At 35.0% G+C, this 60948-nt stretch overlaps 5 protein-coding genes across 6 annotated transcripts; all 5 read left to right on the top strand.

The window, feature by feature from the left end:
- Window positions 1-481: 481 nt before the first annotated feature.
- On the top strand, window positions 482-4446 carry LOC132645514 (heterogeneous nuclear ribonucleoprotein 1-like). The gene is made up of 6 exons (XM_060362531.1): window positions 482-934; window positions 1362-1402; window positions 2836-2999; window positions 3106-3208; window positions 3282-3451; window positions 3555-4446. Exons 1-6 carry the CDS (start codon window positions 744-746, stop codon window positions 4098-4100), a joined length of 1215 nt encoding a protein of 404 aa, XP_060218514.1. The 5' UTR covers window positions 482-743; the 3' UTR covers window positions 4101-4446.
- Window positions 4447-11097: 6651 nt separating this feature from the next.
- On the top strand, window positions 11098-16197 carry LOC132618688 (uncharacterized). The gene is made up of 10 exons (XM_060333726.1): window positions 11098-12007; window positions 13164-13258; window positions 13387-13454; window positions 13552-13595; window positions 13770-13847; window positions 13932-14085; window positions 14333-14485; window positions 14900-15010; window positions 15543-15608; window positions 15801-16197. The coding sequence occupies exons 1-10, from the start codon at window positions 11751-11753 to the stop codon at window positions 15897-15899; spliced, it is 1125 nt and encodes a 374-aa protein (XP_060189709.1). The 5' UTR covers window positions 11098-11750; the 3' UTR covers window positions 15900-16197.
- Window positions 16198-18656: 2459 nt separating this feature from the next.
- LOC132645505 (large ribosomal subunit protein bL34m) lies at window positions 18657-22347 on the top strand. Its single transcript, XM_060362519.1, has 3 exons — window positions 18657-19016; window positions 21292-21388; window positions 21923-22347. The coding sequence occupies exons 1-3, from the start codon at window positions 18746-18748 to the stop codon at window positions 21993-21995; spliced, it is 441 nt and encodes a 146-aa protein (XP_060218502.1). The 5' UTR covers window positions 18657-18745; the 3' UTR covers window positions 21996-22347.
- Window positions 22348-40652: 18305 nt separating this feature from the next.
- LOC132645489 (probable phospholipid-transporting ATPase 4) lies at window positions 40653-48250 on the top strand. Its single transcript, XM_060362502.1, has 11 exons — window positions 40653-40888; window positions 41765-43711; window positions 43808-43918; window positions 44347-44623; window positions 44716-44804; window positions 44904-44991; window positions 45075-45284; window positions 45382-45507; window positions 46825-46923; window positions 47030-47221; window positions 47325-48250. The coding sequence occupies exons 2-11, from the start codon at window positions 41934-41936 to the stop codon at window positions 47994-47996; spliced, it is 3642 nt and encodes a 1213-aa protein (XP_060218485.1). The 5' UTR covers window positions 40653-40888; window positions 41765-41933; the 3' UTR covers window positions 47997-48250.
- A 2621-nt stretch (window positions 48251-50871) lies between these two features.
- Window positions 50872-57552, top strand: LOC132645478 (casein kinase 1-like protein 2). 2 transcript variants are annotated; one of them, XM_060362481.1, is made up of 14 exons: window positions 50873-51396; window positions 51479-51519; window positions 52778-52847; window positions 52934-53082; window positions 53161-53256; window positions 53347-53417; window positions 53972-54033; window positions 54136-54199; window positions 54274-54358; window positions 54446-54572; window positions 54711-54793; window positions 54867-54930; window positions 55324-55460; window positions 56984-57552. In XM_060362481.1, exons 1-14 carry the CDS (start codon window positions 51321-51323, stop codon window positions 57218-57220), a joined length of 1362 nt encoding a protein of 453 aa, XP_060218464.1. In that variant the 5' UTR covers window positions 50873-51320; the 3' UTR covers window positions 57221-57552. The 2 variants fall into 2 exon arrangements, with proteins under 2 accessions (XP_060218473.1, XP_060218464.1); XM_060362490.1 differs by lacking the exons at window positions 53972-54033; window positions 54136-54199 and having other exon boundaries at window positions 50872-51396.
- Window positions 57553-60948: the final 3396 nt, after the last annotated feature.

The following is a 60948-nucleotide window of genomic DNA, read 5'->3' as shown; positions in this document are numbered from 1 at the left end:
TTTTCTTAGACTCGTTTGCAGTAACTATTTCACGGTTGTAATTTGAGAAATCGAAACAATCTCAAGGTTTTCACACCACTGACAACAAGATCTCACCCAAATACACCTTTTCATGTCTCACTGATGGGATTTGAAATTTGAAGGATCGACGAAAATGACGTGCCACATAGCCCTAAAACAAATGATTGTTCCCACATGCCTGTGGCAGCAAAGATTGAAAGAAAATGCTGTCGCGTGAAACGAGGTCATATTAATTGACTAAATTAAAACGTTACCGCGGATAACGTTTTTGTTTATATCGTGACTCATGATTACGGCAAACCTCTTTCTAACACCGTTTACAGTTAGTTTTTGCCTTCTGATTTTTTTGAATAAAATAATTTAGAAAACGTTAGTGAGAAATAGAAATACGTTTAATCTATTTTGGTAAAAGTTTTAAAAAATGTACTATCTTTGTTAAATGTTTTAAATAATGGGTTAAACAGGTCAACAATCCCTTTTTCTTTGAAAGTATTTGATTTACCAGAAAAATCTCATTCGGCGGCAAATTTTAGTTTACCGCTCAAAGCTAGGGTTTACTCAATCACAAAACTCAGCAGTATCGATCTCGTGAAGAGAAACACCTAAAGCTAGCTGCATGCTGGAGTAGTTGAATTTAGTTAGGGTTTATTCTTTTTAGCTGAAAACTACCCAACCGACGTCAAGCTATAGGTGTTGTTGGAAATAATCTGGTACAAAATACTATGGATTTTGATGTAACTGAGCCAAGGATAGCTCTTTACGATGATGAAGAAGAACAGTTTGAGGAACAAAACGAGGAAACCGACCAACAAATGGGATCTTCAGAAACCCGTGAAGATATAGAAATGACTGATAAAGTAGACGATACGACAGGCCATGAATTAAAACATTCAATCAATGAATCTTCAGCAGGGTTAGTTTGTAGCGTAGTTTATACTCCCTCTGTCACAGTTTAAGTGTCTTAGTTTGACTGTACACAAATATTAAGGAATAAAAAGACATTTTTGAATCTTGTGGTCACTAAAATGTCCCTTGAATCTTGGGTTTTAAAACTTGTGGATGTTTGAATTGTCAATTTACTAAATAGAGAAAGTAACTCTTTTTGGGACAGACTAAAAAGAAAAATAAGACACTTAAATTGGGACGGACGGAGTACCTTATAGCTTGTAGCAGGTCACAACTTTGTCTTAGAATGATTTTTTTGTTCGGTCGTTTGAATGTTACCCAATTGTTGTATTGTCTTGATGAGAGGAACTGGAAGATATGGAAAACCCCATTTTGTAATTTACAAATATGTATATGAGGCTATGCTGACATAATGTTATTTTTCTTGTTGATAGAAAACTTTTTGTTGGAGGCATTGCTTGGGAGACAACCGAAGGTATTGAATTTATTGATGCTATCTTGCTTTGTATCATTGTGCATATTATGTCTTAAGTAGGACCCTCTGTTTTTACTTGCAATGTTAGAATTCTTTTATACTCTTAGCTAATTGTGATTGCGCCAAATCTATTTGCCTCAGTTTTGATATTTTTAGAGTAATATTTGCTTTAATGTGCAACTAAACTGCTGCTTATTTGCAAGTGCTTTCTTTGTTTGACTGTATTTGAATGTGTTCTAGCACTAAATTTTCTCTCTCTTATGAATGTGGATATGTTTTCAACTGTTTTCACATTGACACTGTCTTATTTTGTAATGAATAAGCCTTGGAAGTGAGATTACCATGGTCTTGACTTGGACAAAAATATGGATTTTCATTTATGTATGGGTAGTTTCACATCGGAATTTTGGTTAAGTAGCTAATGCAGTTGTCAACGTGCTCTGCTTTTTCTTGAGTTATACCTCGGTTGTTATGTAGTTAAAGTTTTTTAAAAATTGGTTGCTGCACACTTAACCAAAAAAAATAAAAAATCGTTGTTGCGTATCCAACTTATTTTACGGTATCAAAATCAGTGATAATCTTCTATATTGACATTAGCCTTCTATTGCATCTTGGTGTGCTGTATTCATATCAATTGCCTTTCTACCTAAGCATATCCCTGGATCTTAAAAATAGTGAGTTGCCTTGGCAACCTGGCTGAAGCATGCTTGATGATATATCACTAATGTGCTGTAAGTGGTCATTTATTAAGTCTTCCTAGATGTCTTCATATTTGTCGCTTGGCCACATCACGATACTCACTCAGGTGTTGTTATGAATGAGCATCATATTTGAAAAAATTGTGCTGTATCTTTAGGCATAAGATTGAATCTAAGCCATACTCTACTTAAAAATGAAAGAAGATGGAAATATGAAATGTGGACGTTCACTTCTCCTGTGGATTCTGGCCATGCGGATATGGCTTGTTTGATTTATAAAGCCATTAAGCATATTCTTTTATTGCTTTTTTGTTTAATGGGTGATAAAGTCATGCAGAAATATTTGTTTCCAGCACAAGCTATAGTTCCCTGATTAGAAGTAACAGTATCATGCTTCTTTTTAGACGCAAACTGCATATTGAGTTCATGGTGCAAACTGTTATAGTATAACAGAACATGTGTTTCGGTGATATCTGGAGTATGGGATATGCTAAAGGTTTCTTGAAGAAAATGGTCTTAAAATCATCTGATAATGTCTTTAGGACGAGTTAGTTTCTAACATGAGGCATCAGCTAACAGTGACAGACCTCAAAATAGTTTGCCGAAGTAAACTATGTTTCACATCTACCTTTCTTTTCTAAGATTAGTACATCTACTTTATCTGCATTCCTGTTTTCATGATATCGGGCTATCTTTGCTCTAACCTCATTCTGTATACGGTGTTTTACTTTCCAGAATCTTTTGGGAAGCATTTCAGCCAGTTTGGAGAGATAACTGATTCTGTAATAATGATGGATAGAATCTCTGGAAGGCCACGAGGATTTGGATTTGTTACATATGCTGACCCGGAAATTGCAAATAAAGTTTTAGAGGAAGATCATATCATAGATGGTAGAGCGGTAGATTTTCTCCTGAAAGCACTACATTGTCTCATTTTTCCTTTATTTACTATTACTCTTCGCCTAGATTTATGTTTCAAAGAGTATATTATATTTCGTGTATAAGGTGGAAGTGAAGAAAACAGTATCTAAGGAGGACATGCATGTTAAAGGAGCATTGAAAACAAAGAAAATCTTTATTGGTGGTCTTCCGTTATCTTTAACTGAAGGTAATACATGGTATCATTTCTTATTTCTGTCGGTCAAAAAAAGTTGCTCCTTTAACCTAGCGATTAATTTCAGATGAGTTGAAGGAATATTTTTCTTCTTATGGCTATGTCGTGGAGCATCAGATCATGCTGGATCAAATCACTGGTCGGTCCCGAGGATTTGGGTTTGTGACTTTTGATAATGAAGAAGCAGTTGAAAAGGTTTTATCTAACGGCCATATGCATGAACTTCGTGGCAAACAAGTGGGTAATAGGACTTTATACTGTCCCCGTGTCCTGAACTGATTATTGCGTCTTTTACTTTTGAGGAAACAATTTTAACAATTTTTGTTTTTGTATTCTTCAGGTTGAAATTAAGAGGGCGGAGCCAAAGAGAGCTGGTGTTGAACATGCAAGTGAAAACCGGCTACATCGTGGTGGGAGTAGTTCAAAATCATATGGTGGCATTGGTGGTTCTGTAGAGGGTTTTGGTGGTGGATATGGTGGAAAGATGGGTAGAGGGTATGGTGGATACGGAGGATATGAAGGATACAGTGACTATGGCGGGTATGGCAAGTTTGCAGGAAGTTATGGTGCAGGTCCTGCAGGATTTTACCCTGGATATGGTGGATACGGTTATGGCTTTGGGTTTGGTGGAGCTATGTATGGTGCAGCTGCTTATGGTGGCGGCAGCTATGGTGCACCTTCCTACTATGGCAGTGGTACTGGTTATGGGAGTGGTGGCGGCTGGAATGATGGGGGTAAAGGCGGATATATAGGTGGTGGCAATCCTGCTGGTTATGGTGGTGCAAAAGGGTATGGTAGTGGTGGCAGCAGTGGTGGGGGAAACGGTGGTGCCAATGCATATGGAAATAGCGGTGCTAATGGAAGGTTTCATCCTTATTGGAAGTGACAAAGTCTGACTTTGAGGTGGCAAGAACTGGATTTGATGACTTTTGACGGGTACCATCTAGGTGTAAAGTCTTTGGTGAATGGTGATGGTTTTTGTTTCTTTTGGAGTTGATGATTTTGGTGCATAAATTTATTCCCCACCCCACTAACTTCCAGTAGATGTATTAGCCTGTTAACTTTGGGATAATGATAGGATAGCATAGTTCTTGTTTTAACTTTATAAGTTAAGCAACCATCATATTGTAAGTAAAGGAAGTTGAAAATGTTTTTGAATCCATGCTAGAAATGTTTAGACACCTCTCCAATTGAAACTCCACATTTCAATTGCAGATAACACCTTTGTGAAAGCCATTGAAGTGATATAATGATACTGTATACTCGTGGACGAGCTATTACTTTAGAAAGCAAGAGAAGTACTTATAATTATCGGAAAAGGGTCAAAATTATCCCTGAACTTTCGAAAATAGTTTATTTATGTCTTTCATTATACTAATTAGGCTAATTGTGCTCTTACCGTTATATTATGGGCCAAATATACTTCTGAACTTTCGTAAATAGTTTGTTTATACCTTTAGTTATACTATTGGGCCAATTGTGTCCTTATCATTATACTATGGGTCAAATTTGTTCTTAAGTTACACGGTCTGCCACGTGTCACAATCACAATGACCCAACTCATTTCCCCCTATAATTACCCCAATCACCGAATTCGTCCCGTCATTTTATTTCACACAATCCGTTTTGTTTATTTCAAACTCAAATAAAGTACCAATACCCCAACAAAAAAAATGTTACAAAACTGCCTTTAGCGCAGTAATTTACTGCGCTAAAGGGGTCCGTGTTTTTTATTTTTTTTGGCCCTTTTGGTTAACTCCTTTTTCATTATACTTTTTAACGTACATTGATCATAGATTAATCATACTTCGGGACCCCGAAACTTCAATATTTTATATAGAATTTTACTTATTTTTGTGCGTTTAATAAGGTAGGCTCAAAACATCAAGGATAAGAAAATCTTCGAACTGCCGTTTTAGTGGTTGAAAAGTGCTCGAACGCCATTTTTGTTTGAAGGCTTGGTGTCATTAGCTTTAAGTTCTTCACGAATACTTAAACTTGTTCATTAATAATAAACCAAAAGTAGTAAAAATACAATCATTGAAAAAAAAAAAAACATAAAATACATTCATCAATTCATGCCCTTGAGTTGATGAAAAACTAAACATGCTAATATTCTTCAAAATAACAATATCATCATAAATTAAACTTAAAACTACAGCATTCTTAATCATCACCAGAATAGAAGTCCTCAATATCGTCCTCAGAAAAATATTGGCGGTTTATTAAGACACATCTTTTTTCAGTAGATGTTAGTTTTCTACCGATTGATGATGCTTGTTCTTCGGCCAACTTTAGCATGTAAAATCTACATCGTCTTGCCAGCATTATGTTGTTTTCTTTTCTAATCCTTTGCACGGCAAGCTCGCAAGTTTCTGGACCTACTTGAAGCATGGTTATGGAGTACCTTGTTGGGATTGGAGCGTTGAGATTTTCCAAGTCACGAACAAGACGTTCTGATTCGGCAAGCCGATGTGCCCATTCTCGGCGTAAACCGCAATAATATTCTCGCGGATCTGAATATTTCACACTGCAGAAATCATCATTACGCTCTATAAGAAGATGGGGATTTAGCTCATCTAGTTTGAAATCACTAATATCGCTCGAAAAACTGCTATGATTTGAACTCTCATCATCACTACTATTTGGTTCTTTTGGAAGGAGTAAAGACCAAGCTGAGCTTCTACTACTCGACATTGAATATGTTGTAGTCTAATAACAAAAGAAAGTGCTACTTATATAGTTGCAAACTCCCATGTACTCCTAGTTGGGGTGGGGGTGGTCTTTATGACCCTACCTACTTACTTTATATAAAAAAATATTAATCTTCATCAGACATCTCACAGTCCGAATCCCACTTGGATCTAAATCTTGTGCTACCATGTACACCATATTCTACCCTAAGGTAACGTATTTGCATCCGATTGTTCTCTTCGCGAAAACGGTTAAGAGCAAAATTATACTCTTGTGGAGTTCCACGAGGCATTGATATAACACTTTTTTTGGGCGTTTAAGCCCTACTAACGCTAACTTTTGCTCCAGTGCTGCAGCCTCCCTAACACGCCAATTCCACTCCTCTGTCATCATATTGTTGTAACGTTGGTTGTATCTCTCGTTCGGGTTGTTTGAGTATTCAAAATCTTCACCCAATTCCCATGTCCTACCCATTGCGTCGAATATGTTTTCTGGAGTGAACGATATAACACGACTAATATCTCTAAATTTGTCAAAAAATGACATAGTAACTCAATTTTGTATGAAATTTTGTGTGGTTGGTAACTATTCGTCAAATTACGTTATATAACACTTAAAGTTTGATTCGAATTATGACGTTTTTCTGTATGACAGTTGAGGTGACAACATAGTGCAGGGGTATATCGCAGTAAAATACTGCGTTATGACAGAATAACACAGTAATTTACTGCGTTATACACATATAACGCAGTAATTTAGTGCGTTATTCTGACATAACGCATTATTTTACTGCGCTATTCTGTCAGGGTCTGACATAGCGCGGTTAATTCATGCGTTATGCAACACTCCGTACTTAATTTGATTTGACGTCAAGACACACTAGTTTCATGAATGCGTTGGTTCAATATTCAAACTTCAAATCTTATTAATACAGATTTCGAGTGAGAGAAAAAATTCTAAGTTTCATCCAATTTTTAACACAAATTCTAAGTTTCATCCAGTTTTTGCATTTTGTATTCCTCCTAAATTAGTCAAAAAAAGGAACATGTTCCAAAAATTAGAGTTTCTTTATTCTGGGACGGACAAATTATATTCGAGGAATATAATTAGCGCTATGATTCTTCCCCAAAATACCATGTTAAGTTTCCACTTGACTTAAAATCTCAAAACTGCTCCAAGGCTTGTATAATAGACTACAAGTTAGTAGGAGTGATTTTGATTTAAATATAATTGAAAAATATCCAATGTCATTTACGCCGCAAGGTGTAACTAGTTATGGACAGTGGTACATTCAAGACGATGGTTCTTTGACGGATTATTTGAAGGCTCCTTATGATTATAGGGAATGCATAACTTTCAACGTCCTTGAAATGTACATAGAGAAGGTCCCATTAATCGACTAGAATTCATGGCTAGGGCTCCTCGGGAAGCCCGAAATAGACCTCGCCAGGAAGCCCCATCTAGAATTCAACCCGAAATCACTCAAGCAGAACCTACTTATGAACACAATTACCCTGACATGAGTACTTATGAACACAATTACCCTGACATGAGTACTTATGAAGGCATTTTGACGAGTCAATGCCTCTGGATAGATTAAGTCAACAATTTGATGGGCAGTGGTAAATATTCATTTTTTACATCATCATCATCATCATCATTATTATTATTATTATTATTATTATTATTATTATTATTATTATTATTATTATTATTATTATTATTATTATTATTATTATTATTATCATCATCATCATCATCATCATTATTATGATTATTCATCATCATCATCATTATTATGTGTAGTGGCACTTGAATGCTACTAATGATGTCGATTATATTATTTAGGGGTTATACACCTGATATGGATCATATTAGACGATCCCCTCAATCGGGATGGATGAATCAGGTTGGAACATCCTCAACCTATCCAACTACTCAAACCGATGGTCCTTCCTCAAGTTTCGGTGCAGTTGATTACTATCGGTACGTCTATTTTTTTTAACATCAAAAAGTATTATTTTATGTATAGTAGTTAAAATACTCTACTTTCTTATGTAGGGAGAATGTGGTGGTTGCACCAAATTATAGGCAAAGACCTGCTATGGATGGTCCGGATTATCCGAATTATATAGTGACATCATCGAGCGATAGTGAGGAAATACCTAATGCGGAGGAAAGTGACGATGAGCAAAGTGAGGATGAGGTTGAGGTTGGAACTAATCCTCAATATCAAGTAGAACTGTTGCAAGACATGATGAACAGTCCGGCACACCAAGAGGAACTGAATTCACAGTAACCATTTGAACAGCAAGAGTCGACTCCGGTTCAGCCGCAAAGCAAATTTCAACAGCAAGAGTCGACCCCGATTCAGTGGCATTCCGATGAGATCCCCTATCTTGATCATCTTCAAGATCGCCCAGATGTTTTTGTCTTTACTAGGGATGATGATCATATTCGGCGAAGTTTGTGGAAAGAGTCAGTGGATCTTTTAAAACAAAAGGCTCATATTGAAAAAGGCATGATTTTCAGTCGAAAAAATCATTGCAAAGGGCTATTAAGATTTATTGCATCCAGGGGATGAGGGAGTTTAAAGTTGACGATTCCATACAAAATATTTGGCGATTAGTCTGCAAGCGAAAATATCAAGACTGCGAATGGATGCTCCGTGGTAAGGAAACTGCTGAAAGTATGTGGACTATTTCAAAGTTCTACACAAAGCACACTTGTGATATGGGTGACCTCCCAGATGATCATTGCAATCTAGATACCAATATGATTGCTCGTGTGTTAGTTGGCGACATTGGAAAAAGCCCAAGGTATCCCCTTCGCCTAAGTTTATTTTATTTTTGGTGTTAATATAATGTTCCTCGTTGTTGTATGCTTATATTTCAACTTATTCAGGTTCCCTATTAAAGATTGTATTACAGCCGTCCTGAAAGTATATAGTAAAACTGTTAGTAGGAGGAAGGCATATCTTGGGCGTAGGCGTGCACATGAGATAGTTTACGGCAATTGGGAGGGCTCTTTCAAGAAGTTGCCGAGATACATGGCGACTCTACAACACTTCAATCATGGTACTGTTGTTGAATGGAAGCTCAAATCGAAGCCTGATGTGCCCAGTAATATTTTTGAGTTTGTGTTTTAGGCATTCAAACCATGCATTGATGGTTTTGCTCATTGTCGGCCCGTAATATCAATAGATGGAACACATGTGTACGGGACATACGACATAAAGCTGCTAATTGCAGTTGGAATGGGTGCAAATGGAGCTATATTCCCTCTAGCTTTTGCAATTGAAGCTAATAAGAGCGTTAGTACGTGGGGTATGTTTTTGGACAACTTAAGGCAACACGTTACTAAGGATCGCATGGGAATATGTGTGATCTCAGACAGAAATTATGGCATATTGCATAATATGTTCAATTTGCAAGGGTGGCAGCCACCCTTTGCCTACCATCGTTATTGTTTAAGGCATTTGAATGCAAACCTCCAAAAGGCATATCGAATCCCAGCACTTTGCAATTGGATGTGGGCGGCTGCAACAGAGCATCAGGAGAAGAAGTTTAACCTGCAAATGGACATTATTAGGCGGGCGAATGAGGAAGCCTTCCACCGGTTGAATGCAATTGATAAAGATAAATGGACATTACACCAGGATGAAGGTAGGCGATGGGGTATGCTGACAACAAACAGCTCTGAGTCATTCAATGGCTTGTTGAAATCTGCATGGGGACTACCCGTCACCGCAATGGTGAGAATGACTTTTAAGCAGGTTGTGGAGCGGTTCGTCAATAGATCAAAAGAGGCCAAAGCACATGCAGTAGAGGGTCTAAGAAGGATGCCAAAACCGTCACAACTGTTTGAGTACCACAATTATAAGGCTCAGAAACATGAGCGGATGGAGTACAACTCTGCAGAGCGCATATTTGAACTCACAACAAGTGTGCACCAAGGTAAAGGAGGTAACGTCCACACAATTTGTGAGATTCCAAGAACATGCACATGTGGCAAGTGACAATCATATCACATGCCATGTTCTCATGCCTTCAAGTGTTTTATCACAATGGGAAAGAACGCCTCCGAGTACATGGCTGAGGAATATACAGTTGAAAATTATGCAAGAACGTATGCTGGAAGGTTCTACCCACTTGGTAGTGAGAGTTATTGGCCACCGGATCCATTTTCAATGGTTGCAAATACAGCATTTATCCGTAAATTCAAAAAGAACGCATACTCCCGTATTCATAATGAGATGAATGTTCCACCGGGGAGATACACTCGAAAATGCTCATTTTGCAATTATGTTGGTCATGATAGGCGCAAGTGTCCCTTACGGCATGGTGGTCAAACTACATCTCGCGGTGGAAATACCTCTCGTGGTGGAGGAAACTTTCGTGGTGGTAGATCTAGCAGTGGCGGCACATCTAGTGGTAGTGGCACATCTCGCGGTGGTGGCGGAAGATCAACTCAAGGGCATTAATTGATGATTTTTTTTAAAGTTTTTTTCTTTGTTTGATGATTATATTTTAAAAAGCTTGGATTTCTTATTAATGAACAAGTTTAAGTATTTTTCATATTGTTATGAATGATGCAATTTAATTATTTTGAGATTTGTATGAATGCTGCAATTTTGACTAAAAAATAGTAGTCTTATTAATGAACAAGTTTAAGTATTCGTGAAGAACTTAAAGCTAATGACACCAAGCCTTCAAACAAAAATGGTGTTCGAGCACTTTTCAACCACTAAAACGGCAATCCGAAGATTTTCTTGTCCTTGATGTATTGAGCCTACCTTATTAATCGCACAAAAATAAGTAGGGTTCTATATAAAATATTGAAGTTTCGGGGTCCCGAAGCATGATTAATCTATGGTCATAGTACGTTAAAAAGTGTAATGAAAGAGGGGTTAACCAAAAGGGCCAAAAAAAAAAGGGACCCCTCTAGCGCAGTAAATTACTGCGCTAAAGGCAGTTTTGTAACATTTGTTTTTTTGTTGGGTAGTTTGGTTCAAAATGTTTTTTTGAGGGCATTATGGTTCCGGACTCAGAGAAACAGGCGCATGTTATTTTCTTTTTCTGTATAATTGGTTTAGGCAGAAACAGAAAGCTACGTGGAAAGTGAGGTAGCCTTTGACTTGCCTTGTTGTGATTGTTTTTCCTTTCAATTGTTCTTTCTCGCCTGGACGTATTGCTCTATCTGCAAGTAAACCTATTTTAATCTCTTATGCAAATATTAGATCTTCATTCTCCTTTGACAAAACTAGTTTGAAGATTTCTTAAACGTAATGTTGTGAAAACCCACAAAAAAGAAAATGACATTCAATTTCTGCAACAAATAGAAAAAGAATCAATATCTGCAAAACTGCAACAAAGTTTTTTCATTATGAATTTTTATTGCTATTTGTCATTTTACATTTTCACTATCTCGTTGATATAAAATTAATCAATAATTTTTTTTAAAAAAAATAGTACTTCAAATTGTATCATCTTTTTTTGGAAGGGAAGATACAATATACTCTTTAGCTTTAAACTTATCACTCTTTTAAAAAATTGTATTTAAGCTTATGTGTAATTGAAGTTAGTGAGATGGTTTGATATGTGAATCTTGGGCGTGTAAGTTTTCTTTTCTACCTTCCAATTTGTCGTTACCACTGCCACATTGAAGAAACTAGCAATCTCACTCTCATCTTCACACTACATTTGTACAACTAGCCTCACGCCGTAGGAAGCGGTCTATCTATTTTAGAAGGCTTTATTTACCCCCTCGTTTTCCTCTCCTTCACGTCACTTCCGTTGTTTCTTTCAACTCCTCAATCACTCAATACGCTATCTCTCTCTGAATGAGGCCTTCAGGGGCGAAAAACTTGTTGCCAGCTGGCCTGGTGTCCAATCTTCAGGATGTCCTTTCCAGCAGAAAGGGTGCTCCTCAAAATGAAGATTCTACGGAACCCAACTCGGTTCCAGATGAGGTTGACAATACAAAGCCTGTAGTTTTGGTTACAAATGCTGATGGGGTCGAATCCCCTGGCCTAACATATCTCGTTCATGCTCTCGTTCGTCAGGGACTTTACAATGTTCACGTCTGCGCTCCTCAATCGTACGTGGGTTTTCTTTTAAATTTTCCTCTCTCCCCCTCTTACTTATACGTATTTGCTTACACAGACTCTATTTTTTATTTTTTTATTCTTGATTAATTAACTCATGCGTGCACCTCAACTCACCCCACCCTGCAAAAAGAAAAAAGAAAGAAAAAAAAACTATGGCTAGGGACGCCCGGTGCACTAATGCGGGTCTGAGAAGGGCCAGACCATGAAGGTAGACCATGAAGGTCTATTATACATAGTCTTACCCTGCATTGTTGCATGAGGCTATTTTCACGGCCGAACCCCTAAACTCCCGGTCACATAAAAAAAAAAAAAAAAAAAGAACTATGGCTAATTGGTTTCAAATTCGGTGTTGGAGTGGAATGGGTCCAAAATAGAGGAGAATATTATATAGGAGGTTTCCATAGCTAATCCCAACATGTTCTGGATTGAGCGTTGTTAATGGGGTTGGTGAATTTTTGTAGATGTTAAAATGCTAGAATGCAGGCTCTCTTGGTGTATGGGTCCTGATTAACTCCTGAGTTAGCTTTGTTAATTTGTTGCAGTTTGATTTATGGAATACAAATCTGAGTTTTCTAATGTAGTACAGGAAATAAGACCAATATTAACTTCTGTATTAATAGGACAATGTTGGTTTCTCTCTCATCACAAGAAGGATAATGGCGGTATCTAATTTAGTGTTTTGCTGCATTAGTTATGCTGCAATATTATTATTTTTTACCAATATACATCAAGTAATTGACAAAAATGTCATTATCGCTATTACTACTTTTAAGAAATCATCTATTCCTTATTATCTCCACATGTGTGTTAATAGTATCAATATTAGAATTATAAGAAGTTTATATATATATGTGTGTGTGTAAATATATATGTATACATCATATTTTAGTATACATCATTTTAACTGTTAAAGAAAGTGTTTCTCATTTTACTTTTCTTCTTAAAAGTTGTTTTTTATTCAATCAAATCAAAATTGATAATCATAAGTTTTATATATGTTTAATTATATTATTCAAATTATTTTTTTATCACATAATATAGTAAAACTAATACTTAGATTGGATAAAATGATTTAATGTATAATTTGTTTGCGAACCAAACAACCCCCTTAATAATTTATGGTTTTTCTTCCAAATGCTATTGTAGAGATGAATCAACAGCAGGACACTCTTTTACCCTGAAAGAAACCATTGCTGTTACTTCGGCTGAGATTCACGGTGCTACTGCTTATGAAGTTACTGGTATCACACTCCGACTGTTTGTTTTTTAGTATATATGTTTTATTCAGTTTTTTGTTGGAAAGTTTGCGATTGATATTTACTTTAGCTTTATAGGACTGCACTTACATTTAGATTTATTCTGGTGTCAGGGACTCCTGTAGATTGTGTGTCATTAGCCTTGTCTGGGGCACTATTTTCCTGGTCAAAGCCTGTGCTGGTATTCTTTGACAAGCTTTCGGTCATACCACTTCCCTATTTCATTTTTTGAGTTTGGTATTGCTTACACGCTGTTTTCTTTCTGCTTGGACCTTTAGGTGATAAGTGGAATCAACAAGGGCTCAAGTTGTGGCCATCATATGTAAGTAGTGTCCTTTTAGGTGAACTGTAATTAGCACAACTAATTTTTTTGAGATTGTTTTATTATGACTACTGCTCATATTGAAGTTGTGAAGAGACATTCTACCTCTTTTATTTGGTACTCTTATATCTCCTTAGAATTTTGTGATTATTTGTATTACTTCACTGTTTCCAGGTTTTACTCAGGTGTTGTAGCTGGTGCAAGGGAGTCATTGTTTAGTGGTGTTCCAGCTATATCGATGTCACTTGACTGGTATTTGCTTTTCATTTATGATGTACTGCTGAAATTTGATTAGTCTTGATGGCCTTAACAATGTATACCCATAATCTATTTTAGGAAGAAGGATGAAAGTAAGGAAAGTGATTTCAAGGATGCCGTAAGTGTTTGTTTACCGTTGATAAATGCAGCCCTTAGAGATGTTGAGAAGGGAGCTTTTCCCAAATGTTGCTTGCTGCATGTGGAAGTTCCAAAGTCTCCTCTGACAAACAAGGTCTGCTTTATTGTCACACCCTTTGATCGCTTCTTCCAAATGAAGAACAATACAAATATTGGACTTGTGGTTCGTTGGTCAGACCAATTCATCAAAACGAATTCATGTTTTCGTCTTCTTTCCTTTTACTCCCAAGTCCATCCATGTTCCATATATAGGGCTTATAGCTGTGTTTGCTTTAGCATATTGTATCTCTTCATGTATGTGCGGGGTATAGAGAGATTATTTTTGTCCCTTTATGTGACAGGGATTTAAATTGACCAAGCAAAGTCACTGGAGCACTAAGCTTTGCTGGCAAGCTATTTCAGCAAATAGGAATCCTACTGCCGGACGTTTTGTTCCCAATCAGCAAAGCCTTGGACTACAGCTTGCACAACTAGGCCGAGATGCTTCTGCAGCTGTGAGTTAACTGGTCCTTTACTGACACGTGAATGAGTGACAACCCAATTTCTCTTCAAGTTAAGCTAGATCAAGAATTAATCTATCCCCTATCCCTATATCTAAAAGGAATTTATATGGAGTTGAAATTCTGTTGAATACTATTAAAAAAGCATAGCATTCAGAGCTTAAGGCAGGTAGTAACTTAAAAGCTGATTCATTTCCCAGTTCATGAGTTGAGCAGTATTGGAGTGGCTTCTTTGATTCCGTTATAGTACGCAATGAGATAAAAGTGCACATAAATGGGTCAGAATACAGTTATTTGTGAGAAGCTTTTAGAACACTTTGCAGCCCCTTCTTGTTTTAGTTGTCTCAGTCAAGGTTTGCATTGTAGATACTCTTAACCATTCAGACCTCCAAATCTCATTTTTCTCAGGGTGCCGCCCGCCGGTTAGCCACTCAGAAAGAGAATATAAAGGAGGTTGAATCTGTAGGTGTAGCAGGGAAATCTGATCCCAACCGGAAAGCCAAGTACTTCAGATTGGAGGTAAGGAATTTTTTTCCATCTCTAGGGAAATATCGTATCCAGTTGCTCTCTTGGATAACTAATAGAGGAATCTTCAGGTTATTTTCTAATTGAAAATGCAATTTTCAACTTAATTAATCTCTGTCAATGGAAAAGAGGGATCTTATGTATCAGAGCATGTTAAGTGATTCTGATGCTGATCTCCTTTCTCTATAAACGAATCCACGTTTACCTGACAAAAAGGGGAAATTCTGATGAGTTCTCACATGTATGCTTATTGTACTATCTTTGTGATGATGGAGCAGGCTTGTTTTTTCTATTTGGTTGTCACTTTTATATTTTTGATAAAACTTGGTTGGTCACTTTTATGTCCTCAGATGTTGCGAAGTTGTGGTTCTCACAACCAAGCATCTCACATTTCCTTATACTGATCTTTCTCATCTATGCCATCCCATACCTTTTACTTAGCATCTATGCAATCCTATACCTTTTTACTGGTACCAGTTGGTTCTAATGTTAAAGTGGATGTCATCATTGGTTATTTGCACTGCAGTTACTTGAGAAGAAGCAGGAAGAAGAGGACGAGGATTTAGATTTTAGAGCTCTTGAAAATGGCTTTGTAAGTTCATTACTCTAATCCTCGATATAAATGTCTTTCTCCCACATGGTGCTGGGAGGGAGTTTTAGAGTTCCTTGTCAATTATCTGCCCTTGTGGACACATGTAACATTACAGTCTAGCCAATCTCACACTAGGGGATAAGCTCTTGTCTTTATATGCTCTTGACCGATTGATATTATTGTGCTCAACAGATAACGGTCACTCCAGTCTCTCTATCGATGCATGTAGAAGCAGATGTTCATGCAGCCACTGCAGAGTGGATTTCCACTGCATTAGAAGCTGAACAATGAAATTCATCCAGTCACTTGATCACTAACCTTCTGTACATTTCAAGACGAATTTGTCTTGGTCATCTATGCAAAATCCACATTGGTGATGCCTTGATTATTGATTTGTTTTTGTCTATTGCCTCATCCCTTTTTACTTTGTAGTGAAGCAAATCCATCAGCTAACAGGGTTGTGTTGTAGGCTTCTTTATTGACAAAGTTGTGGTTAGGCAGAATGGTTAGGTTATTCTTTTCTACCTTGTAAACAGAGACAAACAGATGAAATATAGTGGAATGCTTTTCATTACTTGATATGCTGAAAGTTGAGTGATTCTTTGTTACATGATTCTTTCTTCGGAAAAGGCCCAAATATGCGATCGAACTATCGGAAATGGCTCATTTATGTCACTCGTCAATAGTTTGCCTCATTTATGCCACTTGTCAACAGTTTGTCTCATTTATGCCACTCGTCAATAGTTTGGCTCATTTATGCTACTCGTCAATAGTTTGACTCATTTATGCCATCGAACTATCGAAAATGACTCATTTATGCCACTCATCAATAGTTTGGCTCATTTATGCCATCGCCCATTACCAAAATGACTCATGCATGCCATTTTTCGTTAACGCCGGTGTTACAATACCAAATATGACACGTGGCTTCCAACTAGATTATGGTTGTGGGTGGGTAGCGTATGGGTCAGATTTTTATTAATTTGGGATTTAAAATTGGGCTCGTTTAATTAAACGACGTAGACCTCTAATTGGAGGTCACATGTCATAGCTGGTATTATAAAACCAACGTTAATGAAAAATGACATGGATGAGTCATTTTGGTAACGGGCGATGGGATAAATGAGCAAACTATTGATGAATGGTATAAATGAGTCATTTCTGATAGTTCGGTGGCATAAACGAGCCAAACTATTAATGAGTGGCATAAATGAGTCATTTCCGATAGTTGGGTGGCATATTTGAGCCTTTTCCGTTCTTTCTTTGCAGAAGCATCTGAGTGATTGTTTATTACTATTCTTTCTTTGCAGAAATATCTAGTGAAGTGAAACTTTTGTGTACTACTCCCTCCGGATCAGAAAGAGTGTCCACTTATTCATTTTCACACTCCTTAAGAAAAACTAATTCCTAGGCAAAAATAGATAATTTGACTAAAATGCCCCTAATTAAATAGTTATTGAGATTTGGTCATCTAACACTTAATAAGGGCAAATCTGGAAAAGTAAGGTTAATTCTTTCTTGATTTGGTAAGTGAACACTCTTTTTTAACCAAAAAAATAAAAGCTAAGTGTATACTCTTTTTTATCCGGAGGGAGTATGATTTACCTTGTACCACGCGGAGTGCACAAATAGCCGAACCCCCATTTAAGCCATATAGTAAGAGTTCTTAAATTTTTGCAAGTATAACCGTTTTTAAATCAACTTCGGACGCGCTAGTCTGAAGTTCAGATAAACGTGTAAGAAATTTGACTTGCCAACATTTATCTTCAGACAATTTTGACGGAAGTAACTTCAACCATTTTTGCATGACGCTCCGGTCATAAATTACTGAACTTAACCCATTTTTTGCATGATGTTCGGGTCATATACAACTGAACTCACTTGATGTTAGACTTCTAAGTGACGTATGATTGCTTCTCCATAGTGTGATATTTCTTGTGGGCAGCACAGTAACTCAAATAAACACTCCTTGGCATCTTGCAACAAGAAGATCTAAATCCTAAGAAGATAAATACGGGAAAAAGGGAGAGTAGTCCTTAAATTGGCTATAGATAAAAAATTTAAGTTATTTCGCCTTAAACGGGGTTGTGCAAATAGGCTAGCTCACAAAACTACTTCTCTCGTGCGTTGGTAATGGATCTCTCGTCTTACATAATTAACTTTTAGCAAAATTATAAATCTTTTGATAACACAAGTTATGCATAATATGACAACCTATATGCTAATAAAATATATGACGATTGACATAAACTGGGTCGATTTACGGTTAAACAATTTTAGTAACTATCATAATTTGATTATTTTTATTTATATCACATTAACGTTGATACTGAACATAAAAATATGCGACGGGTTGGAGGTTCTAGCTACATGAATAATAGTAAGAACACTGTGAATCGTCGTTGAGCAAAGGAGGACACAAGAAATAAGTCACAATTGGATCTAACTTCACGTTTCAAATCAAAGCAATGTCACTGCAACAAGAAGAAAGTCATAATTGAATTTTTAACATAACGTTTCAAATCGCAGAAATAGCATTCACCTGCACTTTTCGGCCATATAATTAAAAAATAATCACTGTCATGGAGTTTCAAATTTCATAGGTGAAATTCCATGGTCTATCCTGATGTTTCACTTGTGGAACTTAAAATTTCAATAAGGTAATTATTTTTCAATTACAGGATCTGAAAAGACTATTTGTGAATTTTTAACCTTTCAAATCAGAAGAAATTGTACGACCTACTTTCAAATGGGCTGATCTTTAATTTTTTGCCTTCAAAATCGAACTTATGACAGGACATAAGTTCTTTAAGGGAGCGGACATAACTTTTGTGATATTACGATGCGAAAATATAAAGTTACGTTCGTGAAATAGTAGTTTGTTACGAGGCCCAACAAAGACCAGCACAAAACAAGGACAAAAGTGCAAATGACCCCCTTTCAAATCAAAATCAGGCTACTTCAACTTAATTGGGTTAGAACCCACATTTTAGAAGCCAAGGCCCATAAAAAGATCGGCCCATATTAAGCCTAAAAAGTTTTCTCAGGAAAAAAAAAATGGAGGAACCTGGAAGAAGTCGAAGTAGATAGAGTGCTAGTAGGGTTTAGCATCGTTGTTGTGTATCAAGTGTAAGAAAATGTCGTCATCTTCATCAAAAACCCTAATTCGAACAGGCGTTTCTCTGATTAGCCGTTTAATGAGCCAAAACTTAAGATGTTTATCATCAGCTCAAACTCCAGAAATTGCAAATCGGACCCTCACTTCTAGGCTATTTCCATCTCTATCCTCTCAGTCTCCAGTTCCTCTTAATTTACCCCAATCCGATGTTGATTCGTTCAAAAAGGTTTCCACTGAAGGTTTCTTATATCCCACTGGCCTTCCTTCTCTCCCCTTTTTCCTCCCTGACGGTCAATCTCTTTTTTCCCTCTCTTTATATTTCAATTTATACTACATTATTGTGTAATCTTGGTATTTAACTGGTAATTTGTGGTACATGTTATATTTATTAAGTATTTCATTTGTGATATGAAATGGGCCACAGCAGAAGCGTAATAGATGTAGATGAAACATATAGTTGACCTCAACTAGGATCGAAAATGTAGCATACGTAACTGGTTAATTTTGAAGGGAAGGTGTCTAAGTGCTCAAATATTCAGAATATACAACAACAAAAACATACACAGTGTAATCCCACAGAGTGGGGTCTGGGGAGGGTAGAGTGTACGCAGACCTTACCCCTAACTTGGCGAGTAAAGATTCTGTTTTCAGAATATCATATGCTGAATTTGTCCATGCCATTTGGTTAAAGAGAAACCGAAGATCTAAAGATGAGGATGGGAGAATATAGCCAGGGATGTTTGATATTCTACGGATAGCTAGTTGTGTATAACTTAGCTAAAGTTTTGTAATTCTTTCACTGGTGATTAATACAATGTTAGTTACCCCAAAAAAAAAAAAAAAAAGATACATTGCACTTGGAGCTGCTAGTTGATTCAATTTCAAATGCAATGACAGTTGTTCCTTTCTAGCCTGTTGCTTCTCTTTAGGATCACACTTCGCAGGAAATTTCAATATCATTAGAGCACAGGGATAAAAAACTCTCCTTCTTTTCTATAGGCAAAGATATGCTTGACCAATCCATCTAAGGCTGTGTGGTGATCAAAGTTAGCTCTGGAAGTTTCTTGAGCAGGCTGCTAGTTCAAGTACATTGATAACTTACAGTCGGGTTAAGCTAAAAGTGGGTGTGTTGAGTTGAATTTCAGCAGGGTGAAACAGGTCGAGTTAAACAAAAAAATGAGTTATAGTCCAACCTGTTGAACTTTATATGCCGGTCAAATGTTGGGTTTCAAATGTATAAAAAGATAAGTGGTGTCAACTTGTGCAATGCAATCCATTGTGGCTTGCGCTAATTGTTTTCGTAGAAGTTAGAACTAGAATTTACTAATTACATCTCTTGATAATTTTTTATTCATTTTCAACGCTACAGAGTTTAGAAACAAATTGTTAACCGTCGGACATTGCTATGTTGGTTTCCTCCTTGTCTGAATATTCTTGGCTTTCCTGACTGCAGTATCCTTTTAATGATGTTTAAAAAGTCAAAATACTATCTAATGTCTATTAAACAAAACAGGGATCCAGTAGCAACCTCTTCTTCAACGTAAATAGACAAAAAGTTTAGTTTCTGTGAAAACTAGCTTAGTACTTTTCTCAAACTAGAATGGAAAAGGAGCTCTCATATCTCAAAAGATAAATAAAATGAGAAATGAAGTACCAACAGGGTGAGATGTAACCCAATAGGTTGCAGATCATTAGCTCATTGTAGAACAATATTCTGACGGGTAATATTGTTTTAATTCATAGCTAAACAACTTATTAAAGTTGTGCGAGTTACACAGAATAAGCGAAATGTGCCACCGAATTCATAATGTAGCATTCTTAATTTTATAGATGCCAGGCTGTTCTCTTTGTTGTTTGCTTCAGAGCAGGCAGGCATATGGGTAGAATGAAAAGAGATGTTCTTGGATACTGAATTAAAGCATTTCTTTGTCTTCTAATTAAACCACGATATATGTTGACTACCTTGAGTTTATATTCTATGTTTACGCCAGTTCTCATGGTTCTCCACATTCTAACTGGCACTTGGAGAATGCTCTCTAGAGAAGTTAGTAAACAAGAATTATCCTGATGTGAGACTATTGTATATAGAGTTGATAGCTGTACGGAGGCTCTTTTTTGTCTATGTGGGTGCTTTCGGATGAGTCAGATAAAATAGTCGCGAAACAAGTATTACCTTGATGTTATCCTTATAAAAAAAAGAATTTCGTTGATGTTAGACATTTGTTTATAGAGTTGATAGCTGTATGGAGGCTCTTTCCTTTCTACTTGGTTCTATACACTTCTACAAATGTTAATTGTTGTTTAATTCATTTTCCTAATAAAAGAAAAAAGCTTGGGTAGTCAGAAATTAAACTTGTTATATAACTGTGAGTTGCTTGTACCTTTCTTGGACTGGTCTGGTTTTGTGTGAATTATTTTTGTCAAAGCAATTAATAATTAACATTATTATTTGTTATTTCATCTGTGTATCTATTTAAACCATCAGAGACATGAATACAAAGAATCATTTAATTAACCTGGTTTTACATGAATTACTATATCATTCTTCTATTTCTGTTCATGCAGTTGATGATTCTTCGTCTAGTGGGATGCTTTTGTTTCCAAAGAGAACCTACCAACCCAGCAACATCAGGCGCAAGAGAACACATGGTTTCTTTGCTCGGTACGTCCCTCTCGCTTGCTCACTTTAACCACTGGACAAATTGCCACATTCTCAGTAAGAATAGTATTATGCACCATCTAGCACTTATATTATTCTATTATAGCTTTTTGAGTCTTTGAGTTGTTGAAAGAATATGCACTAGGCCACTTTTGCTTCTCTTCCTTTTTCTGGAAACTGTAGGATTATAATAGTTACAATACATTCCCCTGAGTCACATTTAAGTTATCGACATACTATTTTACTTTTAGAACAATTCCAACTAGAAGTAAGTGTACATGAAAGTGGAGTTGGAGTTGGGGATATCATGTGTACTGCTATGCTTAATATGATGCCCAGGATTCTGGTGTGCTCTCATGCTTGCGATAAAAATTAGGTTGTCATTTGCCTCCTAGGTTATACCTGATCAGCTCAGTCGTTGATTTGTCCAGCTAGTTTCATTTTTCTTGGTTCACTCGCTTTATAAGAGATCTTTTGTCTGGATTGTTTATGTTATTTGTTGAGTTCTGACTATCACGCATTTTAATCATTGAGCAGCAAAGCAACAAAGGGTGGTAGGAGAGTTATTGCTCGACGTATTGCGAAGGGTCGAGCAAGAATAACAGCATAACAACAATTTTTGTTGCGTGGTTCACAAGTTGTACGGGTCAAGGCTAGAAGGCTGATTTAGGGCATTTCACGGATAACTTGAATAGGTGAAGTAGCGATTACTGAAAAGAATAGGATGAGGAGGTGATGTTTTGTTGAGCCTCAAATTGGAGATTGTACTTAGGCTCCTACTTCCCAGCTTTGTCCCCAACGCTTCTTAATATTTTTCTTTGGATTGAAGCTATTTTTATTTCCTCTAGAGATATGCATGATCTGTAATAAGGATTTTTTTTCAAATGTACCCAAGTGTCCTAGAGATTGACGTGCGAACAATATCACCCTTTGGTTGTTTATGGTAAGTCACTTGATGGTCACGATAGAGACACCCATCTTAATTTAAGCAAGTGGATGTTGCCTAAGTAACGCGTTATTCCTTTCCTTTCAACTTATTCCCTGCAACTTAAAGTGTCACCAAGCTTCACATCTTCTTACTTACCATCTGCCCATTCAAGGTCCACTCCTCCCCAAAAAAAGAAATTTTGAAGTGAAGAAACAAAGAATACAATTGAATATAAGATTTAACTCTTGCCATTTTCTCTTAAAAAGGACGTGCGGGTCAGAGCGGAGGGGTACTGTTTATCAAATTTTTTTTTTTTTTTTTTTAATATCGATGCCTTTTATCGATTATACGTAGGTTGCTTAGTTGATTTTTTATATTATCAAATTAGGATTAGTATAAACAGTCACCTAGTGTTTTAAGTTATCTTAACCTGATACGTTTTTGGTATCTTCAGCAAATAGCCGACCGGATTAACTATTTATTTTTCCTAGCTGGTATACGTTGATTATAAAAAATAAAAAATAAAATTAAAAAAAACACAAAAACCATGCATAGAAATTAAACCCTCTAAATTTAATCAATGCCTAAGGAAAGTAAAATGAAGATAAATTCAGATCAACTTTTTGTGCGGATTTCCCTTCATGCGGACTGGTCTTTAATTTTTGCCTCTGCTTCTCATTTAATGAAAATTTGTGAGCCAAAGTATCCTTATTAGCTGGTCTATGAAATCAGAGATACTTGGTTCGATCCCCAGCAGAGTCGGGAAAAAAAAAGTCGCAAGGCGAAGTTTCATGTTTGGGGAAATTTTTATAGAAGCTTTGCCTTGTCCGGCATAACTTCTGTAGAAATGAAGTTATCTAGCATAAGTTGTGTAGTAGCTCGGCATAAGTTTATAGAAACTTTGCCTTGTTCGACATAAGATCTGTAGAAATGAAGTTATGCGGGATAACTTAATTCTTACAGAAAAATTAGATCATATATAAGGGTAGGTCGAATTTCTCTTTTTAATTTTTTTCGATGTAAGGATATTTTTCGATCACTTTTTTGTTACTTAAAGTGCGGAAGGACAAAAATGAAAGACCAGGGGTCTGAGGGACAAAAACTAAAGGCCACCCAAGATAGGAGCATTCATGCAAATCACCCAATTCAGATCGGGCAATTTGCACGATTGTCCTTCATATGGATTGGTCTTTAATTTTTGTCCCTTAATTCGTTGGTCTTTAATATTTACCCTTCACTTAAAAAGGTAGTCGAAAATATCCCGAAGTTTTAGGTTCGAAATCAAGTAGAGTTTAAAATAATAATATTCTTGCAAGACATAGGTTCATATAACTATGCCTATTCGAGCGAAGTTATATAGAAGATATGTCAGAGGCGACATACTTTGTCTTGTAAGACAAACTTTTACTTATGTTTTAAGGCATAACTAAAAGTTTTTGGCTTAGGGTAGACTTTAGTTATGCTTTAAGGCAAAGTCTGCCGCATAAGGCAGACTTTTTGCAAAAGTCTTGCCTTGTGAATTTTTTTTTTAAACTGAGCGGGGGTTCGAACCCAGAATCTCAGGGTATTTTCGACCACCTTTTTAAGCGAAGGACCAAAATTAAAGACCAGCAATTTGAGGGCCAAAAATTAAAGACCACCCCAATATAATAACAATCCGCGCGAAAAAATGATGTAAAATTTTCACAAACAGCTACCTTTTATCTCCTTCTAACAACCTATAACTACATATTCTACATTTACAATTCGTAGCTGAAGGACCCTATATTTAGCTAGTAGACGCGTCAAATTAAATATATGATAAATATAACGGAAATACACACGCTGAGAAAACTGAAAGTGCTATATTTATGGAAACAAAATCTATTCCAATTTAAATTAAAATCAATTTTTAATGTTCCCTGATTCACACAAATATCCTCCCATTCCATATATGATCTCATATCTTATTCAAACAGCTAACAAGATGTTATGTTATATTGGTGGTTTAATAAGATTTGAAAAGTCTACTCTATATAAACTGATTTGACCTTTTATTTTGAATTTATGTTTTAATGGTTGTATTTCGTATATATTTTAGTTGCATTTTGACTGATCTGTTAGATACTACTTATTCTGGTTTACTGTTAACTATATTTCATATATATTTTACATATATTGGGAGTGTATTTAGATGAAATTTTAACTTCTGTAACACACTGTACATTAAAAGTGAATTTATGGAATATATCTAAGTTATATTTGTTGTATATTTTGACTGTATTTAAATGGTTAAATATACTACGAAAAATTATAGTTATGGTGAAGAATAATAAACACGAATTAACTGAAGAAACATGTGAAAAAAATAACAATACAAAATATAGATCTGGTTAAGTCACAGATCTATAATAACTGAACTAAAAAATACAAACGAACTAAATATACTGAAAATACAACATAAATATATAGGTTAAATACACGGTAAAACGTAAAAATCAGTAGAGAATCTTACCTTTTTTGGGAATTAGATTTGAATTATGAGTGAAATTAATGAGTAGTTAATTAGAGATAAACAAGGAAGATGAACTATTGTAAAACTGATTTGAAATTGGAGGAAATTAAGGGATATTGGGCATAATGGCGTGTATTTAGGGGGATAGGAGAGAGAGACTTTTTTTTTTTTGCTTAAATTTAGGGGTGTGGGAAGTTATCAGATGAGTGGTAAGAAAGTGGTAGCTATAAGAAGTAAATATGTTATATTTTAGCTACTAAATATAATTATTGTAAAGTTTAGTTATGTTCCATAAATAGATAATAATGTAAGCTATGCCAAGTAAATTTTAGAAAAATGATTGGGATTCATTGTTCTCTACTGGGCCCTTACTTTGAAGATCCAATGTTGATAGCCCGAGGCCCACGCTGAGTTTTGTATTTTACTGCAGCCAGCATCTCTCGGACCCGACGTTCCTCGGCTTCTGCAAAACGGTATCTCATGGCGGACTCTAGAGGAAATGAAGCCCCAATTTCTTCTACAGGTAACATTTTCCTTCTTTCCTATTATCTATTATCTACCCTTCTCCTTTCCTATTCTATATGTATTGCTAACCAAGGGTGTTTCCTGAGAAAAATAAAAATTATTGCAAACTAGGATGCTGATAGATTTATTATTAGAACAAAAAGAATGCAGCTTTTGGGTCTCTCTCACTTACCCACGTCCTAATTCCTCATGTTGTCATGACAAAACTGAACAGAAGTTTTCATTTATGCGGACAGTTATTGTTTTAAAAATTTCAATCTTCACATTAATTGATGTTGAACTTCGTAGTTGCCTCAATATCTATTGGTATGTTGGATATCCTACATCCCTACCGTAGTGTTCCTTCGGTCTTCTTATATGGTCTCGAGCAATCAAGCTTGCTTTTGGGTTAAGTTAGGCCAAGGTCCTTTCTTTATCATGGTAACAGGTCGGGCACGTCTCAATTCTTGATTTACCCGGTGTTGGGCGCCAAGTTATATTGTCCACGTTTTAGTTGCTACGCCTGAGCGTCCAGGGTGTTGGATATACCACATTGGTGGGGATGTGGTCCTTTGATCTTGTCATATGGTGTTTGACAATTCTCACCTCTTAAGCTAGCTTTTGCGGTTGAGTTAGACCCAAGATTCATTTCCCTTTCTTAATCATGGTATTGGTGTGCATTTTTCTTTTCAGTTTGTTTTGCCATCCTTGCTTGTCTGATGGGAAATGATTTATTTCTGTTGCTAATATAACCTGTTATTGTTCAAACTTAGGATATTATGTTTTATGTTCCTCGTTGCCATTTTGATCTCTTTGTAATTTTAGATGTGAAAGATGTAAAAGCACCAAATTTAATTGAGCGAGCAAAGGAAGAGATTGAGGCTATGATTCACCACGATAAAAAGCCTCATCATCACAAGGAAACTCATGGAACTAGTGATGACATTGATGAAAGCACCCCAGTGGATGAAGTTAAGGGACCAAATGTATTTGAAAGAGTCAAGGAAGAGATCGAGGCAGTTGTACAAAGTATTCACCCTAAGAAATGATCCAACTCTTTGTTAAATTAACTGTTCTCACGTCATTAATTTTAACTATACTGGTTCCCTGTTTCCTTCTGATGTACAATAGCTAATTGCTACATATAATACTATTGATTTCTTGGTGTTTCATTGAAGGTGTTGCTAATTATGTCTGCTTTTGATGTGTCATGATCTTTTAGAAGGGTCCTTGCTGATCTTAGTTTCTATATCATGTCAACTGTGTCTTGAAGTCTTCTCAGTTCAACATCCTGGTACAGTTGAGACATTTCATTTTGCAGTAAATAGAAAATTCATTTTGAGATATGAATATGAAAAAGAAAGGTAACCGCCTGGAGAATCGATTTTTAGGACCTTGAAGGTTAAGTCATTGTACCATGATCTCCATCCCACATACCCTCTAGTATGTGTCGCTTTCATAATCAAAAGATAGGAGAGCACCCCTTCTCTCGAAGTTACAGGGTTATTTGTCGGCTCTATCGCCCATATTTCGGATGTTGTGGCATCATTTTTGCCTCTATTGTCGAAAAGCCAAGACCTGTTGGAGCCACTAGTGGCTGAGACAAAGCAAGCAACATAGCAACAAAGGTATAGGTTATGCACACCTGACCCTCGTCCCCATGTGCGCTTTTCTCTGCCCGCAATCAAATAAGTTAGCAAAGCCAACTAAAAGTTAGGGCTGTCCCCTTCAGTCTATACTGACCCCGGTCCGGGTTGGGGTGAAGATACTAGAGTGGTTTGACACTCCTGGAGGGCTTCTTTTGATTGGGAGAAATACACACATTTTTTTTTTGTCATCATTAAGGGCACGGAGGATTTTCAGACTGGACTAAACGGGATGGTAGCATGTACCAGACAAAATAATCAAGGCACGTGCAAAGCTTACCCAAACACCACTATTATCCATTAAAAAACTTAATCACAATATCTTCCCATAGTGACGTAAACGAACCTAGTGTGAAGATCTATTTCTGCCCACACTGCAGGAATAGCAGTGTTGAAGTTGAGAATTGATTCTGTTAATGTTAAAGTCAGGGACAGGTTAGAGAAAACCTTAACAAGCCAAATTTTCAGTACTTAGAAGCACTAAGCCAGCTCAAAATAATCTGGAAACTTTTATCTGTTAGCTCTATATACAAAAAAATATTCTTGTTTGCTATTGAATTATAAATGTCTTTGGCAGTTTCCTGATATGATTGACTGGAGCAGGAAGTAGATAATAAAAAAATAAAAAATGGAAATCACTCGGGTTTCCTGTATATGAAGTATCAGAATTTTTTGCTGGGAATAAAGTTGAATAGGAAGGGAAAGAAAAGAGGGAATAAAGGAAAAAAGTTTATGTCTAGGAAAAAGTATTTCCATCTGCTTAAAAAGGAAAAAAGAAGCTGCAGGGCATGAGTTCAAACAAAAATCTGATATTTAAATCGATACTAATAATAAAAAGATAGGTTCATTGTTTATCGAATTTCGAATTGGTCACTGTCACTCGCAATTTTTTCTCAAATATCAAAAAAACAAAAAAGTGATGGAAAAGAGGAAGAGAAATACCCCTGATACACAACACAGTTGCTCAAGGAAAGGTTTAAGAATATTAGATATTGTAGTCGGGAAAAAAAAAACTTAAAATCTTTTATCTCATCAATTATTTTTACCAAAAAAAAGTTTCTTAGCTAACAAATTTCTGGTTCAACAAAACTTATCCCTGACAAAGCTACATCATATGATTATGAAGCCACCACAACAGTATCCGAGCCACTTTCTATCCACAGCACCTAATCCTATGTTGTCCTCTAATAAGATAAGGTGAATTTAGTATTCAAATCAGTGAATCACACATAAAAAGTTGGTACATTCTTTTCATCTAATTTTTGCGATTCCTAATATCCGGTTTTTGGTAATTGGTACCCATGTCGAATCAATTAGGTAGCATTTTGGTAATCAATGAAGAATTAAAGAACAACAAAAACTTTGGGGCAGCGAAGCAATGATCACAAAAAACTATTGAAAATGTCAAAAATATGTGAACTTTTAAAATTTAAGTTAATCTGAGTTCTGACCATCTCCTTACAACAATGAATTAGAACGTAACATGAATACATATCTAAGTCTTGACAAATTAAAGTGTAAAATTGTTAGAGGTGATTGAATCCCAAGCTTATTTAAGCTTTCGTCCTTATAAAACTTCATCAACAGGGAACCAATATATGTCATATATCTTCCCAATGAAGTAATGCATCTAACTTGCAACATATTGTTATTACACTAGATTCTATATATATCTGTCATTGTAGCTTGTTTTTTTGAATAAGGAATTTAATTATACGCTGACGATAATAAAATTGTTACATTATCAATATTTTAACCAAAAGTAGATTATTTACGACATCTTTAATTATTTTTTATTTTTGGTGTTACCAGATTAAGACTATCATGGACAATTATTTATTATTCTATGTAATCTTAACCTATATGCTATTAAAGAAATTATATGTTAGATACTGTGTAAAGATCTTTTTATATTATCTGGTCATTCAAAATATATTGATAACTAATTCTCTTTAAAATATGAAATTTGCACATAGAAATATGATATGTTTCTCCTGTAATAGATAAAGATATTCTAATGTGTAAAAAGGTATACTTTCACTATGTAATTTAAACTCATGATAAACTAAAACCTTACTTTTACAGCCAACTCTTTTCTACTAGTACTCACTTTTATAAAGAAAAATTAATGATCCGTCTTTATGACGGAGGCTAAGTTTGGCAAGATTCCAACTTATATGTATCAAAAATAATACGCGGAGAAAGACATCGACGTTGGCCTCTGCTTCGTATTTGTTGTTCATGGACTCATAGCGGCAGGCAACTAGCTATAAAGAAGAATAAGGTAGTCTATAAAAGTTACCGTCACATCGGAAACACTACCCAATAATAGAGTCTCAATACGTGGCAATAAAGTTACTTTCAACCAAAAAAAGTAACCTTTATTTGTCACTAAATCTTACTGAGTACGTAACTAGGAAGTTTCTATGAGCCCGTTTAAATTGGCTTATAAGTTGCTTATAAGCTGTTTTCAGTTTTTTTTTTAGTGTTTGATTGGTCAGCTTAAAGTCATTTTGTGCTTAAAATAAGCTCAAAAAAAATAATTTGGCCCATTTGACTTAGCTTATCTAAAGCAGCTTATAAGCTGATTTCAGCTTATAAGTCAAAAAAATAAGTTAGACTACCCCAACTTATTTTTTTTAGCTTATAAGCTGCAAACAGTTTATAGGCATAAGCCCATCCAAACGGGCTCTATATCCCTTCTCTAAATGTTACTTTGCAAATTTCTTCCAGGAAAGTGTTCAGAGATACAAAAATGTATAAAAAATGGATGTGGCGTAGAAAGAAATGACACTGACAAGATATTATGTATTGTTGTGAAATTCTAGCATGGCGTATAAGGAATATCCATGGTCGACCACGATTTAATTCCTTCCTCCCCCAACAAGAAATAGAAAAGATAGAAAAAACAATTGATCCTAAAAGGGCAGAGACGTATCACCAGTTACAATACACACACACATAACACACACATAGTTTAATTTTACTAACTTACTTTTTTCCGGTTCTAACAATTTATATGATATTGTTTTCGTATTAATTTATTTTAAAAAATTATATATTATTATATTTGTAACATTTGAATTTAAACATTCTTTCTTATCCTTTATGAGAATATTTCAAAGTCATACATGATACGTTTAAGATCACAAGTTTAAAAATCTTAATTTTTTTCTTAGATATCGAGTGCGATCTAATTACCTTACATAAATTGGAATGAAGGGAGTGTAGTAAGTAAGAATTATTTCGTTTTTCTGTTCTTTTCCCTTTAAGCTCTCATTTGCCTGTTTATTTCTTTGAGAGTCATATTTGGACGTATACTTCTTTATTTGACATGTGAATTGTGGATTTCAATTGTTGGAAGAAATAAAACAAAGAAAGACCTATCAATTACACAGTACCAAGGAAGGGCAGGGGAAAAAGAGGTAGGGTCATTGTTTAGAGAGACATTTGACTAGCCTAGAAAGGCATCTAACAAAAAAAATTGGGAGGATGAAAGGCAAAATGTCTAATATATTAAGTGCGCTTGCATCATTATTTTTAAGAGTTGGAAAACAGGGACAATCCTAACATACCATAGATGTGCAATAAATAATATAAATTCTATATAAACATATGTATTGTGACTAATTAATTTGGAACGGCCAGAATTTATCCACTTGCAGCAACTTCAGTAGTGGTGAGTTTCGTCCATCGTATGGCCGACCTATTTAAATGCTACTTATTCTCATGTCAAGCATCATCTTTTAAATTGTTTCTTCACTCTTTATTTATTCAAAACCCTACTACTAGTGCTACAACTAATGTTGCCGGTAGAGTGGTAGTATTACGCTACTTATTGCTAAGCAGGTGGAATCTCCTAACGAGTAAAAATAAATTAGTATGGGTTTGGATGTGCGATATAAAATCATACTTTCATATGGTGATTTCAAATGCGTTTGTGTATACAATTTGCACAAAATTTCAACTTCATATCATGATTTCAAATCCAAAAGGCATGATTTGGGATTCCGAATCATGATTTCAAAATTTTTTTAAATGTAAAACTTGACTCATAAGTTTATATTTTGTAAAAAAATATTCAAAAGTTGGTAGATATATATATTCACCAACCATGTTTACCAACTGTTTATATCAAATATTAAAAGATCTGCAAGTTGATAGTGTATTTATAACAAATTTACTCTTACCAACCATGTGGGAGGATTATATTAAAGAGTGTTACACTACAACTCATGTTTAATTTTCCTTTTTATTGAACTAAAGTTTGATTTTTTATTTTTTTTAGAAAGGTCTTCTAGTAGAGTATTAATTTTGTTATGAACTAGGATTTGTTTATTTGATAAGATTGTATAAGAATTTGAAAAGTTTTGATGATTTTCACAGTTTGTGGGATTTTTATCTCTATGAAAAAAAATACAATTAAAGAAATACAAATTGCATGTTCAAACAATACTTCTAACTTCAAAGCTGCTTACGATAATGTCTCTTTCTCTTTGGCCAGGCCTACGTTGGTTGGCACTCGGATGGGGTTGGGATAGGGGTGGCTCGAGAGGCTAGTTAAGCCGCTGCTTTAGACCTCCAAAATTTAAGGGCCCCAAATTTTTTTAATAGTGAATTTGATGCTTTTATTTTTGCTTAAAAAATATTGTAGTTTGTGGAAAATATTATGAAAGAAGAATGGCTACTTTCTAACGTAGAATTTTTTTAGAATTTTAAATCAAAATATTCAAATCTTCATATTAATAACTAAAGTTTTATACAACAAAACCTAAGATAATGTATTGCATTTATATGAAAAATATCTTATTAAATTGAATTAACTCTTACCCCTATCAATAACAATAATATTATTATAAGATATTTGTAGGCTGACTAGTGAAGAGAAACCCTTTCTTGCTTCTATCATGTATTACTACATAATTTACTGGAGGTTTTGACTTTCAGTCCCCCTACTTGTAAACTTTATGAATAATATATATGATAGATGATTTTATTAAAAAAATTACTGTCAATCAATAGTGGCGGATTGAGGATTTTCACTCAGAGTGTTCAGAAAAATAACTGGACCTAAATATATACTGTAATATATGTTCAGGGTGTTCAAAAGTTAATATATATACATGAACACAAAAAATTTACCCGAAATATACATTGTAATTGGCCTCTTACTACATCCGCCTCAGTCAATCAAGATGCAAGTGAAACTTACTAATGGTGAAGTTGTCTTGTATCAACTCTCAGAAGGGTTACGTCGATCTGGTTGGAGGTGGTGGGGCCCTCACATCCGCCAAGTCTAGTTTTACCCTCATGTGCATTCGCAATGGGGCCTTGAGCCCTTCCTGATTGGGGATTTCATATTTATCGAGTAAGTTAGAAACTTTAAATTTCAAAGTAAACTTCTGTCATATTTTTTAAGGCAATTAATTGTTTTGAATCTTATTTGTGCAAAATGACAATGTGGCTGCTGGTGACGTCTCTGATTTTGGGGTACTATTCGGGTTTTCACTCGGATGGCAGGAATTTGGAGTTAGAGATGTCAAAATATGTGTTGTTGAGGCAGAGGCATAAAATTTAAGGGATGGTTGACTTTTAGAAACCTAAATATTTGTCTGTAAAAAGTGTTTGCTATGGTTGTAAGCTTTAAAGCTTGTGTATAGTTGTTCATCTTTACCTTCCCTTTTCGGATAACTTTTTTTTTTTTTTTTTTTTTTTTGTGTCCATTGAATATGTTGAATCTCTCTAGGCATCTATGTCTATAAATTGGCACATGGAACTCTCGCGAAATGAAAATACTACTCCTAAAATGTATATTTTGCAGTGGTGTTTTTAGTCCCTCATGGAGTACGAAATGAAAGATATTGAACTTCTTGATGGGAAATGGATAATTACTCTCTTTTGGCTACAAATAACTAGCGTAACGAACCTTGATTTTCAAAAGTTGAATATGTTATTGTTCTTGATCAAACATAGTTCTGAATCAGGTGAACTTGATGTGTTGTGAAGTAAATCTTCAATGGATTTCTCTCGATCTATTGTCTGATTCCCTTTCAAATAGCTTTGAATGATGTACAATGAAATTCCTGATTTATCTATCAAATCTTGATTAATTTATAACTTGATTTAGGAGTTTTGGTTTGACTTTGTTTCACTCATATGAGATATGAGAAATTAACGTCATAGAGTGAGACATATGCAGTTTTCTGTAGTTTCCTTTTGCTTGATTGAAAATGTTTGAGGTTTACGAAATCTTTAGTTTAGGATTGCCCTTCATCGATATTGGCCCGTTTTCTTCTTCAATGCATGCATGTGCTTCTCTTGCTAAGGGGTCGTTTGGTAGAGTGTAAAAAATTATGCCGAATATGGTGTATTAGTAATGTTAAGATTATTTCTTATCAATTGTTCGGTTTGGTGTATTAAAAATAACATGCATTACATAATTTTTTTAAAATTATTAGTTTATAAAAATGCCTTCAAAGTGTTTAGTTTTGTACATTTGTGGATATCCAAAATTTAATCAATAATCATTCCGCCACTTTATCTTTTTAAAAGAAGCATGTATTGCGGATGTACTTTTCGTCCTTAACATAAACAATGTAAATGTGTTAAAAAAATGACGAATCCTAACAAAGTTCTCCCAAGATTAATGTTTTTATATAAAAAAGGCTAAAAAAAATTCTTTGATTTGTCTACCTATGTAGTATTGAACTGAACATTTATTTATAAAAGCGAAATATGCTAAGTATTTATTTATCTACCACGGATATGTATGTATTTGAGAAGTTGTGACCAATGAAATAACAAAAAGAACCGGCGGAGAATGAATAGGTTTATTTATAATTTTATTTCTCACTTTCTAGGATTATAGGTGTAGAAATAATTTCTTTTGCATACTCAATATATTCATATTAATCCACCGTTAATTTAATTTCTGTATAATTAGTTTAAGTTTATCACTGTGTATAATTGGTCGAACAATCAAATGACTCCTAGTGACACCACTTCCTCAAAAACAGAAAACAAAGCTCACTCCCAATAAAAAACCAAAATGGTTCTCGTAAAATAGTAGATCTACATATGTACTACGTGCATACGTTAATATCCCAGGTCACATATACGTACGTGGCAATAAAGTTACTCTGAAACAAAAAAGGCAAATTAACCTTTATGTGTCACTATAAATCTTACTGAGTACGTAATAGGAAGTTTTTATATTCCTTCCGGAAATGTTACTTTCCAAATTTTTCTTCTTATTCTTTCAACAAGAAAGTATCGAGAGAGACGCAAATGTATAATATTAGTGGATGTGGCATGTAAAAAATGACACTGACAAGATATGTATATACATTGTTGTGAAAAATTCTACCATGACGCGTAAGGAACATCATGGTCAACCACAATTAAATTCCTTCCTCCCCCAACAAGAAAACAAGAATTACAATAGATAGAAGACCCAAATCCTAAAACGGCACGTTATTTTTAAATTTGCTAATGTATTGTTCTCTTTATTTCAATTGATGTGACATCATTTTCTCGTGACATACTTTAAAAAATAATATACAATTCTATATTTGAATAAGTTAATTTTAAATTTTTCATTTTTATCTTCAATGAGGAGTTTTATAGTTACACAAACGTTATAATCTTCACAACTATTCATTTCGTTCTTAAATGTGCTAGCAAAGTTATGTTACATCTATTGAAACGGAAGAAGTACATAATTGTAGTAGGTTAGCATTATCTTTTTTTTTTTTTTTTAATTAGCACTTTAAATTATCATTGCCTTTTTATTACTTTGAGAGCCATATTTCTACATTTGAGTCCAATAATTACGTCAATTTAAGGCACTTATATTTGACGTGTGAATTGTGGAATGAAACAAACCAAGAAAAGACCAATCAGTTACACCGTACGAAGGAAGGGGCTGGAAAAAGACCAATCAGTTTGTCCACTATATTTATTCATATCCTACTAGTGCTATAATTACACGTAACATGCCGCCTTTCCTAGCAATTACACAAACATTTAATCAATCTACACTTTATTATTTGAATTAAAACATATTCCTCTTGAGAGAGTTCCAAATGACCTATTCTGGTTTTGAGAATTTTACTTTGTGATAAACCACAGTTTTTCAATTGGTTTTATGTCTAATCTTATTAAGTTTAGGTGGACAGTCGGAAAATATGTCCGTTAGCAAAATAAATTTGGAAGAAAATACTTGCCGCTCTAAGAAATTAAGATTTTTTTCTTCTTTCAATTTCACCCTTATGGCTTATGTTATTCAAGAGGGATATAGCTATTAAGTAATTATTTAAGAGAGACAGACAATCGTAATTTAATCAAATATTCCTCATAATTAAATACTTCTCCTGTCCCAATTTATATGACACTCTTTCATTTTTAATCAGTCTAAAAAAGAATGGTACATATCTATGTTTAGCAATAATTTAACTCTAAAATTCTCATTTTATCTTTAATTAAATGATTTCTAGCCACAAAATTTCTTTGACTTGATGTAGACCACAAGATTTTTTTTTTTTTTAATTAAAACGACCACAAGATTCAAGAGTCTTACTTTCTTTCTTAAACTTCATGCTCAGTCAAACACCCTCGTCTAAATTGGGACGAATGGAGTATTAAATAGTTTTCGGTATCGGTATTTCAAAACCTACAACGACAGTTTAATTTTCTGGTTCTAAAGTTGAATCAATCCAATTACACTATTTTCCCAAAATTTTAAATGCTGAATTCTAGGTAGAAACTTGTTTTCTAAAAACCTTTTCTTATTAAAAAAAAAACAAGAAAAAAATGAACTATTTCAAGGAACTAACCGACCTACATTTTGACGTTGAGATCTATGGCCCCAACCACATGGTGAGCGTATTTTTCTAATTAATCTGGATGATAAGTGTCAATTCTTTGTAAACTTTATATTGGGACGGACAATTAAGCAACTTGCAGTACTATTCTCACCGTAAACTTGTTAATCACGTTTAGATTTTTTTTGGAAATTTAGAAAACGAAAACTCATAAAGCAAAAAGTCAATGATGCAATTAGTGCGGACCCCCTTGTTTGGAATAAGAAATTAAGAAAGATGCAAGATAGGCATAAACAAAGAGCCTTTTGAATTGGCTTATAAGTTGCTTATAAGCTTTTTTTTAGCTTTTTTGAGTGTTTGGCTGGCCAGCTTAAAGTCATTTTGTGCTTAAAATAAGCTCAAAAAAATAATTGGGCCCATTTGACTTAGCTTATCTAAAGCAACTTATAAGCTAAAAAAAATAAGTTAAACAGCTTAAAGGCATAAGCCCATCCAAACAGGCTCAAATTCTTTTGTACCATCAAAGGTTGTTAGAATAGATGGATTAAAAAGGCCAAAGTCATCGATAGACCTCTGAATTTGTCCTGATATTTTATTTAGACCCCCCAATTGAGACGTTGATCATCTGGACGCTTGAACATAAGCTAAACTGTGTCATTTGAACACATCGTGCCAGCTTGGCACATGCGTGCAATACACTGCTTTAAAAAGAGCGTGAGAGACCAAGTTTTTCCTTTTTTAAAAATTTTAATCATTGAAAATTAATTTTAAGAAAAAATCTATTTTAAAATCTATTTAAATAATTAAAAAAAACTGAAAAACCCAACCCATCCTCTCCGATAGCCCACTTCGCCACCGCCGCCGCTCCACTTAAAAATCTATTTAAACAAATCTCCGAAGAAAAATGGCACCGTTTTTTATTATTTAAATAGATTTTGAAGCGGGGAGGCGGCGAAGTGGGCTAGGTTTTTAGATCGGAGAGGATGGGCTGGGTTTTTCATGTTTTTTTTTTAAAATTATTTAAATAGATTTTAAAATTAATTTTTCTTAATTTTTTTTTTTGTTGACATGGCTTATTTTTATTGATGTATTTTTTCATGTCACCGCAAGTGTAGCTCACGCACCACACTTGATCTAGACTGTGTTCAAATGACACAGTTTAACTTGTGTTCGAGGATCTAGATTGTCAACGTCTCAGTTGGGGGGTCTAAATGGAATATTTAGACAAGTTCAGGGGTCTGTCGATGACTTTAGCCTTTAAAATTTATGAATTTTGAATCGTAACTTTTTTTTTTGTTTACTGGATTTCTGATACATTATTTAAATATATTAGCTGAATCTTTTAATACAAATCCAGTCAAAGCTTTCTGGTTGTGCCGAATCCATAACTACTATTGCAGCTCCGCCTCTGATACAGTGGAGTAGTAGTACTCCTCCATCCGGATTTGAGCCTCAGAATAAAATTCCATCCCAATTATAAAATTTTTTGACACAAATTTAAATTAATAGAGCCCAAAACAGATAAAATGAATATTTTTGTAATGTAATGAGTCATGTCCTTTAATTCCAAGTTCCCAATAAAATCCACTTAAGTTGAATGAAAGGACAAAGGAGTTTTCGCATGTTTGATTTGCTGTACAGTCTACAGAGTGGGAGGCCTCAACTGTTGGTCCCAAACTTTACTTCTTCAACGACCTTATTTATAACGTACCACTGTTACTTGTTAGAGTACTACTATAGGTACATTTAAGTATAATCAATCAATATTCCTTGTTGCAATTTCCCAAATTAACTTTTTCAACTACTGAACTACATTTTTTTTTTTAAATAACCGAACTACTGAAGGAAAAATAAAGAAATTGCTTGACTCCCTTTGCTTTAAATATTTGACGCTCTAGCAAACTAAATTTATTTCAGGATTACAGGATATTTGATGCTTAGAAAAAATAAAAATCATTTATTGAGTTCTAAAATTAGAAGAATATTATGTTTTAGAGTATTAGATGACAAATTGCAGCTTACATGATTGAGACTTATGTTGCAAAAAGCCAAAAAAATTACGACTATTCTTAATGTTAGGTAGGATTCTAAACCTTGTAAATATCCAAGAGACCTACGTTTTTGTTTTTATGTTTCCGCCCAAAATATCCAAATTTCATACGAAAGTATATTACATACCATATGAAAGAAAAAAGGCATTGGCAAGTAATTAGACGAGGACGTTAAATGAATGCAAGGACAGTGTATCATCAAGCAATACACAATTTATTCATTTGGTTTACAGACAAAGTTATATAAAATTATTACAAAAATTGTAATATAAGTCCATAATTATAAGATTATTTAATATTCTTATTTTTTTTTTGCAAATATTTAATTCATTGTGTTAACGTAGAATATATAATATATAAAATAAATATTCACAATCTTAGATTTTTCTAAAAATTAAATAAAAAATAGAAATAGGAAATCAAGATTATTTCAGCTTCTTATGTGATTTATTCTAGTAATTATTCTTGTAAAGTTATTCCATATTAGATTCGATATAAATTAATATCAAGAACATTTTAGTATTATTGTTGCAGCGAAAACAACATATTACCAACTAAACAAAATACCAAATTATATTCCTCAATTATACGTTGGAATGAATTGACAAGATAGGAAAAAGAAAGGGAAGAAAAAAAATGTTGGAGTTGTTTGGTGTTATGGGCTTGAAATTGAATAGCCAAAAAGCCGACTGCCGGCTCTGATTTATAGACTCATGTCGGTCAACCTGTCAGAAAAAACGATCATCTTCGATGTTTTGGTTAATGCCACGTTTGGAAAAAGAGGGAACAAACCCTATTCAAATAATACTCCTACCATTGTTTGCTTCCTCTTAAAATTAATTGAAGTAGGAGTGTGATTAAATTATGTATTTTTCTGAGAATAACGACAACAACAACATACCCAGTGAATCCCACAACGTGAGGTCTAGGGAGGGTAGAGTGTACGCAGACCTTACCCCCACTTCAGGTAGGGAGACTGTTTTCGAAAGACTCTCGGTTCAAGAAAAAGCACAGAAAAGGTCAGATACGGGCAAACAAATCAAACCAATTATGAAAATAAAAACAATAAAAGTAAATAAGTCATTATAAACCAACAGATACTCGCAGAAATCAAGAGATAAGAAACTATAGCAATATAACTACTCGTAAGAAAGGATAAACGCGATTACGTACTGACCTTCTACCCTAATATGAGTTCTCCATATTCTATATTCTGACAATAATGACAAAAAAATGAGAAATTTTTTAATTTAATTTTTTCTAACGTAAGAAAGGAAAACAAAGCCCGGGATGATAAGAATAAAAATGTCTAGAAATTCTTGAGATAATTTTATTTTTAAAATATCACATTAAACTACAAAATTAATTAATTTAATATTTTGTAATATACCATTATATTTTCAAGAAAACGTTGATATTTTTAGTTACGACCCTAATTTTATACCGGAGCAAATATCAGTAGAGTTGTACCTGCTACTCCTCTGTTACCATAAAATAATTGCAAAATTTGAAGTGAAGGAAAGTGATAACATTGTGAAGAATTTTTAATTTGTTAGGTGTTAAAGCAAACAATGCTAGTATATTGAACTTTTTTCCTACTTAATTCATATCAGACTTTCAAAATTACTAACTCATAATCTCGTTCTTTTCCCCCATTGAACAAAGATAAAGGAAAAATATGAGTAAGCAAGAATCAAGAGAATTATTAAAAGATCTAATCAAAATCATTTTTTTTAATTACATCAAGGGGGAAAGAAAAGCTACGCTAGCTATTGACGGGTTTAAACCCTTCACCGTAACAACGGAAGACACAAAATTCACCAATAAACTAGCCCTCAACATCGATCACAATTTATTTAATACAATAATTTTTCTTTTTAATTTCTGCGATTTGAATCATACACTTGAAAGCAAATTGGAGAATACATAGTTGGTCAAGTAAAAGTTGACCCAACTAATGATACCTAATCTTTTTCTAGATGACCGACCTTACTATAAGACCTAGTCATGGTACAGAGATATTTTTTGTAACTGTAGAAGAATGATACATAATTATCTTTTTCAAAACAATTGTAATTAATTAAACTACGAAAATGAAAACACATTAGCAACCACTATAGTATACTCCTATATGTTTATTTTTCACAAAAATAAAATTGAGAGAATGAGGTTAGTAGACTAGTAGTGATTAGCATGTCGTAGTCGTCAAATTATATAATAGCTACATACACCCACATTGAAAAAGTTGTAATTAATTAAACTACGAAAATGAAATCACATTAGTATCCACTATAGTATACTCCTATATGTTTATTTTTTATAAATAAAATTGAGAGAATGAAGTTAATAGACAAGTAGCAGTGAATAGCATGTCGTAGTCGTCAAAGTACATAGCTAACATACATCTACATTTATTAAATACTCATATAATAAATAGTCCCTCTATTTCATAATAACGGTTTTTTTTTTAGCTTATGCACACTGCTAAAAAATTAGGAGTGTTTTTATTAATTTACTCCTAATTAAATGTTTAGAAAAAAAAAGTACTTAGTTTTTTTAGTTTTTCATCCGATGTCCGATATTCGCATTAAAACCCGATTATATTCGGATTTGCGCCTGTGGAGCCCCATTCTAGGGTAAGGGCTTCCTTTGGTTGGTAGAAAAGTTAGCCAATAATTCTTGGTCATGTAAATAAGAGTAATTTTAAAAGAATAGAATCAATTTCTTCTTAAAATACTAAAACATGGCTTATTTCGAAACATAATGAAAAGCGTAAAATAACATTTATTATGAATGAGAGGGAGTATAATTTATTTTTGGGAAACCCCGTAAATTAGACTTTACTGAAATAATACAGAAGCAGATTTGAATCTTCAAACACAGAAGAACAAGACTTTTATTTGGCCTACTAAACCCAAAATCCCTTCTCCTTTCTCTCTCTATATAACATTGTACATTGCGCGATCCCTGCAACTCCATAGCTATTTTTGTATTCTGGTCGTATAGCTTTCCTTTTTGGGTCGTCATCTATTTCCTCTTCGGTATTTGTTGACTTCAGGTGACTTTTTTTTTTTATTTTTCCTTTTCTTTTCATTGTTTTTATCATCATACAAAAATGTATTTTCCCTTATTATTACTTGAGCTTTTTGTTTGCTGGAATCAGTTGATGAATTGTTGGATTTCGGTTTGTCGGTTAATTTACTGTTTTGTTATTGTTAATGCGCTTGATTAGCTGTAACTTAGCTGAAATTTTATGTGATTTTCCTCTTTTTTCTTTATTCTTTTCTAATTATTTGATTTACAGTATTTTGGCTGCCAAATTGGGGTTTTTCATTGTTTTGATATTCCTTGTTGTTGTTGTTTTTGGGTTGGTCAACTTTTAATTAGTTTCTGATTTGGATAAGAAGCTAAATCTGTGGTAATTTTAGTTTTTCCTAGATATGCTGTTGGACGTGTTTTTCCCTGATTGACTGCTTAAGTTGACTAAAATGTCGTTCAAATTTTTGTATGCAATTGGATGGGTCTTAAATGATATATACATAATACATGGATGGTATTTCTATAGGGATGTTTTTTTTTGGTTGTCGAATCTTAGGGTCACTTACATTCTGCTGAGATTAATTTGTGTTTTCGAGGTTAATGTATCATCCGGGAGTTTTTTGTTGGAATTTTTCTACCTTTGAGTTATGGGGTTGGCCTGTCTATTTCTTTGTTTGTACATGTTTATTGTCTAGTTTATGAGAATAATTTTTGTTGAATATTAGTGTCACTTACATTCTGCTGAGATTAATTTGTGTGTTTCGAGGTTAATGTATCATCTGGGAGTTTTTTGTTGGAATTTTTCTACCTTTGAGTTATGGGGTTGGCCTGTCTATTTCTTTGTTTGTACATGTTTATTGTCTAGTTTATGAGAATAATTTTTGTTGATTGACAGTTCAAACCTCGGGGGGTTAAAGAAGAGGCCGATCCCCTATCCAGTCGAGCAGGATATTGTGCATGAGGGTGCCCTTCAATTGTCCTGGTGAAAGCTATTGATAACAATTCTTTTTTAAACGTATAATGTGGGTGTATGACTGATTTTGGCTTTCATTGGGAAGAAAAGAATGGCACGAGGCAGCAGCAAAAGGGCAAAGATTCAATGGAGCAATCTATATACATTTGGTTGCTATCGACCACGAACTGATGAGGAAGAGGGTCCCCATCAGCTAGGCGCTGGTTTTTCACGAGTAGTCCATTGCAACCAGCCCCATCTCCATGAAAAGAAACCTCTTAAGTACTGCACAAACTACATATCTACCACGAAGTATAATTTCATCACATTCCTGCCCAAGGCCACGTTTGAGCAATTCAGACGTGTTGCTAACTTGTATTTCCTCCTTGCTGCAATCCTGTCAGCCACAACGAATCTTTCTCCATTCTCACCTATCAGTATGATAGCTCCTTTGGTCTTTGTTGTTGGGTTGAGTATGGCGAAGGAGGCATTGGAAGACTCGCGGCGGTTCATACAAGATATGAAGGTCAATCTGCGAAAAGCTCGTCTACATAAGGAAGGTGGTGACTTTGGTCCAAGGCCATGGATGAAGATTCGTGTCGGAGACATCGTGAAGGTGGAAAAGGACCAATTTTTTCCGGCTGATTTGCTTCTTTTATCATCAAGTTATCAAGATGGAATCTGTTATGTGGAAACTATGAACTTGGATGGAGAGACAAACTTGAAGGTAAAAAGAGCTTTGGAGGTTACCCTACCATTGGATGATAACGAGGCTTTCAAGGATTTCAGGGCTACCATAAAATGTGAAGATCCCAATCCTAACCTTTACACTTTTGTGGGCAACCTGGAATATGATCGTCAGATTTATCCTCTTGATCCTACTCAGATTCTCCTCAGGGATTCAAAGCTTAGGAATACAGCATATATCTATGGAGTTGTTATATTCACTGGTCATGACAGCAAAGTTATGCAAAATTCTACAGAATCTCCTTCGAAAAGGAGTAGGATCGAACTTCAGATGGACAAGATAATTTACATCCTCTTCACCCTCCTTCTCGTGATATCATTTATGAGTTCCATTGGCTTTGCCGCAAAAACAAGATTCAACATGCCAGACTGGTGGTATATGCAGCCTATGGACAAGAACAATAATACAACTGATCCAAACAGGCCCGAGTTGTCAGCCTTTTTCCATCTGATCACTGCACTAATATTATATGGTTATTTAATTCCTATTTCCCTCTATGTTTCTATTGAAGTAGTGAAGGTTCTACAGGCATTGTTCATAAACCAGGATATTAATATGTATGATGACGAGACAGGCACTCCTGCTCAAGCACGAACGTCAAACTTAAATGAGGAGTTGGGGCAGGTTGATACCATCCTCTCGGATAAAACTGGCACTTTGACGTGCAACCAAATGGACTTCCTAAAATGTTCCATTGCTGGTATCGCATATGGGACAAGAGCCAGTGATGTAGAACTTGCAGCTGCAAAGCAGATGGCAGAGGACCTCGGTGGGCAAGATCCTGACATTTCACAGAGACGGTCATCAGAAATTGAACTAGAGAGGGTCGCCACTCCTAGATGTGATGTCAGGCCGGCAATAAAGGGGTTCAGCTTTGACGATAGCCGACTTATGAAGGGAAGTTGGATGAAGGAGCCAAATGAAGATATCATCTTGCTATTCTTTAGGATACTTTCAGTTTGCCATACTGCTATTCCTGAGTTAAATGACGAGACTGGCTGCTACAATTATGAAGCAGAATCTCCTGATGAAGCAGCATTTCTTGTCGCAGCTAGGGAATTTGGCTTTGAGTTCTGTAAAAGAACTCAATCAAGAGTTATTATACGGGAGAGGTATCCTTCTTTTCATGAGCCCAGTGAAAGGTAAGACACAGCCTCAAATATTCCCAGTTGTTTTCAAGAGCTGCATTATCATTGTAGTATATTATTACCAACTTACTCTTGGTGTGTTAACTCTAGGGAATTCAAAATTCTCAATCTATTGGACTTCACCAGCAAGCGGAAGAGAATGTCTGTTATCGTCCGAGATGAGAGGGGACAGATTCTTCTCTTGTGTAAAGGAGCAGACAGGTCTTTCTTTTGACATTATCTAAAACTAGTCTCTATTATGTATCTATTCCCGTATACCTTGAAGTGGACCATTGAAGAGGCTATTATGCTTTTAAGGATGCTGCTAACATGCCTGTAAATTCCAGTTCATTTTTCTAGTTATTACTCTCCATAGCCACCTCCCTGTCACCCCTCGTGTTGGGTGATTTCCTTCCTTATAAAATTTTTTGTTCCTGAAATTTTTATTTCCCAGCTCACCGTTTTCTTTGATCGGACATGGCATTGGTGTTTGCTAAGTTTGGGTTTGCTGAATGCATGAAAAAAGAGTTTCTAAGTTATGTTTATCTCTTGGCTTGGCTAATTGTTTAGTCACAGACTCACAGATGTGGCCTTTGGCGACCTTTCTGATGTAATATTTAGATGATATGCTGTTTTTTTTGGATATGCAGCATCATCTATGAGAGATTAGCAAAGAACGGAAGGAGATTTGAGGAGGCTACCACGAAGCATTTAAATGATTATGGGGAAGCAGGGTTGCGTACTCTCGTGCTTGCCTATAAAAAGCTGGACGAGACAGAGTACTCTGTGTGGAATGAAGAATTTACTAAAGCAAAAACTTCAATCAGCGGTGATAGAGATGCCAATCTTGAACGTCTATCTGATTTGATGGAAAAGGAATTGATCCTTGTTGGTGCTACAGCTGTGGAGGATAAGCTACAGAAGGGAGTATGTATTTTATGCTCCTCAAGAATCTGAATTATATTTTCTCAGACATAGTAGCAATTTTTGACTATCTCGCATCTGTACCTTTTCATCAGGTTCCTCAGTGTATAGATAAACTGGCGCAAGCTGGTCTCAAGATCTGGGTTCTGACAGGTGACAAGATGGAAACAGCCATCAACATAGGGTCTGTCTCCCACTCAGATATATATCTTCTACGATCTCATTCATACTTGTATGGTCGTTGGATTCGAGTTGGTAAAATAACACTCCGGATACCATGCAGGTACGCGTGTAGTCTACTTCGGCAAGGGATGAGGCAAATATGCATAACGACGATGAATGCAGAATCAGTGGAAAGAAGCTCTGAACAGGTAGGTCACTATAAAACAAGTTTTTCAAGTTGTTGCTTGTATTATTGTTCATGCCATCTCAATTGCTCTCTTTCACTTATCAGACTATCAAGGAGAACATTTTGATGCAAATCACAAATGCTTCTCAAATGATCAAGCTTGAAAAGGACCCACATGCTGCATTTGCCTTGATTATTGATGGGAAAACTCTAACATATGCTTTGGAATATGATATGAAACATCAATTTTTGAATTTAGCAGTCGATTGTGCATCTGTGATTTGCTGTCGTGTCTCTCCTAAGCAGAAGGCCTTGGTAAGCTATGTGTCCATCTAAATTTCAATTCTAGCCCAACTTTTCATCCATGAAATTGGTCATATTTACATTAATTTGTATTCGATTTGGATCGCAGATTACTAGGTTAGTAAAGGAAGGAACTGGAAAAACCACATTAGCAATTGGTGATGGTGCAAATGATGTTGGGATGATCCAAGAAGCGGACATTGGAGTTGGCATTAGCGGTGCAGAAGGAATGCAGGTTGGTGATACATCTAGCTGGCGTTTTGGTGGTCTTAATATACTAAAAGAATTTTTACATTTTCCTTAGATCAATTATCTTTTCAATAGTGCATTCAAAAAAATTGTTAGAGAAATACGATCAAAGGGGTGCAGTACATATACTTAGATTGTACAGAATTACAGACCGAATTGAAACAACATGAATTTTTCCTTTCTCCTATTTCTATTGAACAGAGAGAGAGAGAGAGAGAGAGTGAGTAACTTATATTTCCTCTTCCCTAGATCTTTCTTTTTCCATGTTTCTTGTATTGGAGAAGAGCGGAAAAGAGTTACTGACTGCAATCGCTGGCATGGGAAAAAGGGGAAGGAACAAGATTGTGGTGAATTTATGAGATATTTTAATATTTTTTCTACTGAATATTTGTCTCCCTCAGAGATATCACCTCATATCATCTTTTTTAGAAGCTAGCCAGATTGACATCAGCAATCTGACCCAAGGAAGGCTAGTAGCATGGAGAATCTTTCCTACTTGGGAAAGAGATCATAAATCCATTTGCCTAAGTAGATTGCTGCATATAGAAGTTAACCCAAAAAGTTAGTGTGATTTCATAGGAAGATATGTTATGTCATGCCAAAACTAACCTAGATCAATTGTCTCTCTTTAAGGAGCCCTGGTCATTTTAAATCACACTGAACTTTTTTATTGATTGTTAAGATCACACCGATTTTTTTTCTTGATTGTTAAGATCACATCGATTTTGATCGGTAACAGCTAACATATCTAACTGAAATGGTAGAATATTCAAATAATTACACACACTTTGTTAAACTGCACTTATTTTTGCACAGTGTCTGTCAAAACACTAAATGACTCTAGATTTCTTGTTACTTCTGGAAAACAGTGTAATATATTATCTCAGCTAATATCTAAGGTCTTGCATTTCTTCGATTCATGTAAATTCAAATTAGTAAAGTAACAAAAGTTTTTATGTTCTATTCCCTTTGGGTTTGGACGAGGTTTCCATGATTCGTCTTGCTGCGTATTGTCTGCAAAAAATTGATTAGCCTAAGTAGAATCTGGAAAATCCTCTCTAATTCGGAAAGATGACCCTAAATCCATTGGCTTAAGTAGAACATTGCTGCATTTATAACTAAAAAGATCACTTAACAACTCATATTTGCTTTCCAGTTTTTAACATAAACCAAGCCGGCTTTTAAAGTTTGGCATGCCAGAGTATATGGATTGAGAAATAAAACAAGGCTACTTCCCTCTCTGCAAGCATATTTTGCTCTTGGATGCTGTAAGTCGGCTTACTTGATTATTAGCTTCTTGCAGGCTGTGATGGCTAGTGACTTTGCTATTGCACAGTTTCGGTTCTTGGAGAGACTTCTCGTTGTACATGGGCATTGGTGCTACAAACGAATTGCTCAGATGGTAATTCCTCTGAATCTGTCTCATTTTATTGATAGAAAAATGATCATGTTTTGGTTCATGGATGCTTGTCATGTTTCATCTAACTTGCGGCGTATTCTACGTGCAGATATGCTATTTCTTCTATAAAAATATAGCTTTTGGCCTCACACTCTTTTACTTTGAGGCTTTTGCGGGCTTTTCGGGCCAGTCTGTCTATGATGATTCATACATGATTCTGTTCAATGTGATTCTTACCTCACTACCTGTGATCGCGCTTGGAGTATTCGAGCAGGATGTGTCTTCTGAAGTTTGCTTAGAGGTGAGTCTACTCGATACCTTTTTCTCAGAGTTCCTAAAAGATCGATTTGCAGAGTAACCTCCATTGAACAATAGTAATTTAAAAACTGTAATGTCGTATGCAGTTTCCAGCACTGTACCAGCAAGGGCCCAAAAACTTGTTCTTTGACTGGTATAGGATATTCGGTTGGCTTGGCAACGGTGTCTACACCTCCCTCATTGTTTTCTTCCTCAACATCATCATCTTCTATGATCAAGCCTTCCGGGCTGGAGGCCAGACTGCTGACTTGACTGCTATGGGTACTACGATGTTCACCTGCATTGTCTGGGCCGTCAACTGCCAGATTGCACTCACAATGAGTCACTTCACATGGATACAACATTTTTTCATCTGGGGAAGTATTGCCAGTTGGTACCTATTTCTTTTGATCTATGGTATGATAGCGCCAGATTATTCTAAATATGCCTTCAGAATCCTGGTGGAAGCTCTAGCTCCTGCTCCAGTCTACTGGTGTACCACCCTTTTAGTAACTGTTGTCTGCACTCTGCCCTACCTTGCGCACATATCTTTCCAAAGGTTAATCAATCCGATGGATCATCACATTATTCAAGAAATCAAATATTATAAGAAAGACGTTCAAGATCATCATATGTGGACGAGAGAGCGGTCTAAAGCTAGACAGAGTACCAACATCGGGTTCACAGCAAGAGTAGATGCAAAAATTAGGCAGTTGAGAGGGAGGCTGCAGAAAAAGTATTCCTCAATGGGTCCTCAAATTGAGTTAACACAATCATAGCTGTGCATTACTGATTTTCCTTTCTTTTCTTTTTTCTTAGGGATTCTCCCCCTTTTTAATCACAAAAGAATGTAGGGTTTCGCCATTTGCAATTCTTTTGCTGGCGCTTTTTTGACTTGATTTGTAAAATTATTTGTCCAGTGTAGGTCATTCGTTTGTTCCAAAATTAGTGTGCACACAGTATTGTAAAATACTCATATGATTCACGTAAAGTTTGGGAAAGAAGATGCATATAGTGTTTTATTGTTCTCAAACTTTGTGCTTTGTATATACTCTTCTTGGATATTGATACCCCTTGGAAATACCATATTCAGATCATATTTCATTGCTCCTTTTTTTGGTTCTTTAACTTGCCTGAATAACAACTGTTCATATACATAATCAATCAAGTCCGATCTAATCTTTTGATCAATAATATTATATTCTTCTTTTTAGTTGGACCAACCTTATTCTTGGTTTATTAATTATTAGAGTTAATCCCACTTTGCCCCCCTAACATTTTAAGGTTTGAGAAACCATACCCCCTCCACGTATTGAACGGGAACGATAATCCCCTTATGCAATATATTTTGGTGAGAAATTTCTTTTTTTGAATATAGATCTTATTTTTTTTTCTTTCTAGAATTAAAACATGAAAATATATAACTCTTATTATTGTCACATTCACTTATTCCATTGTAAATAATGTAATTCTTTTAGGATGTAATAGCTACTTGGAATAATTTGTAAATAAAATTCAAGTTACGTGGCATTCGTTTTTCCTGCATGCGCATTAAATTTTTGAATTCTAATTGCACATCAACCGTCTACCTAATTTCATTCACCTCTTCCATTGAACACCAAAAAAGCAAAATCAAGGCAAAAAAACTCTTCAGGTACTTTTCTCGACTAACTTAAGCTTGTGTTTTCCTCCTTTTTGATGAGTTTAAGCTAAAAGTCATTTCACTTTACCCCTTTAAAAATTTAAGGGTTGAAAAACAATACCTCCTCCACATATTGGATGGGAACTGTAACTCGCTTATATAATATTTTCCGGTGAGACTTTTCATTTTTTAATAAAGATAATTTTTTAGAACTAAAATACAAAAATAAATAACTCTTATTTATTAGATTTAAGCCGCTCATACATTTGCATAAGCATAGACACTCAAATAAGATGACTTTTAATTTCATGTAACCAAGCATTTCGTTCTTAACCCTCAAAGAATTACTTATATGAATATAATTAGAAAAATGTTTCATACAGGATAAGAATGATTTTTCAGGTAAAAAAAAATAATTTGCTTGGCTCATCTGTGTCGTTTTGAAAATATAAAAGTAGGCTTAAATAATTGATTTATGTGGAAATTATTGTGAAATATATCTTAGCGAATGGAATTCCTATCGTACAAAATATTCGTAGATGACCCAAAATAACGTTAGAGGGGAAAATTAGATAGACGCTGATGTGCAATTAGAACTAAAAATTTAATGCGCATGCAGGTAAAACGAATGCCACGTAACTTGAAATTTATTAACAGATTATTTCAGGTAGTTGTTATATCCTAAACGAAGTACATTATTTTCACGGAATAGGTGAATCTGACAATAATAAGAGTTATATATTTTCGCAATTTAATTCTAGAAAGAAAAAGCAAAAAAATCTATATCCATAAAAAGACCTCACCGGAAAATATTGCATAAAGGGATTATCGTTCCTATTCAATATGTGGAGGGGGTTATCGTTTTTCAACCCTTAAATGCTACGGGGCAAAATGGGATTAACTCTAACAATAACGTTTCTTCTTTTTAGGTAAATCATCCTGAAGTATCTTAAAAGTAGCAATTTTAAAAGTAGTTGAGCTTACTTCATTGACTACTTGCACTGCGATTGTGACTCTGGAATTGGGTTTTGTTGGGTGATCTTTAACTAACAATCTGATCAACTTTCATATCAAACCTAGTGGAAATGAGCCAAGGTCACTCTTTTAGGTCGAACCAAACTACCCAATTCTTGTTTTGCATGCTACTAGTAACTTTAACTTTGATAAGAGGGAGTTAGCGTGGTAAGCAACCTCCACCTCCAAGTTTAAGATTGTGATTCGAGTTATTAAGAAAACAAAAAAGGCGAGGGCTCCTAAGAGGGGTAAAAAATTATACTAATAACTTTTTCTACTTAGGCACGAAAATACATAGCTATTTCTTATCCGCCTTCTAAACATGATCCAATACAAACAATAAAGATGTAAAACTCAATGATCTACATTTTTGGGCGTGTCACCTAATAGTCATTGAAGTGAGATGAAAATGATAAGAGACGAGTTCTATTTTTGTATAAACAAAAAAACAATACAAAAGTTGGTTGAATGTAATAGACACCGAGTGAAATAGTTGATATATATATATATATATATATATATATATATATATATAATGTGAACTCAAAGGTTGGCCACATACAAAGTGGGTAAAAGTGGCCATCAGTCATTACACACGAGAGTGTGACCTAATAGTTAATGAAATGACTTGAGAACTATGAGATTTCAAGTTCACAACAAAAATATCAGGCAATTATCATCTGTCCAAATCTGGTTGACAAAGTTATTTGATACCTCTGTCGCTAGGAGACATCAACTCTATAGAATTTTATCGAGATGTGCACAAACTAATCCAAACATCAACATATCCGGTGTAATTTCATAAATGGAGTCTGAAAAAGGTAAGATGTACGCACACATCTGCCCTAGGCTGTTTCCAAAACACTCCCGGCTCAAAAAAAGGGCACAAACTAGTCCAAATACCACAATTATATTGTATATAAAAAAGTAGCCATCACACTAACATGTATATACAGTTTTCTGACTAACTACATTTATCTTGTAAGTATCTCATTAAAATACGTATGGGCAGACTACGAAATACACTGTACATTCAGTTTCCCTCTGACAAACTTCCAAACAATTCTCATCGAAATATCTATAAGTCTTAACGTACAGCAGACCCGAAGATCTCGCGAAGACCAAGTACGATATCGTATTATTCTTTGAGGGGGGGAACAAGAAGATATTACCAAAGCAAAAAGACAAAGCAAACAACGTACTATATAATAATAGAAGGAAAGAAAATGGGGTAAAGAGATAGAATCACACCCAATTCAAAAATGGGATGATAAGCATAGTTTATATGCCCTGATGTAAACTTACTCATTCATCCTCATTTTAGGACAAAACCCAAAAAAAAAATACAAAAAGCTGAAATCTTGAAGTTTTTTTTTTGATTTGTCGTTGTTGGATTTTTTTTTTTTTTTTTTTTGGGGTTCAAGATTTTAATTATTATTAGTGTCCAATGGAGCCTCGTGTTGGTAATAAGTTTCGGCTTGGTCGGAAAATTGGCAGCGGTTCTTTTGGGGAGATCTATCTTGGTATATGAATCCTTCATATTTATCTATCTTTCTTTGAAGGATTCTCTTTGTTTTGGGGTTAATTTAATTTTATGCTTTTCAGGTGCTAATGTTCAAACTAATGAAGAGGTTGCTATTAAGCTGGTGAGTTGAAATTCTGTTCATCTTTTTCTTCCAAACTTACAGTTTTAACTTGTTATAGGAGTATAGTTATGTAGCCTGTGTTTTTGTAATTGCCAAAGCATATGGTTTGCTGTGAAATACTTGAGAATTGGTGGTTATTTGATGATGGATGGTTTTGGTTAGCTATTAAAACACACAATTATGCAGATGCTTGTGTATTGTTGCTAATAATTTTTGGATGTTATTAAGCTTAATATTTCAGAGAGCACACACTTAGTTATATTTTACCACGCTTTCTCCGGTGCAACTGTGGTCCTTTTCCATGGCGAAGCACTTGGGAATCTCTTTTTGATGAAGGTGATAGTAACGTTCGAATTCAGGATCTTTGCTTGTTTTAATACCATGCTAATCTGAGCATGCTACACTAAACTTAAGATAATAGGTGGATTGACTCAAAACCATTACAAACCCCCTGCAATCCTCATATAATTGTGCGGGAGAATTTATAGCTCAACACCTATATTAAGCGAAGAAAGTTGTGCCCTCTCTGATGGATTAATTTTTTTGATTAAAAATGATCTCACACTCAATAGGGTTGTGGCCATTTGATCATTCGGTCTTATGATCGTAGTTTGCTTTAGTGCACTGGATTTCAGGATGTTTTGTCATTTTTGTGTTGTGAAGTTATGAAATAACCACCAAGTTTCAGGACATTTATAAATTTGTGAAGAATTTGTTATACATATTCCAATTCTGACTCTCTCTGTGTTTGATAGCTTCATCTTTGTTACTTAGCCTTCGAACTGAGACTCCGAATGGTGAATTTGCATTAACTAAGCAGGTCCCGCGATTTTGAAAAGATTGCAACAGTTTCATTGCTTCAAATTAGTCTTTCTGGAAATTTTGATATAAAACTCGATAGCTATTAGATTTTGTAAACTGAAGTTTTGGAGCAACTGTAAAGTTGTCTCCGTGTGACCTATGTGTCACAGGTTTGAGCCATGGAAGCAACCACTAATGCTTGCATTAGGGTAGGCTGTCTACATCACATCCCTTGGGGTGCGACCCTTCCCCGGACTCTGCTAACACGGGATTCTTTGTGCACCGGGCTGCCCTTTGAAACTAAAGTTTTGCCTCTAACTTGCTGATACTCTTGACCTCATTGTACTGAACAGTTCTGCAAATGCTCGGTCATTCGCGAACTTCAATTGCTTCATAGTTGAAAATTTCATTAATTTGCGAGATTAAGTTGCTAACTTTTCTTATTTCTTGTCCTCAGGAAAATGTGAAAACCAAGCATCCTCAACTATTGTACGAAGCCAAGCTGTATAAAATACTACAAGGAGGAAGTAATTTCTCATCCTTATGTTGCCTGCTATTCCTTGATTTAGTACTCAATGCTTATTAGTTGGATTTCTCTTTTTTATATTGGTAGCTGGAGTTCCCAATTTAAAATGGTTTGGAGTTGAAGGAGATTACAATGTCCTCGTGATGGATTTACTGGGACCTAGTCTTGAAGATCTCTTCAACTTCTGCAGTAGGAAGATGTCCTTAAAGACCGTTCTCATGCTTGCAGATCAGATGGTACGTGTGGCGTTTTGCAGCACTTTTTTTATTCCATTAACAATTTAAGGACCTCTTCTCACCCTTGTCGATTTTCAGATTAATCGGGTTGAATTTGTTCATGCCAAATCTTTTCTTCATCGAGATATAAAACCTGACAACTTTCTTATGGGATTAGGAAGACGTGCAAATCAGGTATTTGGATTAAAGCTCTCACTTTGCTGCTCATTTCACCTATTGCAGGCATGGTATCTGTAAACTCATAACCACGATTGATTAATGTAGGTCTATGTTATTGATTTTGGGCTGGCTAAGAAGTACAGAGACTCATCAACTCATCAGCATATTCCATATAGGTCAGCTCCCTTGAAACACTATGGGTTGATATTTGTTTTGCTTAAGAAGATAAGGTCCTTGAAATATGATGTTCATACCTATGAGATGCCTATATGAGCTTTGTGTTCAAGCTATTATGGTCTGATTGCTCTTTCTGTAGAGCAATAGAAAAGAGTGATTTCTTTAAGCTTGCATCATCTTTAAACCCCTATGACCTATCCCCTCACTTGTTTTTGATAACTGTGGTGTCCGGACAAGCTTGCGCACCTCGAATAATTCTATGGGGTTCTTGCTACCTTCCACCAGCATGGGTACCGGGTAACTCTGTCCACCGACCACCAATGCTCAGATAGGAAGAAGTCACCTAGTGTTTTGATCATGTAGTCTTCACTAGCATGTACAGGTGCTTCCTTATTTCGCGGGGCGGATTTATTTGTGAATTAACACGATATAATAATAATAATAGAAACACAACTTTTTCTCTGTATTGGATGTAAGATAAGTCACCAAAGCTATTTAATGACTTCACAAAGGTATCCGAGTGCATGACATAGCAAATTTTAATGTGATACAGAGAAAATAAAAATTTGACAGGAACTGCTAGATATGCAAGCATGAACACTCACCTCGGCATCGGTAAGCTTTTGTTTTGTTTTACCAATTTGTTCCAATTGGTTATATGAACTGTGTTTACTCTGTAAAACATGCTTACCTCTGTGTTGCCTTTGAACCATATAGAACAAAGTCGACGGGATGATTTGGAATCATTGGGTTTTGTTCTAATGTACTTTTTAAGAGGAAGGTAAACATTTATCCCTCCCTAGATTTTCCTTCTCTTTCATGGTAATCTTACATCATGCTTTAAAAAACATGTAGTCTCCCCTGGCAGGGGCTGAAAGCTGGCACTAAGAAACAGAAGTATGAGAAGATTAGTGAGAAGAAAGTTTCGACATCAATAGAGGTAATTTATGTTCGACCAATTTTCATATGCTAGCTATTTAGTTTCTTAATTCACTAAAATGATAGTAGTGCAAATTTTCCTATATAGACCTTGTGTCGGGGCTATCCTGCAGAGTTTGCATCATATTTTCATTACTGTCGATCCCTGAGATTTGATGATAAACCAGATTATGCTTATCTCAAGAGAATTTTCCGTGACCTTTTCATTCGTGAAGGTATGATCATTTTTGCATTTCATTCCTTGCTATTTCATCTGTACAGACGTATTACAACCAGTACCTCAATTTCAATGTTCTCAGAATGTCTTCTGTTTTCCCTGTCCTCTTACTCTTTATTTTTCCCGTCTATTTCAGGGTTTCAGTTTGATTATGTATTTGACTGGACCATATTGAAATACCAGCAATCACAGCTTGCCAACATTCCATCTCGTGCCCTTGTAAGTGACTTAAATAGATTAGATTATGTCATTCGTCTTAAAATATCAAAATGAAATGATGATTTTGGGACAGGGCGGTACTGCTGGGCCAAGTTCAGGGATGCCTCATGGTCTTGCTAATGTTGAAAAGAAATCAGGTATGTTTGATCACAAGGCACCCCCCGGCCCTCTCAAACACCCCCCCCCCAAAAAAAAAAAAAAAAAAAAAAAAGTCTGTGCTAACTGGTGTGGCATAAAGTGGTCGGGAAATTAATTACTTTTAACAGCGAGCCGATAGTTCATCTGGGTTTTCTGCTTCCTACTTTATAGAACATGTCATACTTAGCCCTATCCGAGTTCTTTTATAGTATGGATGTTGTCTCTTACATATAGTTGAAAAGATAAAATTGGAATCAATTTCAATTAGTTCAGTATATCATTTATTTTGGATGGCGTGGCAGCTGCCCTGTTCAGTAAAAGTACATTACCTCTAATTCTGCTAGCTGCTTATTCTCTGGGAGCTATATAAGCATGCTACACTTATTATGCAGGTGGTGAAGAAGGTCGACCAGCTGGTTTTTCTTCATCAAATCTTACACGTAATAGGAGCACAGGGCTTCATTTCAATTCTGGAAGCCTATCGAGGCAAAAAGGTGCAGTTGCTAATGATTTATCCATGGGTAAAGAGGTTAGTCCTCTTCCTCCCTCCACCTCCCTTCTCTCTCTCCCTATTGTTTTTACCCTTTCTCCTGGTTGGGATGTGTTTGGAAAAGTGTAGTACTATTGCAAATAAATTCTGTGGCAACTTTACTTATTACAAAATCATTGTGAATGCATTTGACTTTATCCAGATATAGGACAAGATTCTGTTGCAATGTTAATTTGTCAAGTACCTCGGCATGAGGAATTCATACAGTTCCCAAAGTATAAGCAAAAAATTTCCTGAACTTGTGTGGCCATTTTAAATTACAGAATAATTCACCAAGTAGATAGGAAAAAGCGTGCAATTCCTGAAGTTACTGACTCTTGAATCAATTCTGCATTTTATGTATCTGAGAAAAAGAAAAAAAAGGTAGGCTGCAGCTCTTTTGAGTTATCTAGGTTTTTCTTTTGAGTGGGGGATGCGGAATAGTTGTGCAAGGATTGAAGTGGAATAATTAGAGGATGAAATGTTGTGCCTCTAGCTCTCATGTGGGTTCTTTGGAGGCAAAGGACCAGGAGAGTTTTTGAAGCAAAGGAAGATGACTCTGTAAAACTTAGGGCTTATCTTTCATTTTGCTAAACTTTTGGAGTACCCACGAAGTTCCTATAGGCATAGATGATTGAGTCTTTTATAAAGACCCATATTTTATGGACCTATTCTAATTATGAGTTATCCACTGGCGCTGTTTCCAAGGACTAGCAAAATCAAAACAGCAAAATTCTTGGATCATCCCAATGGGTTCACAACTACACATTTCTCTGGACCATCATAGCGTACTTGCACAACTCAGAGGAAGGTATTTTCATACTGGATGATCCTCGAAACTATAATCTGTTGAGATACGGGGTAGATCCGGATGATTGATGGAAGAACTACCAAACATGTCCAAACTTCTCCCTCCCACTGGCCACTGATGGAAATAGACCCAACGGAGATACCTCTTGTATACTGGGTTTTTCCGCATAACATATACAAAATACTACTTTCATAAAAGGTGTGGAAGCGGAGTTAAATAGAAGTCTCCTTTGACAATCATGAAGAAGCCCGAAAAAGAAGTGGTAAAAGGCATGAACTCTCCCCCACCCTCCTAAAGAAAAAATCACCCTCTCTCCATCTTTTGCTTTTTGAATTACCTTCACCAAGTGGCACTGATGATTGCCTATAAGTTAGAGGGCCAAAAAGGTGGTGTTGGCCTGTCTATATGACACAGAAATGAATGGTGACTGCACACTTGGGGGTATCATTTATCTTTTGCTCTTCTAATGTTACCTTTACCTCTATTTCTTCTACATATTTTGTGCTTACGTTCGTGGAACATAAGAGTAATTTGTATTCATTTGATAGTGTTCTTCAATATAATGGCCAACCTGAGAGCAAACTGGTGGCATACATTAAGAAACAGAATTTAGTGCAATTAAGTATTTACCAGCTTATACTTTGGGGAATTGGTCAAAATTTACTCTTGTTTTATGACTTGTATCTACTATTAACTGAGTTTGTATTTGCAGTTATCCAGTTCTAATTTTTTCCGGTCAAGTGGATCAGCAAGGCATCCTGTTGTCTCTGGCAGTCGAGACCCAGTGATTGCGGGGGGTGATGCCATCACAGGATCACTGCTTAAAATATCCAGTGCTGCACAGAGGAGTTCACCAGTTGTGGACAAGCGCCGCTCCTCTACCAGAAACACGAACATGAAGAATTTAGAGTCCACCGTCAAAGGAATAGAGGATTTAAGCTTTCGATGATGAGGGACTGCATTAGTAGCTCTTCTTTGTCTCAATTTCCCCTTTACTGTATATTTTGGCCCAGCAAAACACAGACGTGGTGGAGTGCGAGTTCTGATATTAGTTGCTGCGAGGAACCATAAGCTGAAATGCCGCCCCAAAAACGCTGCAAGGATATGATGTGGTTGCAGAGGCAAATTCATAGATCCCAGTTTATGCTTGTCCATACAATTCATAGATCTCCTGTTCTTGTTCTATCGTGGTATTCTTGTTGACGTTATGTTGTGAATTATGAAGACCCCCTTGTATTATTGCCGATAAATTATATTCCTAAGAGATGTTTGATGCTAGCAGATTCTTGGTTTTGGACATGAGCAAATTCTTCTTTGTTCAAGCCATCTAAATATCAATCAATCTCTGAGTGGTCATTTACTCATTTAGGGGTCTAATTAGATGTGATTGCATTCAGTGTATTAAGTATGCATGCTTCTTGATATATATATATATATATATATATATATACATTAATAAGTAGTAAGTTTGTAACCATCGTTACAACTTACAAGTAGTAATAAGTAGCAAGTACAGTGAAAGTCCAGAAAAAAAGGACAATGAAAGTGACCTGCCTTTTCAAGCAGAACAAAAAATGGTTTCAAGTACAGTGAAATTTTGCACATGTCAGGCAAAAAAATGACCTGCCTCGACCTTATATACAGTTATAGAACCAATAAAGGAGGTTATGGAATTCAGTGAAGTCTCCCAGTACAATAAATGCACATGCTTTGTGGGACTGAAACAATCTCTGTTCTGATTCTGTTGATCTGTTCTACTCGTTTCGAGCAAAAAGACAAAACTGCTAATCTAATATACTCCGTTTACTTTTACTTATCCATTATTTCCTTTATAGATTTTCATTTTTACTTGTTAATTTTCGCATATCAAGGTAATTTTTTTTTTCTGTTTTACCCTTAGCATTTATTACTCATTTCAAATCATTTTTCCAATTCCAATACAATTATACACCATTTAATAAGGGTATTGTCGTAAAATACCTATCTTAATCATTGTTTCTTAAATAACGTGAAAAATTAAAACGTGACAAGTAAAAGTGAACGAAGGGAGTAGTATTTACTTAGTACTGTACATAGAATATCATTACTAATTGAAAGAGACAGCCTTCTTAAACTAATTATCACTCGGACAATTATTACTCTTTTCCTTTTTGTTCTTTTCTATTTTCTGAACAATTTTATTGTTAGATTTTTGTTAGTATGAAAATCCAATACAAAGAAATTGATGAAATCCTTGTTGAGATTTCTTTTCAGAAATGAATTTGTCCCAGAACAACATTTTTTTTTTTTTTTTGGCATTTGTCGTCTAAATAGTGCAACTTTTGATTGGTAAAACCGTAAAAGTATGTCAGTTAGATTTTGTAAATTGAAGGCGACGGCCATGTAATTGGAGTTATACTGAACTAGTTAACTGGTCCGCGCTTTGCGCGATCATAAAATAAACTATGTTTTTGAGATGATCTCGTTAAAAATATAATTGGATAGAATAAATTGATTTCTTATAGATATGATTTTCTAATACTTAACTCTTCATATGGTCAATGTCAAAGCTAATTTTGTTTAAATCCTAAAATAATGATAATTGTCTCATATTTATCATGAATTTTACTAATTCCCGGAATCAAACATTTATTTAGACTTGAAACATGTCAACTAATAGAAACTCATCCTCCTTCAAGAATATTACTTCTATATAATTACCAAAAATAATAATTCTAGACGCTATAACAAAAAAAGGAACTAACATTAATTTTATTAAACCCGTAAACAGAAAAATAATATTCGTCATATCAACTAAGATTGACATCACATAAATCTGTCTTTAATTTATTTTTTTCAATATGAAAAATCTTATTCTCACATAGTCACTTATAAGAAGTAGTAATACATACCTTCCCAAACTATTAGTTGCTTTCAAAATTCATTTGCCTTGTTCCTCTCCCCTTTCTCCGAAAATATTTTTAATTTTCACACTCTTTGATTTTTCCGTAATTAAATCTAATTTTTTATTATAATTAAGTCATAAAATGGTGATAAATTTCACTATAAGTAGTAACAAAACGTGCGGTGTACGATTTTAAATAAGGGGAAGAGAGAAGAATTAAAGTTAATACTTTTTTTAATCAAAAAGAGGCAAAATACCACAAAGTAATTTAAAAAAAAACATTCTGGTTAATAATAGTGCCAATAATCATCTCTCTAAGTGATTTTAGTTTTCTTCACACCATGACCAGAGGTTTCTTACTAAAATAACAACAACGTTAATTACGTAACTTTTACACCAAGTTGACTATGAGTTGATCACTCTATCTCTATCTGTACGCAATAAATTGCTTTGTCTTCACCTTAGTGTACACTCCTAATAAATAAACAAAAAAGAAAAAGAACAAAGGGAAAACTACCTGTAACATCATCGTTACATCCATCATTCATGATCTACTAATACCAAATAAGAAAGAAAAAGGAGAATAAAATATATACAACAAAAAGAAAAGAGCGATGAAATGACTTAGAACCACTTGGTGGAATTATACTGGGTATGTTGTTGTTGTTGTTGTTGAAAATGACATAGGAATTAAAGATAGCTGCGTTACTGGATCAATCTTACGTTAATATTAACGTTCCCATACTTTCTGAGCATCTATAGCTCATGGAATTTTGTTGAGAAATACACATTCATACATCTCATATGTGTAAGGAAGGGTATGTAAACTACAGTTCTGAGATCAATATATATATATATATATATATATATATATATATATATATATAGAGTTGGATTTGGAAAAAGTAAATCACATATTAAAGAATAATTTAAGACTCATAATTGTGTAATTACTTAATTCAGTTACTAAAATCTCATCCTATTCCTTATGACAAATTATGGACCTACATTAAAAAAGGCTTAATTGGATTAATAATTGAGTAACCGTCTTTAAAATAAAAGGGAAGACACAAAAGAGTGAGACTAAATCCATTATGAGTATTTATCGAATTTACTGTGATTTAAAACAGGGTAATAGAAGCATATGACCAAAAGATTCAAAAACATTATTTACCATCAAAATAAGAAGATGAGGCCGACAATTATAAAAGCGACAATTATAAAAGCAACTAATTGAATGTGTCTTTGCAAGAGAAAAACATTACTCATTTTTTTACGTTTAAAGCATTAGTTATTTTATGTTAAAAGTGCATGTTGTAATTGCGGACTTTTATCGCCAAAATGCCCTCAAAAGGATAACTCATTTTTTAATACTCATTACAATCAATTCGTAACTGACCTAGAGGTTATAATACTTCTTAATTATTTGGAGGTGACTTTTGAATTTATTTAATAACACATAGCTTGAAGAAAAATAGGAAAAAGGTCAAAAAAAAAAAAAAAAAAAAAAAAAAAAGATAAATAGAATTCTTGGCCATAAAGAGGTGTCACATCATCTCCTCTACGCCTAGCTTTATAATAGCTTTATATTATATGTAGATTGAACTTGTGTTCTCAATGGATTTGTCTATCTACCAACAAAAGCTGAATAAACCAAATGAATAATTACCCTAAAATATACTACCACTTTATATTACTGTAGTTATTCCTAATTAAAGGCAGCCTTCTTGAATTACTTCCACACAGCCCCATACCTACTTTTTTTTTTTAATAACCGGATCAACTTGTCCACA

This window comes from Lycium barbarum, chromosome 1 (assembly GCF_019175385.1).
Source record: "Lycium barbarum isolate Lr01 chromosome 1, ASM1917538v2, whole genome shotgun sequence".
Classification (NCBI taxonomy): domain Eukaryota; kingdom Viridiplantae; phylum Streptophyta; class Magnoliopsida; order Solanales; family Solanaceae; genus Lycium; species Lycium barbarum.
Note: the sequence above shows the minus strand (reverse complement) of the source record. Positions and strands in the feature narration are given on the sequence as shown.

What these genes read in the sequence shown, in the direction of transcription:
- LOC132645514 (XM_060362531.1), top strand. Translation starts at nt 744, where the DNA reads ATGGATTTTGATGTAACTGAGCCAAGGATAGCTCTTTACGATGATGAA. An exon ending in TCCGTTATCTTTAACTGAAG is followed by an intron (nt 3,209 to 3,281) that starts GTAATACATGGT and finishes GATTAATTTCAG; the next exon opens with ATGAGTTGAAGGAATATTTT. An exon ending in ATGAACTTCGTGGCAAACAA is followed by an intron (nt 3,452 to 3,554) that starts GTGGGTAATAGG and finishes TGTATTCTTCAG; the next exon opens with GTTGAAATTAAGAGGGCGGA.
- LOC132618688 (XM_060333726.1), top strand. Translation starts at nt 11,751, where the DNA reads ATGAGGCCTTCAGGGGCGAAAAACTTGTTGCCAGCTGGCCTGGTGTCC. An exon ending in CACGTCTGCGCTCCTCAATC is followed by an intron (nt 12,008 to 13,163) that starts GTACGTGGGTTT and finishes ATGCTATTGTAG; the next exon opens with AGATGAATCAACAGCAGGAC. An exon ending in TACTGCTTATGAAGTTACTG is followed by an intron (nt 13,259 to 13,386) that starts GTATCACACTCC and finishes TTCTGGTGTCAG; the next exon opens with GGACTCCTGTAGATTGTGTG.
- LOC132645505 (XM_060362519.1), top strand. Translation starts at nt 18,746, where the DNA reads ATGTCGTCATCTTCATCAAAAACCCTAATTCGAACAGGCGTTTCTCTG. An exon ending in CCCCTTTTTCCTCCCTGACG is followed by an intron (nt 19,017 to 21,291) that starts GTCAATCTCTTT and finishes CTGTTCATGCAG; the next exon opens with TTGATGATTCTTCGTCTAGT. An exon ending in ACACATGGTTTCTTTGCTCG is followed by an intron (nt 21,389 to 21,922) that starts GTACGTCCCTCT and finishes ATCATTGAGCAG; the next exon opens with CAAAGCAACAAAGGGTGGTA.
- LOC132645489 (XM_060362502.1), top strand. Translation starts at nt 41,934, where the DNA reads ATGGCACGAGGCAGCAGCAAAAGGGCAAAGATTCAATGGAGCAATCTA. An exon ending in TGGAAAGAAGCTCTGAACAG is followed by an intron (nt 44,992 to 45,074) that starts GTAGGTCACTAT and finishes TTCACTTATCAG; the next exon opens with ACTATCAAGGAGAACATTTT. An exon ending in ACAAACGAATTGCTCAGATG is followed by an intron (nt 46,924 to 47,029) that starts GTAATTCCTCTG and finishes TTCTACGTGCAG; the next exon opens with ATATGCTATTTCTTCTATAA.
- LOC132645478 (XM_060362481.1), top strand. Translation starts at nt 51,321, where the DNA reads ATGGAGCCTCGTGTTGGTAATAAGTTTCGGCTTGGTCGGAAAATTGGC. An exon ending in TAGGAAGACGTGCAAATCAG is followed by an intron (nt 53,257 to 53,346) that starts GTATTTGGATTA and finishes TGATTAATGTAG; the next exon opens with GTCTATGTTATTGATTTTGG. An exon ending in ATTTATCCATGGGTAAAGAG is followed by an intron (nt 55,461 to 56,983) that starts GTTAGTCCTCTT and finishes TTGTATTTGCAG; the next exon opens with TTATCCAGTTCTAATTTTTT.